General features: G+C 45.5%; 1 protein-coding gene and 1 long non-coding RNA gene across 3 annotated transcripts; one reads left to right on the top strand and one right to left on the bottom strand.

Annotated features, from left to right (window-relative positions):
* Positions 1-393: 393 nt before the first annotated feature.
* On the bottom strand, positions 394-9186 carry LOC122544325 (uncharacterized). Its single transcript, XM_043683499.2, has 2 exons — positions 8881-9186; positions 394-2399 (listed from the first exon to the last, which is right to left on the bottom strand). Exon 2 carries the CDS (start codon positions 2365-2367, stop codon positions 856-858), a length of 1512 nt encoding a protein of 503 aa, XP_043539434.2. The 5' UTR covers positions 2368-2399; positions 8881-9186; the 3' UTR covers positions 394-855.
* Positions 9187-9758: 572 nt separating this feature from the next.
* On the top strand, positions 9759-35379 carry LOC122544326 (uncharacterized). 2 transcript variants are annotated; one of them, XR_015754362.1, is made up of 3 exons: positions 9759-9798; positions 33483-33647; positions 35301-35379. It is a non-coding gene; the product is annotated as an uncharacterized LOC122544326 (long non-coding RNA). The 2 variants fall into 2 exon arrangements; XR_006310319.2 differs by lacking the exon at positions 9759-9798 and adding an exon at positions 10249-10545.
* Positions 35380-60948: the final 25569 nt, after the last annotated feature.

Raw genomic sequence — 60948 nt, 5'->3', positions numbered from 1 at the left:
GAAAATGGGATTAGGCCAGCAGGGGCACAAATGGGCAGAGTGGTCTCCTTCTGAGCTGTACATATTCTGAGAGAGGGAGAGTGTGTGCAGAGCTGGAGGTGGGATGGGAGGGCACCACGTGAATTGCTTCCAAAGAGGGCTAGCAAAGCCATGATGGGTCAAATGGCTGTGTTCTTCGCCATCAGGGATGATTCCTCCACCACACACACACACTCACCCACACACATACAGACACCCACCCACCTCCCCCCCACACACACCCAACCACCTCCACACACACCCACACACACTCGCACGCTCACACACACACCTTCACCACATCCCCCACACACACACTCGCATGTACACGTGCACACACACACACTCAGAGAGACACACCCACCCACCCCCCACACACACCCAACCCCCACACACGTACACACACCCTCACCACGCCTCACACCCCCACACACACTCGCACATGCATGCGCACACCCACACACACTCACTCACACACACACACAACATGATCGCCATCACTGTTCAGATGGGGATAACCTCCTTGAGCCTAGGGTGTTGTACAAAAATATTTCACCTTGGTCCTGCCAACTGCTCTCTTTCTGGTCCAGTCAGGGGAGGAGTGGGGTTGGAGGTGCGGGGTTAGGAGTGATGTGAGATGGGGTGCACGGCTGTGTTTGGAATGAGTCAGGGCAGTGGGGGAATTGATGTTTCCTCACATTTGCCTGGCTCATGCAGAAAAACCTTAACAAACTGATAATCTATACGAAAAAAAGGTGGGGGGGGGGGGGTGTTGGAAGGTAGGGGAGTGGGAGGAAAATGAACCAATGATTGGACCTTTTAATCATTCCTTTCATTCTATTGGAAGACCTCTGGGTGCTTGAGCAAGATCTTCTCAATGTAGTTCTCCAGCTCTTCCTCATTGGCTTCATCCTCGTAGTACTCCTTGTTTCGGTAAACCGGGGGTGGAGGCTGGTAGTAATAGGGGCGGTAACGAGGCTGGGAGATTCTGGGATGAATGTAATTGGGGTAACCATTTGGCCTGAGACGGTACCTCCTGGGGATAGGGTAAGCCATGCTGTCATAGTCTAGAGCATTATTAGCACCCAGGAGATCCTGAAGACTCAGCTCATTGTTGACATGGTGTCTGGTCTTCTCTGGCCGATGATGGGGAAGGTAATTGCTGTCTGGGGTCTTGTACCTGTCCCGGGATGATGCCCCATATCTGCTCTCTAGCCTCTCCATTGGATCTTTCCTTTTCTTTTCCACATCATTGATGATGTCAATCACATCGTCGGCGGGCAGATGGAGCTTGCTAGATATCTCGATGAGTCTGTCGATGGTCTGGGGATCGATATCCTCATCCTCATCTTCGTCTTCATCTGACCTCTTCTCCTGGGAGGCGCTGTCCTCTGAGTCTCCTCCGACCTTCCCCCTGTTGTCTCTCACCTTCCCCTCCTCCTCCTCCTCCTCTTCCTCCTGGCTGGATTCCCCCTTTAGTAGGTACTGCAGCAACAGGTCAGATGCTCTATCCTTTGCCCTCTGCTGGCCACTCTTCCACCTGCTAACCTCTGGGGCTTTGGAGCTGTACTTCACTCTATCGCGGGTGTCATCCTGGCTCTCCTCATAGTCAGAGTATTTCTCCTTCCTGCCCACTAGCTCTTCGAAGGCATCCAGGTCTCTCAGCACATCATTTTCCGTTGATTGGTCACCCTTGGTTAGTGAGAACTGGGCAGTGTTGGACCTCTCCCTTTTTGTGGTCGTGCTGTATCTCTCCAAGTCCTGCAGCATTGTCTCCAGCCTGTCGATGTTCTGTGGGGTCAGGGAGTCTTCTCCGTCCTCCCCGTTCCTCCAGTCTGACTCTTCACTCTCCTGTGAGATGGGGCTCCTCTGGGTCTTTCCCACTCTGGTCCTACTCTTCACATTCTCCGTCAAGTCATTAGCCTCCACCTCTGGTGACCCGAGGTCGGCGGAGGGTGGTGCCACTCCATCGTGCTGCCTTGGCTCCTCCCTGGTGCTGGGCTGGTCTGTGTCCACCTTCAAAGCTTGCAGCAAAATGGCCGCCAGGGTCTTGGCGTCCACGTCCTTAAACAGTTCGTCATCGTAACTGGGTTCCGGCTTGGGCTGGGAGGGAGCGGACCTGACCTGATGGCTCTTGAGCGGCTCCACCTCGCCCTCGGGCATTTTCCCGTTCTCTGGGAACAGCCCCTGGCCCTGGTAATGAGGGGTCTGTCCGTTCTCCTTCAGGTTGTCCGGGGACTGGTGTTCCATGTGACCATCATCTGTAAGGGGGCCAGCTCTGACAGCGCCGAGCAACATGAGGGTCAGGGCGAAGACAACAGCGGCCGGTGAGTGGGTTAGCCAAGCCATCCTTGCAAGGTCAGTGGGGAGGGGAGAGAAGGCTACGGATGCAAAAACACAAAAGGAAGATAGATTTACTACACCGACTAATGCTTTAGAGTCAAACATCAGCTGGTACAATTACAATATTTAAGAGGCATCTGGATGGCTATGTGAATAGGAAGGGTTTGGAGGCAAATGAGCCAAATGGAATCAGATTAATATAGGATATGTGGTTGGCATGGATGAGTTTAGATTAGAATCCCTACAATGTGGAAACAGGCCATTTGGCCCAACAAGTCCACACCGATTCTCCGAAGAGTAACCCACCCAGACCCATTTCCCAACATTTACCCCTGACTAATGCACCTAACACTCTGGACAATTTAGGCTGGCCAATTCAATCTTTGGATTGTGGGAGGAAACCGGAGCACCTGGAGAAAACCTATGCAGACACGGGGAGAATGTGCAAACTCTGCACAGACAGTCGCCCGAGGCGGGAATTGTGCCCAGGTCCCTGGCACCGTGAGACAGCAGTGCTAACCACTGAGACGCCATGCTGCAATTTGGACTGAAGGGTCTATTTCCATGCTGTACATTTCCATGACCTAGAGCGCAGCTCTACAGATTAGTAACTCCTGCCATACGTATTCTCAGATTTTAAGGTGACATACAGAAGAGATGTTTGCCCCTGCACCCATGTTGAAGTACTTTGTTTTCTCAACGCCCTTCCATGAATATAATTGTTTACATTGAGAGATCTTCAAATGGAGATGTCCAGTGGCATTGCTCATCATCAGTGTTTTGTGACAGCAAGTATATTTTGCCGTGTGACACCCAAATCCAACCTTCGTTACCTGTTAGAGGAGGCAAGGCTCGTTTGGTGCTAATTAAACACAGATCCAGATCAAATAGGATTGATGGATGCTTGATATGAACAAAGTCTGGATAGTCTGGGAGTTTTGTGTTCTTCCAAGTACCATGACAGATATAAAATTATAAGGAGCATACAGAGTGTGGGTAGGGAGTACCTATAGTGGATGTGAACACATAAGGGTGTGTGGGTGGAGGGGTTCAATTTGGGGTCAGTCGGGCATTTGGAATGGGAAGGGTGGAAGCAGAGAACTGAGACATATAAGAACAGTAGAGGCAGAAACCCTCATCATGTAACAAAGAATAATTTTTTGACCTTGAAGTACGGAATGGGATGAGGTTGAATGGGCCAAATGGCCTCTTTCTAGGAGAAAGTAAGGACTGCAGTTGCTGGAGATCAGAGTCAAAATGTGTGGTGCTGGAAAAGCACAGCCGTTCAGACAGCATTCAAGGAGTGGGAGAGTTAACGTTTCAAACATTAGCTCTTCATCAGGAATTGGGGGGGAAGGTGGTGGGCCAAGAGGGGCTGAGAGCTAAATGGGAGGGGGGTGGGGCTAGGGGAAAGGTAGCTGGGAATGTGATAGGTTGATGGAGGTGGGGGGTTGATGGTGATAGGTAGAGAGGAAGGTGGAGTGGATAGTTGGGAAGAAGATGGATAGGTAGGGCAGTTCAAGAGGGTGGTGCCAAGTTGGAGGGTTGGAAATAGGATAAGGTGAGGGGAGGGGAAATGAAGAATTTGATGAAATCCACATTGAACTTATGTGGTTGGAGGGTCCCAAGGCGGAAGATGAGGCATTCTTCCTCCAAGCGTTGGGTGGCTAGAATTTAGCGATGGAGGAAGCCCAGGACTTCCATGTCCTTAGTGGAGTGGGAGGGGGAGTTAAAGCCACAAGATAGTGGGGTTATTTAGTGCATGTGTCCCAGAGATGGTCTCTGAAACATTCCACAAGTTAGCGTCATGTCTCCTCAATGTAGAGAGGACCACACCGAGAGCAACAGACACAGTAGATGATGTGTGTGGAACTACAGGGAAATCTCTGTCAGATGTGGAAGAATGGACAATGGTGAGGAAGGAGGTGTGGGCACAGATTTTGCACTTCTTGCAGTGGCAAAGGAAGATGTGGGAATGGATGATGGGTTAGTGGGGGACGTGGACCTAACAAGGGAGTCACGGAGGGAATGGTCTCTGCGGAACACAGATAGGGGTGGGGAGGAAAATATATTCCTGGTGGTGGTGTCTATTTCTAGGTGGCAGAAACTGTGGAGGATGATGCATTGCATCTGGAGTTGGTGGGGTGGAAGGTGAGGACAAGGGGGTGTTCTGTCCTTGTTGTGATTCGAGGGGTGGGGTTCAAGGACAGAGGTATGGGAAGTGGAAGAGATGTGCTAGAGGGCATCATTGACCACATGGGAGGGAAAATTGCAGTCCTTGAAGAAGGAGGCCATCTGGGATGTTCTACGGTGGAATTAGTCCTCCTGGAAGCAGATGCAGAGGAATTGGGAATAAGGGATAACGTTTTTACAGGAGGAAAGGTGGGAAGGAGTGTAGTACAGGAAGCTGTGGGAGTTGGTGGGTTTGAAATAGATGTCCATGTTGAGTCTGTCACCAGAAATGGAGATGGAGAGGTCCAGGAAGGGGAGGGAGGTGTTCCAAGATGGTCCAGATGAATTTGAGGTCAGGGTGGAAGGTGTTGGTGAAGGTGATGAACTGTTCAGCCTTCTTGGGGGAGCATGAGATGGCTCCGCTACAGTCATCGATTTAACAGAGGAACAGGTGGGGAATGGTGTTGGAGGAGCTGTGAAAGGTGGATTGTTCCAAGTACCCAATGAAGAGGCAGGCATAACAGCCACCATGTGGGTGCCCATAGCTACCCCTTTGGTCTGGACAAAACCCTCGCCACCCAACGCCTGGAGGAAGTATGCTGCATCTTCCACCTTGGGACCCTCCAACCACATGGGATCAATGTAGATTTCACCAGTTTCTCCATTTCCCCTCCCCCCACCTTATCCCAGAGCGGACCTTCCAACTCGGCACTGCCCCCATGACCTATCCTACCTGTCCATCTTCTTTCCCACCTATCCACTCCACCCTCCTTTTTGACCTATCACCATTACTCCCCCCACCTCCATTACCTATCGTATTCCCAGCCAACTTCCCCCAGACCTACGTCCCTCCCATTTATCTCTCAGCACCCCCCCTCCCCACTTATGCCACCCCCCTCATTCCTGATGAAGAGCTTATGTTTGAAATGTTTGACTCTCTTGCTCCTCCTGGCTGGCTGTGCTTTTCCAGCACCATATATTTCGACAAATGAATTCATTCTCCAAGGTAATGGAGGGCAAGAAATGGTGATCTAGCCAGCAATACCCACACCTCCTGTCACTGAAAAAAAAATTGTGTGCTGTGAATTTCTGTGAGTTCTGTTTTTGTGACAATCCCATTTTTAAACAATAAGTAAATCTGGTGAATGGCAGGCAGCATATTTGATCACTGGCTTGACCCTGGATATTCTCTTTGGCATGAAAAGGTGCCTTGGCTATTTAGATTTTCTTTGGCCTGAAGGAGATGGACAAAGACACTGAAACCCAGGGACAGAAACAGAGAAAGCTGGCAAGATGGAGACAGACCAAGACAAAGAGAAAGATGTAGGCATAAATCCTGGAGGAGAAAGAGAGGAAAGAAGGAAGGAACAAGAAAAAAATAATAAAAAGAAAGAAAAGAAGCCGAAGAGATAAAATGAGAAAGATGGTTGTGTAGATTGGCAAAGAGACAACGAAAGCAGAGAGAGAACACACAAAGGGATAGGATTGTAATTTAACCAAGTAAAAGGAAAGAGGGAGATGCACCCGATATATAGACAGAGTGATAGTAGAAGATAAGCAGAGACATTGAGAGGGAGGGTGGGATGGGGTGGGGGGGATAATTATGCAATGAAGCAGGAATACAAATTCAGAAAAGGTCTTACCACCGAGACTGAGAGAGAGAGAGAGAATGAGGGATTGAGACACAAAGATAGATATTGAAAGTGAGTGAGAGGAACCAGTGAGAGGAATTGGAAATAAACCATTAAGAATAAGCAGAAAGAGACAGAAACACTAAGATTCATACAGACAGAGCGAGGATGACACCAAGGTCGGAAAAGAGGATCTGGGCAGGTGAACAAACTCAGGGCATCATTATTCATGCACATTTTCTCTCCCTAATATTATGTATTGTTCCCTTCCACATATTCATGAGCACCAAAATCTCTCTCCCTCTGCGTTGCTGTTTCCCCCTTCTGTTTGTCGCTCCCTATTCTTTCATTTTGACGTGTTGTCCTGCTGTCTGTCTGTGTTATAAACCTTATTTCATAGTCTCAGTTATCGCTGTATCTCTGCTCCTTGTACCATCCTGCAAATGCCACATTCTGTCTCCCTTTTTGTGTACTTGTATACCTGTATGTGTTGTATGCATATCCCTCTGTAAGCATATGTATGTGTTCATCTGTGCATAATGTGTATTTGCACGTACATCTCTCTCTACATGAGTTAATGCGTGTCTATATGTATGTATATGTTTTGTTATGATTTTAGAGATGCCTGTATGTACGTCTTTCTCTGTCTATTTGTAGCTATCTCTGTATATATGTCCATTTGTATATTTCTCTATATCTCTGTATGTCTTTCTTTATGTCTGTTTGTAGCTATCTTTGCATATGTGTTGGTGTAAGTATTCCTCTTTTCCTACATTGGAATGTTTCTCTATATGTGTGCTTATCTGCATGTACATTTTTCTATATGTCATCTGTGTGCATATATCTTAGTGTATATGTGTCTTTGGGTATATATCTCTGATAGATATAGATATGTGTATATCAACTAAATGCATTTATGCATAAATACCTCACTACATGTGTGTCTGTGTGTTATCACTATATATGCACAATGGTTTATATATCTCTGTATGTGTGCAACTGAGTGTCTCTCTCTCTAAGTGTCTCATATGTGCTTTTGTGTCTGTCTCCACTGATGCACAGTCTAGTTCCACCTGTACAGCTATAGCTCAAGGAGGATAAGCAGATTTGTATTGTATTGGCAAGCTTGCCAGTTTCTATTCAAGATGAATGTGAAAACTGACAATGAAACCTTTTCATAGCTGTAAGGGGAACTTTCCGAGGATATGGCCAAGAATCACAGGCGGTCCATGTTCTCCTTTTTTCCGATTTGAAGAATAAATGTGTTCTGAAGTGAAAGGTTTTGCATACAGCGGCCAAGCTGCAGGACATCAGTAGCTGCTACCATGACAACCAATTGATCTGCAGTCTCCTAAGACTGTCCACGTCTGCAGCCTCCTGGTTACCACAGCAACTCCAGGCATTTCTGTTGGGCCATGACAGCTCCAAGCTGCTGAATGGTGCAGGGATTGGAATGGAGGGGTGTCCTTTCCCTTGGAAGGGACATTCAGCTCTGTGTGTGTGTGTGTGTATGGATGTCATTGTCTAAGACATCACTCTATCCTGAATACTCACTCCATCTAGGATTCTGCCTCAGTTGTCCATTCATTTTAATCTGGTAACTGCAGACAGGGAGAAAACTTGCCGCCTGCACTGGGAGTGAGCTAGCACATCAGTAATGGTTAGTGCACCAACGCAACTGGTCTGACACCAGAATAACGATGCTTGCATATTTACCTCAATACATCTGTCTGTCTATCCATCTCTTCTTGCTATCCATTTATCTGTCTGTCTGTCTATCTATCTATCAATTAACGTAATAACCACCTCATCTCTCTCTCTCTCTCTCTCGTTCTATTAGTCTGTATGCGTGGTAAGTGTCCAGCCACTTGAATTTTGAAAGAAGCAAGGCAGAGATATGTGACTCGGATCAGGACTCAACCTAAAGGCCAGCCCTGAACAGGGGAATCCCATTTGTGCTGCTGCCAGAGACTGGAGCTGCTGACAGCACACAATTCAGCCAGAATGTGGCTGTCCAGGATTATTGCCCATCCCCTCCTGATGCACGCAGACAGAACCAGTTCATTCCCATTCACTGCCAGGGAAATGGATGCACTTCAAGAATGAGTGAGGTATTTTAGTGATTCCCGAAACTGTAGTCTACATTGTGAAACAAGCAAGCTAATGCCGACTCTGCTGTATGTGTTACTGGAGAGTTCCCCATCTGTAAACATAACTATATAAAAACAATAAATATACATTATAATATATGCATTAACATATAATGAGAATGCACAAAAACATATATCAAATGTTTTTATATAGAGAATACATAAACACAAAATAAGCATTGAACATCAGTAACATACAATTGTGTATAATTATTGATTTCCCAATTAAGATTCCCTCATGTGCAAATCTTTATAATGAGATAACTTAATGCATTGTACTAATCGGTTACATTTCACAAATTGCAACATTCCATGAAATACATTAAAAATAATTCTATTCATTTAAAAAAATGATTATACATCTAAATGCCCTGCAATAAGGTGAATATTTTCTGTTTGTTGTTGTTTTGGTAGATTTGTGACTGTCAAAAGGAAACTGTCTGCACCACCTTGGAATTTATTTGCTCACCGTTTGACTGATCGCATTTAATTCGGAGGTTTCGCACCAACTGTGGGCGTTTGAGATTTGCTCTCTCGGGTGATGTTTGGGCTCCAGTAGCTCTTACCTGGGAGATTCGGTGTCTGAGGGTGAAGGAGAATTTAGTCGGGATGCTTGCTGGGCACGGCTCTGCGTCTGGGGTCTCCAGCTGTCAGAGTTTCAAAACCTCGGACAGCGCCCGCGGATTAGACACTGTAGGTTTCAGCACCACCGTCAGCCCCCGTGGATCTGACAGCTGGGGCTTCAGCTCCGCGGACAGCAGCCCGTGGCTCTGTGGGTTTCAGATCCGTGGACAGCGCCTGCAGTTTCTTGACTCTGGTGGGGTTTCAGAACCGTGGACAGCGTCCGTAGATCAGGCTCCGTGGGTTTCAGGACCGCGGACAGCGCCCGTGGCTTTTATGCTCTTTCTGGGAACATCCCCCCCCTTTGATTCCACGCCCCCCCCCTGACGTCACCTTGCATTGACGTCATCGGTTCATTCATCCCCAGCCTCTCGTGTGGAAATCACCCGCAGCCCCGGATTTCATGAATGAAATCTCGGCTCCATTCACAATAGAGGAAGGGCACAGCTGCAAGAAGACACCTAGACAACCATGGACACTGCGATTCAGTCTGGTCCTCATGCAGATACAATCTCGGCCGAAAACTAAAATAAAATTTGAGACAAAGAGAGAGAGAAAAAAATAAATCAAATTCCAGACAAAGGAATAATGAGGGACGAACACTAAAATATATATATATTTATATATATATACGATAGCGAGACTTTCGGCTGAATCTGATTAAAAGCTGTTTCCCGAGAGAACCAAAGGACGTTTCTAGAACACGCCAGTTAACATGAGTGGGGTTTCCAGATGATTACGCCAGAGAAGAAAGTTGGATCAAAATAAAATGAAAATATGTCAAATACCGAGCACCAAAATTAAGCTGCTCACCAGTGTATTACTGCAATACAGTTTAGCATTAGTGAAGTCTGGATATTCAAGTATGTCATTTATTTATAAATATTATATTATGTTATAGGAGTAACATTACACGTATACATGATATGCTCATTTATATGCAATACCACCAATGTATAGAATAAACCCTATATATACTCTCTATGTGTAAAATACAATGTTTCCACAGGTATCCATCTGCCCGTATATATGTTGAATTTATAAATTGAACGTTATGTGCAAACATCTTTATTCTAATCTGTGAGAATAATGTAATCCTCCACTCCATTGGAGGAAATGCAGAACATTCCGCTCTGTTGGCCCGGTTCGGTTTTGTTTAAATTCTTTTAAGAAATCCATTTCCCTGTCGGCATTGGCCTGCCCCACGCTAACCAGGGCACGGATTGTTACATTCCGAATCAGTCGAGACTGTTCTGCCGCATTGTGCGGGGCGTCGATGTCTTTGCTGATGACTCTGGTTTGCCCTCCCCCGGGGAATGTAGTCTTTCATTGCGAGGGATTCGCAGCGTGAGAACAGTCACTTTCTTAGTCTCCCCTCACATAAGATGTGGGTTTTGAATCGCGTCTGACTTTAATTCGGTTTCCTTTCTATTCCATTCACGGGATGTGGGGCGTTGCTGGCTGAACCAAGATTTATTGCCTCTCCCTATTTACCTTGGAGAAGGTGCTGGTGAGCCGCTATCCTGAACACCATTTGGTCACACACAGTGCTTTTAAAGAGGGATAGAATTCTGATCTGATATGACTACTTCAGAAGCTGAAAACTGTTGGTAAGCTCTGTTGGTATTTAGTGTTGGGTACTGAGTAGTTTTTTTATTGGTCCTGACTAGGATTCCGCACCCGGCACCCCCACCTCTTGTTTTAGAGGTGGGATATTTATTTACTCATTGACAGGCTTTGAGTGTCTCTGACTGGGTCAGCGTTTATTGTCCATCTCTAATTGCCCCTTGAGAAGGTGATGGTGAGCAGCCATCTTGAACTACTGGTGGTGTAACTACAGCCACACTGCTGTCTGGGCGAGAATTCCAGGATTTTGACCCAGCTACACTGAAGAAATGGCGGATTCATTTCCAAGTCAGGATGGGGAGTGGATTGAAGGGAAACTTGAAGGTGATGGTGTTCCCATATATCTGCTGCCCTTGTTCTTCTCGATGGTAGAGGACAGTAGATGCTGACTAAGGAGGCTTGGTGAATTGCTGCAATGCATCTTGTAGATAGAATCATGCGTCATACAGCATGGAAGCAGACCTAACCCATCCATGTTGACAAAGTTTCTTCAACCAGACTAGTCCCATTTGCCTGCATTTGCTCCCTATCCCTCTAAACCTTTCCTATTCATGCACCTGTCCAATGGTCTTTCAAATGTTGTAACTGCACCTGCATCTGTCACTTCCTTTGGCAGTTCATTTAATACATGAACCACCTTCTGTGTGAAAACGTTGCCCTTCAGGTCCCTTTTAAATATTTCTCTTCTCACCATAAAAATACGCCCTCTGGTTGTGAACTCTCCTACCCCAGGGGAAAAAAAACTTTGCCTATTCACCTTATCTATGCCCCTCATTATTTTATAAACCTCCATAAGGTCACTCCTCAACCTCCTACACTCTAGTGAAAAGAAATCCAGCCTCTCCTTATAACTCAAACTCTCCAGTCCTGGTAATATCTTTGTATATCTTTTCTGCATCCTTTCCAATTTAATAATATCCTTCCTACAGTAGAGAGACCAGAACTGCTCACATTACACCAAAAGTGGCCTCACCAACATCTAGTACAACGGCACTGTGATGTCTTAACTCCTATACGCAGTAAAAGAGTAAATTACAGCAGATGCTTCAGAAGAGTCATCTAGACTCGAAACTTTAGCTTGCTCTCTCTTCATGGATGCTGCCTGACCCACTATGATATTCGACAATTTTTTGTTTCCTACACTCAATGGTCTGGGCAATGAAGGCAAACATGCAAAGTGCCTGCTTCAACTATTACTATGTATCAATGGTAGAGAGAAAAGATATTGAATGTTTGTGGCTGGGTGTCAATCAATTGGGTTTCTTTCTCCTGGATGGTTTTGAGCTTTCTGGGTATTGCTGAAGCTGCATTCATCCTGACATGTGCTTTGTAGATGATGGATAAGCTTTGGAAGGTCAAGGGGTGAGATATTTAATCAGGATTCCAAGTATTTATTTGGTTTGGCCACGGTATTGGTATGGCTGAACCAATTCAGTTTCTGGTCAGTGATAACTCCTAAGATATTGATGGGGTTTCAACAATGGTAATGCAGTTGAATGTCAAGGGCTGATGGTTAGATTCTCCCTTGATGGAGATGGTAATTGCTGAGATTATTGTGATGCAAATGTTACTTACCATGTATCAATCCAAGTAGCATATTATATATGCTTTGACTCATATGAACCAAAATTATTTCCCTATCTGAGAAGTCATGAATGGTGCTGAAAATTGTGCAATCATCAGTGAATATCACATTTCTAAACCTGATGATGGAGGAAAGGGAGGGGCATGAACTCTGAAGTAGTTGACTGACATTTGCCATCATTGTCATCAGCAGTCACTTGCTAATGAGTATGATTGAAGGGCTTATGCCAGAAACATCGATTCTTCTGCTCCTTGGATGCTGCCTGACCTGTTGTGTCTTTCCAGTACCACACTCTTGACTCTGATCTCCAGCATCTGCAGTCCCCACTTTCTCCTAATGAGTATGATTGTCCACCTCGGATATTCCATGGCACAGGTCAGGGGTTCTGTGGGTCCTTTTGGGTTGATGAGCCCAAGCCAAGAGCCACACCGCCCACCATGCATTTGGCAGGTGTTTTCAGGACCTGGCATTCTCCTTGAGGTCACTGGTATTCCTTTCTCCAGTTCATTTCCTGAACTTTCTCTTGCAGATGGGTAGTCTTGAAAAATTGTGCTTCTTCATCTCGGAACCTCCTTCAAATTAGCTTTTTTTCTGAATGAGTCTCCCATGCGTTGATATCCATGTTGCATTTCTTGCGGGTAGCTTTCAATGAGTCATTGAAATGCTTCCCTTGTCCTTCTCTCATTTGAGTGCCTCCTTTGAGCTGGGTGAAGATGATTTGCTTTGGCAGTTGGAATGCAGACATTCGAGAACGTGGCAGATCCAGTGGAGTTGGTTTAGAATGAGCATTTTTAAAAATTCATTCTGTGGGACGTGGGTATCATTGGCTGGTCAGCATTTATTGCCCATCCCTATTTGCCCTTGCAAAGGTGGTGGCGAGCTGTCTTCTTGAACCACTGCAGTCCACCTGCTGAAGGTTGACCCACAATGCCATTCGGGAGACAATCCAGAATTTAGACCCAACTATAGTGATATATTTCCAATTCAGGGTAGTGAGTGGCTTGGAGGAGAACTTGCAGGTGGTGGTGTTCCCGTATGTCTGTTACCTTTGTCCTTCTAGATGGAAGTGGTCATGGGTTTAGAAGGTGATGTCTTGATTCTAGTGCTATTGGCTGTTAATGGTTCTTCTCAAGGATCTTGGGGTGGCATCCATTTGTAGTCCAAGCTTTGGAGCTATATAGAGAGTCAGAAAGGTGCCTTACACACAAAGGTCTTGGTAACAGCATGGACGCCAATGTCATTGAAGACTCTCATCCTTAGTCATCCAGAGGCAACTCTTGCAGATTGGATGTGATGTTGAATCCCCATATTGATGTCAATCTTAGATGAGAGGTAGCTTCCCAGGCAAGAGAGGATTTCTCCCTTAACAGAAGGGTGGAGTGCAACTTGACCTTGGGACAGGTTTTGAGCCTTCTTGAGATTGGGGCTGAGACCAATTCTTCTGTGTGCTTCTGTCAAGATGATATGTGAGGCTTTCTGAGACAGCAAAGGTAAGGTTGTCACCTTCAACAAAAGAGGCCAGTGTCATCTTCTTCTTGGGTTTCAACTTGCTGAGGTTGAAACACTTTCTGTCCATCCTGTAGAAAATTTCTACACCCGGAAACTTGGAGTGCATGTTCATAGTTCCTTGGAAGTGGAAGGTAGACAGGATAGTGAAGAAGGCATTTGGTATGCTTGCGTTTATTGGTTAGTGCATTGAGTATAGGAGTTGAAGGGCATATTATGACTGTGTAGGACATTGATTAGGTCACTTTTGGAATATTGTGTTCAAGTCCCATCTCCCTGCTATAGGAAGGATGTTGTGAAACTTGAAGTGGTTTAGAAAAGGTTGACAAAGATGTTGCCAGGATTGGAGGGTTTGAGCTATAGGGAGAGGCTGGATAGGCTGGGGCTGTTTTTGCTGGAGCATCAGAGGCTGAGGGGTGACCTTTTGGAGGTTTATAACGTCATGAGGGGCATGGATGGAGTGCATAGTCAAGGTCTTTTCCCTGGGGTGGGGAAGTCCAAAAGAAAATGGCTTAGGTTTAAGGTGAGACAGGAAACATTTAAAAGGGACTGAAGGGGCAATATTTTCATGCAGAAAGTGGTGAGCGTATGGAATTAACTGCCAGAGGAAGTGGTGGAGGCTGGTACAATTGTAATTTTTAAAGGCATCTGGATGGGTATATGAATAGGAAAGGGTTTGGAAGGGTCTGAGCTGGCAAATGGGACGAGATTAATTTCGGCTTTCTGGTCAGCATGGATGAGTTGGACCAAAGGGTCTGTTTCCATGCTGTACATCTCTGTGACTCTGAGAAGCTTATTCTTAACAAAATGAAGAATGGCGGTGATGAAGGAGGTGAAAAGGGTGGACAAAGTGACACATCCCTACCTGACCACTGTTCTGATCTCAAAGGATTCTGTCATGTTACAGTCAGAGAGGACTATCACTAATGTGGAAGAGATGGAAGATGTTGATGAATATATTGGAACAGCTGGTCTTTGACAGGGTCTTCTGTTATGGAACAGACCAAATCCCCTCACTTTGCAGTCTAGATGTATTTCAACTGGTCAAACTATTCTTTATTCACATGCTATAGGTAAAATATAACAAAAGAAAAGAAAAAGAAAAGTATTGGCTTAATTATAACTCTGTCAAAATGTTTAACAAAATAATAGATATTGTTATTATGATTAATTAACTGTTCCAATATAGTAACATCCTAGCGTGTTTTGCAAGATTTGTAGCTCAGGTTGAGGTTCTGGATGTAGGCTTGCTCACTGAGCTGGAAGGTTCATTTCCATACGTTTTGTCACCCCACTAGGTAACATCTTCAGTGGGCCTCTAGGCAAAGCACTGTTCATGATTCCTGCTTTTTATTGATATGTTTGGGTTTCTTTGGGTTGGTGATGTCATTTCAATGAAGGCAGGGAGCCTCCAAGGTGGAGAGAGGTTTTTTTGTTCTGCCTCAGAACACTTCAACCCCAGGGCATCAATGTGGACTTCACCAGTTTCCTCATTTCCCCTCCCGCCACCTTACCCCAGTTTCAACCTTCTGGCTCAGCACCGTCCTCAGGACCTGTCCTACCTGCCAATCTTCCTTCTGCTCCACCCTCCTCTCTGACCTATCACCTTCATCCCCACCTCCATCCACCTATTGTACTCTTGGCTACCTTCTCCCCAGCCCCACTCCCCTCCCATTTATCTCTCCACCCTGGAGGCTACCTGCTTTCATTCCTGATGAAGGACTTTTGCCTGAAACGTTGATTTTCCTGCTCTTCAGATGCTGCCTGACCTGCTGTGCTTTTCCAGCACCACTCTAACCTAGACTAGGATGGATGTGTTGTCCCAGCCAAAGTGGTGCCCTTCCTTATCTGTACGTAAGGATACTAGTGAGAGAGGGTCATGTCGTTTTGTGGCTAGTTGGTGTTACATGATACATGACACAGGATACATGAACACCAATTAGCCACAAAAAGACATGGCCCTCTCTCACTAGTATCCTTACATACAGATAAGGCAGGACACCATTTCAACTGGGACAACGCATCCATCCTAGGACAAGCCAAACAGAGACATGCACGAGAATTCCTAGACGCATGGCATTCCAAGTGGAACTCTATCAACAAACACATCAAGTTAGACCCTATCTACCATGCCCTGAGAAAAAGAACAGGAAATAACATCACCACAGGAAATGACACATCTGGAAATGAACCTTGCTCAGCGATCAAGCCTACATCCATAGTAACATTCCATAAATACACCTTTGACAAAGACAAATTCAGAAAAACTGATTGTCTCACATGCAATTCCAGCAGCAGGACAACACCATAGAAAGCTCTGAGAGATGGTACAGGAGGGAGAGATATGAACTGCAACTTCCAAACCCTGCTGAGAGCCAGCAACAACCATTGAAAGCTAAAATGAAAAATCCTGGTTTTGTGGGAGCTTGACCACACTCATCTGGGTTGCTTCTATTGTTCAAACTTTTAAAAACACCTCAGCACCTCTGTCTTAAAACCTTTCTTTAAAACAATGTCAGGACAAAATACATCTCTTAAAGCTTTAGTATCATCACAGTTCCAGACTGACTGAGTCAAAAAGCTCTGGTCAGATTGATGAAGGCGATGTAGAGTGGTGGTGCTGTCCCTGGCATTTCTCTTGCGGTTGCCAAATAGTGAAAATCATGTCCACAGCTTCACATTTTGGTCAGCTCCTCCATGTTTGAAGGTCTCCATTATTTATCATCTACTCCTGATAGCTTTTCCATTATTCATGTGTCTAATGGAAGCTGTCATAGTAGGAGGGAGTCCAAGGCTATCTTCCATTGGCAGTTCGGAAATTCCCTCAAACTTCTCATCAATTATTGCATTCTGGTTTAGGAGTTCTTTGAATTGTTTTCTCCACTGGAGGGTGATGTTTTCTCTGTCTCGCTCAACCTGTGTACCCATTCCTCATAAAGTAAAAGATCACCCAACACTAGGTTATAGTCCAATATTATTGGAAGCACACTAGCTTTCGGAGCGATGCTCCTTCATCAGGTGATAGTGGCTCTGAAAGCTTCCAATTAAACCTGTTGGACTATAACCTGGTGATGGGTGATTTTTAACTTTTTACACCCCAGTCCAACACCGGCATCTCCGAATTTTGACTCATAAAGGAACATCTTCATTGCAGGAACTTCCTTCTCCACATGGCTTCTGATGCAATTACATCTTTTCTTAAGTGCACAGTTGCGGTCTCATCAATACCCAGCTTGTGCTACTAAGGGATGCTGCTAATAACTCCCAGTTTCTTGATGGAAGGCCGTTAAACCTAGCAAGACTGTGCACCAAGACCAAACTGATGATGCCCTATTCTGTGAGCAGTTGTTGGCTGAGGAGGCAACATTGTTTTGTATTTCACCTGCAATAACATTGTAGATTGGCTCTTATGGAGCTGCAAGTAGGTTGGACAGACAATCAGCCTCTGAAAGACCAAGATTACCATCTTCCACCAGCACCAAAAATCTTATTCTGGTCCGTACTGACAGCTTCAAGTCAACAATTGGATTAACAATTATCAGCAACGTATCACTCGATGCCAAACTCAGTACTGGGTTTACCAAGGCTCTGGTTGTCTTGCAAAACACAAGAGATTAAATGGACTGACAGAAAACTAACCAACAATGTAAAGCTTCACGTGTACCAGGCTTCTATCCTTAGCATCATCCTCCATTAGTAGCAAGAGCATGGGCAAAACATGCAAGGCCACAGCAATGGTGAAACAGTCCTCATCCCCACTGCTGTAAATGAAGATTGACTATCTCCTGCCAAGAGACAGTATAGGGTATAGAAGTACACAAGCGTGCACGGATTCCCAGCATTTTCACCCTCCGAAGAGTGCGGCGAACTCTGTTGGCTACATCATGTGAGCTGAATGAATGCTGGCCGCAATCTCAGGCTCCATGTCAAGGTAGCTATTGATGCAAGGCCAACAGGTTATCGAGTCAGAGAGTCATACAGCATGGAAACAGAGCCTTCAATCCAACTCGTCCATACCAACCAAGTTCCCCAAACTAAACTAGTCCCATTTGCCTGTGTTTGGCCCATGTCCCTCTAAACATTTCCTATTCATGTACCTATCCAAATGTCTTTTAAATGTTGTCATTGTACCCATCTTGGCCTTCAGATCTCTGCTCTTCTTGACATCCATGCTCCAGGCTTTTAGAGTCATGAAGTCATACAGCACAGAAACAGATCCTTTGGCCCAACTCATGTTCCTTAAACTGAACCATCTCATTTGACTCATATCCATCTAAACGTATCCAGTCAATGTATCCATCTTATCCATGTACCCATCCTATCCATGTATCTATCCGAGCCATGTACCCATCCTATCCATGTACCTATTCAATCCATGTGTCAATCCTATCCATGGACCTATCCTATCCATGTATCTATCCTAGCCATGTACCTATCTTATCCATGTACCTACCCTGTCCATGTATCTGTCCTATCCATGTACCCATCCTATCCATGTACCTATCTTATCCATGTATCTATCCTAGCCATGTATCTATCCTAGCCATGTACCTATCTTATCCATGTACCTACCCTGTCCATGTATCTGTCCTATCCATGTACCCATCCTATCCATGTACCTATCTTATCCATGTATCTATCCTAGCCATGTATCTATCCTAGCCATGTATCTATCTTATCCATGTACCTATCCTATCCATGAACCCATCCTATCCATTTTTCTATCCTATCCATGTACCTATGATATCCATGTACCTATCCTATCCATGTACCTATCTTATCCATGTACCTATGTTATCCATGTATGTATCCTATCCATATACCTATTTTATCCATGTATCTTTCCTAACCATGGACCTATTTTATCCATGTACCTATCTTATCCATGTATCTGTCTTATCCATGTGCCTATCTTATCCATGTACCTATCTTATCCATGTACCTATCTTAACCATGTACCAATCTAATCCATGTACCTGTCCTATCTATGTACCTGTCCTATCCATGTACCTATCCTATCCGTGTACCTATCCAACCATGTACCTGTCCTATCCATCTACCTATTTTATCCATGTATCTATCCTATCCATGTACCCATCCTATCCATGTACCCATCCTATCCATGTATCTAACCTAGCCATGTACCTACCTTATCCATGTACCCATCCTATCCATGTACCCATCCTATCCATGTACCCATCCTATCCATGTATCTAACCTAGCCATGTATCTATCTTATCCATGTACCTATCTTATCCATGTACCTATCCTATCCATGTACCCATCGTATCCATGTATGTATCCTATCCACATGCCTATCTTATCCATGTAACTGTCCTATCCATGTATTTATCATATCCATGTACCTGTCTTATCCATGTACCTATCTTATCCATGTACCTATCCTATCCATGTACCTATCTTATCCACGTACCTGTTCTATCCATGTATCTATCTTATCCATGCACCTGGCCTATTCATGTACCTATCTTATCTATATATTTATCTTATCCATGTACCTGTCCTATACATGTACCTATCTTATCCATGTACCTATCCTATCCATGTACCTATTTTATCCATGTATCTATCCTATCCATGTACCCATCCTATCCATGTACCCATCCTATCCATTTATCTATCCTAGCCATGTATCTATCCTATCCATGTACCCATCATATCCATGTATGTATCCTATCTATGTACCTATCTTATCCATGTACCTGTATTATCCATGTATCTATCCTAGCCATGTACCTATCTTATCGATGTACCTATCCTATTCATGTACCTATCTTATCCATGTATCTATCCTATCCATGTACCTATCTTATCCATGTACCTATCTTATCAATGTACCTATGTTATCCATGTACCTGTATTATCCATGTATCTATCCTATCCATGTACCTATCTTATCCATGTACCTGTCTTATCCATGTACCTGTCTTATCCATGTACCTATCTTATCCATGTACCTATCCTAGCCATGTACCTATCTTATCCATGTATCTATCTTATCATGTACCTATCCCATCCATGTACTTATCTTATCCATGTATCTATCCTAGCCATGTACCTATCTTATACATGCACCTATCCTATCCATGTACCTATCCTATCCATGTATTTATCTTATCCATGTACCTGTCTTATCCATGTACCTAATGTATCCATGTACCTATCCTAGCCAGGTACCTATCCTATCCATGTACCTATCCAAACGTGCTTTCAATGCTGTAACTGTACCTACATCTACCACAGCCTCTGGCAGTCCATTCCACATGTGACCGACTCTCTGTGTGAAAAGGTTGCCCCTCAGGTCCCTTTTAAATCTTTCTCCTCTCACCTTAAAATATACCCCTTAGCTTTGAATTCCCCCACCCTAGAGCAAAGATTTTTGCTATTCACCTTATCTATGACCCTCATGATTTTATAATCCTCTATAAGTTCAGACCCCTCAACGCCATACACTCCAGTGAAAGAGGTCCCAAACTCTCCTTTTGGCTTGAACCCTCCATTCCCAGCCACATCCTGGTAAATCTTTTCTGAACCTTCTCCAGTTTAATAATATCTTTCCCATAGCAGGGTGACCGGAACAGGACACACTCTTCCAACTCCAAGTGAGACCCTAAGTCAATGTATGGGAAATCTTTGCTGCTGACCATGTTCAATTCAGAAGTGATACATACCCCAGTCAGTCTTTTCCCAAATATGCCAGCAGCTGCCTTTTAGCACAATTAACAGATACTTTCCTCATCCCCCCTATCAGTTCCTGGCAGCCTTATTTGATTGACAAGTAGGTTCCAGAGCGGACATCGACCCTAACCAGCCTTCCCTCAGTACCTTTGGAAGTGAAAGCTTATTTTAAAAATGTGGTACATTTTCAGTTGCCTGTGTTTGATGGCATTAGGAGCAATTGGTCATTATATGACCTGTTTATTTCCTGGGATCAGCAGCTTTAGATAATTCAAAACGGAAAGGAGACCACAACCGGAGTGCTTTTAAAGTTTAATTTATTTGCTGTAGGTTATGACTGAGAGAATGAAATGGAATTTTGATCTCCCACTGGGGTTTCTGTTTTGTACATACTGCCGAACATTAAATCATACTGTTTTCAATCACACTCTCTGTTACTTTCCAAATAAAACAAATCATATTGGACTCCAAATACCAGCTCAATTTCTCTCCCTACTGACGTTGCCAGATTTGCTGAGATTCTCCAGCATTTTCTGGTTTTAATCTCTGCTGTTCTGCCTCCCCTTAGTTTTTTTTTGTTTTCCTTTTCTTTTGTCCTCAACCCATTTTCTCTCCCACTCATTCTTTCTGTCTCCTCTCTTACTCTTTCTCTCCTCTGTCCTACTCTTTGTCTCTCTCTTCCCTCCCCGTTCTCTCTCTGCTCTCTCTCACACCCACACTCTGCTCTCTTTTCTTTCTGCTCTTTCCCAGTAATTGATTCGCATCGTCCATCTAAATCAGAGTAAATTTGTAAATGTGCCATGTCTGTTTCAACATTGAGAGAAAAAACACAATTTTCCCAATTCAGTACAGAAAGAATTAAGTCAACCCAAACCCTCCTAACTGTTCCTCTGATATCATATTTGCAATTGCGCTTTTAATGTTAGTCTGATTCAGTGGTGAGTGTATAATCACCCTCTGCTTTCTGGCCCTGAACCCCTTCCTCCTGCTGATTGTTCTCTCTATTCTGCCCTATTCTAAATCATTATTCATCCTGTCTCACGTCTCTCTCTCTTTCGTTTGGAAGTTAATTCCACTGGAGCTTGTTCCTAATGTTCAGTTATAGCAGGTGGTGCGGGATATGACTAAGTATTAATCACCCCGCCTGTCAAAAAGCTTGTTATGTTTTTCATGATTTTTCTCTCAATTTTCCCTTCTGTAATCCTACTTTCTCTACATCGTCTGTATTTTCTCCCAATTCCTTATGGTTCCATTTTGTTTAATCTTTTTTTTCTATCCTGTCTGCCTTTTACCTTCCCACTTTCTCCGCTCTCTCATTGTCTTTCCTCTCACATCATCCTCTCTTACCTTTTGCTCTCTCACTCTCTCCTCTCTCACCCAGTGCTATCAGTTTTTCTGACTCTCTCTCTTCTCCCATTGTTCCCTCTTTCAACTCGCTGTCCTCTCTCACTCTCTCCTCTCCCACTCTTACTCTGTCACTCTTGTCTCTCTCTTGCCTCTCCCACTCTCCCTCACTCTCCCAACTCTCCTCTCCCACTTTCTCACTCCCTCACTCTCTCATTCTTCCTCTACCACTGTCTCACTCTCTCACCGCTCCCACTATCTCCCGCTCTCACTTTCTTCTTTGCCACTCTCCCCTCCCTTTCTCTCTCTCCTTTCTCACTCCATCATCTCCCACTCACCTCTCTCACTCTCTCCTCACCCAGTCTCTCCTTGCCCATTCTCTCCCTCTCTCTATCTCTCCCTCTCACTCTCTCCCTCCTCTCTCACTCTTTCCTGTCCCACTCTCTGTCTTCTCTCACTCACTCTCCCACTCCCTCTACTTCCATTCTCTCCTCTCTCACTGTCCCTCTCTCTAATCTCCCTGTTCTCCTCTCCCACTGGCTGCACTCTCTCTCTCTTCACACTCTCTCCTCTCCTATTCTCTCCACTGTCTCTCTCCTCTCCCACTCTCTCACTTGTCCCTCTCTCTCCTCTCTCAATCATTCCTCTTCCATTCTCTCTCCTCATCCACATTCTCCTCTCTCTCCCACTTTCTCGTGTCTCTGTCACTCCCTCTCTCACTCTCTCCTTACCCAGTCTCTCCTTGCCCATTCTCTCCCCTTCTCTCTAACTCTCCCTCTCACTCTCTCCTCACCCACACTCTCCTCTCTCTCTCTCTCCCATCTTTGTCTCTCCCTCTGTCCTCTCCCCCCTCTCACTCTCCCCATCACTCCTCACCGACTCACTCTCCTCGGCCAGTCTCTCCTTGTCCACACTCTCCCCCGTCTCTCTCCCTCCCATTCTCTCTCTCTCTCCCACCCTCTTTTCTCTCTCCCTCCCACTCTCCCTCCCACTGTCTCCACTCCTACTCTCTCCTCTCACTCTCCCTCTCTCTCCTCTCTGTTTTCCTCTCCCACTGGCTGCACTCTCTCTGTCTACACTCTCCCCTCCCACTCCCTCCACTGCCTCTCTCCTCTCTCACTCTCTCTCTCCTCTCCCACTCTCTCATCTCTCTCAATCATTCATCGCCCATCCTCTCTCCTCACCCACACTCTCCTCCCTCTCTCGCCTAGCCTCTCCTATCTCTGTCTACCCCCTCCTCTCCCACTGTCTCACTCTCCACCACTCCTCTCCCAATCTCTCTCCTCGCCCAGTATCTCCTTGCCCAGTCTCTCCCCCTCTCTATGTCTCCCTCTCTCTCCCACCCTCTCTCTCACTCTCTTCCCTCCCACTCTCTCTCTCTCTTCGCTCATCCTTTCACTCTCCCCGCTACCTTCCTGACATGAGCTGGCCCCTCTGCTGATTGACATTTCTCCCTCTGCTATATTTGGTTGTTTCCCCTCTCTCTGGGTCCCCCTCCTTGCATCAGAGTTCCTAGCGTTTCTCCCTCAGCTCCCTTCCCCGCCCCCTCCTCGCTCTTTGCCTTCTCCCTCCTCTTTCACTGGGCTCTGTTCCTGACCCAGGAACACCTCTTGCCGTGGATGGTCTGGAAGTGTCCCAGTCCCCACTCGGTGCCCTGGCTCTGAACTGAGGGAGGAGGTTACACCCTCCTTCCTGTTAGGATCATGTCAAGGCTGAAGATGAATCGCCCGTGTTTTCATTCACAAAACAAAATCAAAACAACAAAAACCATGTTTTTCTAATTGCATGGAGGTTGAAATTGCAATGGCGCTGACGTCAGCAACTACGCACATCCAATCGATCAGAGCATTTTGTGCTTTGAGAAACAGTTCAGGAACATTACAACATTTTGCAATCTCTAATAAGTGGATTGCTTTGATTTCCCCCCCGCAGCCCACAGGCATTCTACTCTGTGGCAATTTAACTTTCATCCTCCAATTACTCAACTTTCAGTCACTGTTTTTAATTCTGTTTTTTTTCGGCATCGTAGACGCGTGAGGATAGAAAGGGAGAAAGTAGGAGTGGGCCATTCAGCCCTTCGAATCTGCCCCTACCATTCAATCTGACCATGGCTGATGTACAGTATCCCACTCCTGCTTTCCCTCCATTACCCCTTGACCCCTTGAGCCACAAGGGTCACATCCAGCTCCTTCTTGTATATAGCTAATGAACTGGCCCCGACAGCTTCCTGTGGGAGAGAATTCCACAGGTTCCCAACTCTCTCTGAGTGAAGAAACTCTTCACCATGTCAGTTCTGAATGGCTTACCCCCTTATTCTTAGACCGTGACCCCCAGTTCGGACATACCCCAACATAGGAACCATTTTTCCCGCATCTAGCCTGTCCAATCCTGTCAGGATTTTATATATTTCTATGAGAACCCCCCTCATTTTTCTAAATTCCAGTGAGTACAAGCCCAGTCGATCTGGTTGTGGGATATAGGTAAAGTAGTGTTACTTCTGCAATTATAATTACTTATGCAAGGTAAATGAACTCACACCAGTGTATAATTGTTTCAACTAAGAGCAGGGTCAACAAGAATGCAAACTATGTGGAGGAAATATATAATTGTTTTTGTATTAGCTAAAATTGTATGCAAGAATGAAACGTGACTGCAAAACAATGGTAGATGTTACAGACAAATAGATAAGGTGCTGTGAGGATGTAGGTTAAGCCAGATATGCTTGCACAAACAGTAGTTATCAGCATCTGTTTCCCACTTTTGCAGAAACACAGGAACAAACCCCAATTAAAAGGGGTCATAAGGATCAGTATGGTTGGGGAAAGCACAGATGGAGGGAATAGATAATGGTGAAGAAAGGATATACCTAACAATGGCCCACAGCGGGATGTGGTCAAATGGCCTTGTGAGACCAGAAATAAGCATTTTGTCACAGACAAGGCCGGATAAGGCAAGAGATAAACAGGAGTAATGGGTGCCAATCTTAGAGAAGTGGAAGATGTAAATGGGGAGGAGCAATGGGATAAAAAAAGGAACCAAATTACATAAATATCGTATATTAGTTGAATTCAGTGTGTGTGTGTCCCTGCCTTGTGGACAGTGGACACCACACCCTCTTGCAAGAGTAAAATAAATGACACTACTGATTCAGATCTTATCTCGGACTGAAATTATTGAAGTGAGTGAGCTTTGTTTCTCACACAGGCTTTCCTCATATGTCAGTCCTGCCATCCCAGGAATCAGTCTGATGAACCTTCGCTAGATCTTTAGTGTTGGCCTGTCAAGGCAGATTTCAATCCATCTGGACAATGTTAACATTGTTCATAGCGCTGTTGCATTTACTTGTCATAATTAGAGTCATAGAGATCTACAACTCGGAAACAGACCCTTCAGTCCCACTCATCCTGAATTAATCTAGTCCTATTTGCCAGCATTTGGCCCATATCCCTCTAAATCCTTCCTATTCAAGTAGCCATCCGGATGCTTTTTAAATGTTGTCATTGTACCAGCCTCCACCACTTCCTCTGGCAGCTCATTCCATAAACGCACCACCCTCTGTGTGAAAACGTTGCCCCTTAGGTCCTTTTTAACTCCTTCCCTCTCATCTTATACCTATGCCCTCTCGTTTTGGACTCCCTTATCCTGGGGAAAAAAAGACCTTGTCTATTTATCCTATCCATGCCCCTCATGATTTTATAAACCTCATTACAGTCACCCCTCAGCCTCCGATGCTCCAGGGAAAACAGCCCCAGTCTGTTCAGCCTCTCCCAAAAACCCAAACCCTCCAACCCTGGCATCATGCTTGTCAATAGGGTGTAGGTTTGCTCGCTGAGCTGTAGGTTTGAGATCCAGACATTTCATTACCTGGCTAGGTAACATCATCAGTGGCGACCTCCAAGTGAAGCGAAGCTGTTGTCTCCTGCTTTCTATTTATATCACTGTCCAGGATGGGGTTCCTGGGGTTTGTGGTGATGTCATTTCCTGTTCATTTTCTGAGGGGTTGATAGATGGTATCTAGATCTATGTGTTTGTTTATGGCGTTGTGGTTGGAGTGCCAGGCCTCTAGGAATTCTCTGGCATGTCTTTGCTTAGCCTGTCCCAGGATAGATGTGTTGTCCCAGTCAAAATGGTGGGGTTTTTTTTCATCTGTGTGTAGGGCTACGAGGGAGAGAGGGTCGTGTCTTTTTGGAGCTAGTTGGTGTTCGTGTGTCCTGGTGGCTAACTTTCTTCCTGTTTGTCCTACGTAGTGTTTGTGCAAGCCCTACACACAGATGAAAAAAAACCCACCATTTTGACTGGGACAACACATCTATCCTGAGACAGACTAAGCAAAGACATGCCAGAGAATTCCTAGAGGCCTGGCACTCCAACCACAACGCCATAAACAAACACATAGATCTAGATACCATCTATCAACCCCTCAGAAAATGAACAGGAAATGACATCACCACAAACCCCAGGAACCCCATCCTGGACAAACATATAAATAGAAAGAGGGAGACAACAGCTTCGCTTCACTTGGAGGTCGCCACTGATGATATTACCTAGCCAGGTAGTGAAACGTCTGGATCTCAAACCTACAGCTCAGCGAGCAAACCTACACCCTAAACCTCAACCTGAGCTACAAACCTTCACAAACCTTGCATGCTTTTCAATCTTTTCTGTACCTTTTCAAGTTTCACAACATCTTTCCTATGGCAGGGAGACCAGAATTGCATGCAATATTCCAACAGTGGCCTAACCAATGTCCTGTACAGCCACAACATGACCTCCCAACTCCTATACTCCTATACTCTGATCAATAGCATACCAAGCATACTTCTTCACTATCTTGTCTACTTGCGACTCTACTTTCGATGAACTATGGACCTTCACTCCAAGGTTGTTTTGCTCAGAAACGTCCCACGGCCCGACCATTACGTGGAAAATTAATTGGGAAAGCAGGTGGCAAATGGGTTGGTTTACAAAAAAAAGTCTTTGTCCTTTCTTTTCGTTCATGGGCTGTAGGCGATGTTGGCTCGATCAACTTTTATTATTTTTGTTTTGCAAGACCAGCCTTTATTGCCTGATCCTAAGCATCCAAAGCTGAAGAGTCAACCCACAGTGACTTAACAGTTAGCACTGCTGCCTCACAGTGCCAGGGAATGGATTGGATTCCCCTACAGTGTGGAAACAGGCTCTTCAGCCAACAAGTCCCCACTGACCCTCCGAAGACTAACCTGCCCAGACCTAATTCCCTCTGATTAATGCACCTAACACTATAGGTAATTTAGCATAGCCAACTCACCTGACCCGCACATCTTTGGAGTGTAGGAGGAAACCGGAGCACCCGGAGGGACCTTGGGATCGATTCCCGCCTTGGGTGTCTGTGTAGAGTTTTCACATTCTCCCCATGTCTGCGTGGGTTTCCTCTGGGTGCTCCGGTTTATCCCCACTGTCCAAAGTTGTGCAGGTTAGAGTGGATTGACCGTGCTAAATAGCCCCATTGCACCTCGGGAGGTATAGGCTGGGTGGATTAGCCATGGGAAATGCAAGGTTACAGGGATAGGGGGGAGAGTGTCGGTGGAATGCTCTTTGGAGGTTCAGTGTGGACTCAATGGAACAAGAGGCCTGCTTCCACATGGGAGGGATTCTGTGCATCTTGTAAGTGGTGCACATTGCTGCTACTGTGTGTCCATGGTGGAGGAGGTGAATGTTGAAGGTGGTAAATCGGGTGTCAGTGAAGGAGTTTGCTTTGACCTGGGTGATGTTGAGTGGTTGAGTGTTAGTAGTACATAGAGAATACTCCATCAGACTGCTGAATTGTAAAGTTATAGACAAGACCACGCAAGCACAACCATGTACACAGCAACAGTCTACCTTAAACTAATTGATAATGCCAAAAAGGCTCAAGCCTTCATCATGTTCCTTTTATTTGCAAAACAAAATGCATATGAATGTGTTTGCGTGCATGCCACGTTTAGAATCATACAGCATGGAAACAGATCCTTCAGTCTAACCAGCCGATGCCAACCATTATCCCAAAATAAACCTGCTCCAGCTGCCTGCTCCTGGCCCATATCCCTCCAAACCTTTCCTATTCATGGACTTATTCAAATGTCTTTTAAAGGTTGCAACTGTTCCCGCATCCACCACTTCCTTAGGAAGTTCATTTAACGTGAACCAGCCCTTCGTCTTTTTTTAACATCTTTCTCCTCTCACCTTAAGAATATGCCTCCTAATCTTGAAATTCCCCCATCTCTGAGAAAAGACACCCCCCCCATTAACTCTGTCTACTCCCCTCATGCTTTTATAAACCTCTGTAAGGTCACCTATGCTACAGTAAAAAAGGTCTCAGCCTCTTCTTATAACTCAAACCCTCCATACATGGCAACATCCTGGAAAATCCTTTCTGAAGCCTCTTTAGCTCAATAGTAACTTTCCAATAGCAGGGCGACCAGAACTGTGCACAGTATTCCAGAAGAAGCCTCACCAATGTCCTATACAGCTGCAACATGACATCCCAACCCCTGTACTCAACTCTATTGCACAAAATGCTGAGGCATGGGATTGAGGATGATTTAGTGGTTTGGATCAGAAAATGGCTAGCTGAAAAGAAGACAGAGGGTTGTGGTTGATGGGAAATGTTCATCCTGGAAGTCAGTTACTAGTGGTGTACCACAAGGATCTGTTTTGGGGCCACTGCTGTTCATCATTTTAATAAATGACCCGGATGAGCGCATAAAAGGATGGGTTAGTAAATTTGCAAATGACACTAAGGTCAGTGGAGTTGTGAACAGTGCCAAAAGACATTGTAAGTTATACAGGGACATAGATAAACTGCAGACCTGGGCTGAAAGGTGGCAAATGTAGAAAAGTGTGAGGTGATTCACTTTGGAAGGAGTAACAGTAAGACAGAGTACTGGGCAAATGGTAAGATTCTTAGTAGTGGAGATGAGTGGAGAGATCTCAGTGTCCATGTACAAAGATCCCTGAAAGTTGCCACCCAGGTTGATAGGGTTGTTAAGAAGGCATACAGTGTTTTAGTTTCATTGGTAGAGAGATTGAGTTTCGGAACCATGAGGTCATGCTGCAGCTGTACAAAACTCTGGTGCGGAGGCACTTGGAGTATTGCATACAGTTCTGGTCGCCGCGTTATAGGAAGGATGTGGAAGTTTTGGAAAAGGCTCAGGGGAGTTTTACTAGGATGTTGCCTGCTCTGGAGGGAAGGTCTTATGAGGAAAGGCTGAGGGACTTGAGGCTGTTTTCGTTAGAGAGAAGAAGGTTGAGAGGTGACTTAATTGAGAGATAGAATATGATCAGAGGGTTAGATGGGGTGGACAGAGCCTTTTTCCTCAGATGGCGATGGCTGGCACGAGGGGACATAGCTTTAAATTGAGGGAGGATAGATATAGGACAGACGTCAGAGGTAGTATCTTTACTCAGAAAGTTGTAGGGGTGTGGAATGCCCCGCCTGCAACAGTAGTAGACTTGCCAGCGTAAAGGGCATTTAAATGGTCATTGGATAGACATATGGATGAGTATGGAATAGTGTAGGTTAGCTTCAGATTGGTTTCACAGGTCAGTGCAACATTGAGGGCCGAAGGGTCTGTACTGTACTGTAATGTTCTATATTCTATGTCTGAGCAATGAAAGCAAGTGTGCTAAATGCCTGGAGAGCACAAATGAGCCACATTACAAGTTCAACTACTTATCTTCAATTGGCTATTAGTATTGCTTTTGGCACACTTGGGACTGTTCAGAAAATACTGCCCAATTGCAGATCACATCTAACAAGCACGCATTTTGTTTTGGGCTTTGCAAACAGGGGCTGGTTCAGTACGTGTCTGTACTCTACTTGTCCCAATCTATCTCGGTTTCTGTGTAGAGTCTTTGCCTCAGCAGTTGTCAGGTTTTCCCTTGTCACTCGATGGTTTGCTTTGTGCACTTAAGGAACTCACTCTTGCTGAATTCTGTTTGAGCATGGGTGACTCCTTCGGTTGGTTAGGGCGAAGGCTTCAGCAACCTGCCATCCTTTCAGCTGCTATCGAGTGTTTGTGTTGTGTACTGTCAGACTTTTAATCAGCCTGAGTGTTCTTCCACCACTCCAGAATGGTCTCCTGGGAGAAACAGGCTTTGATATGTAGTAATGACTCACCAAATCTATGTTCCTTTTCTATCCCACCTTGAATTCCTTGCGCTTCTCATTCTGCTGCAGGCAGATAGGCTAATCACATTAAAGGTGACAGTCATAGCATCATAGAGATGTACAGCATGGAAACAGACCCTTCGATCCAACTCCTCCATACTGACCAGATATCCTAATCTCGTCCCATTTGCCAGCACATGGCCCATATCATTCTCCACTTTTGCAATTTCCTCTGAGTGTCCTGTTAGCGTTGGCCCTTGTAATAATCTCTATGACTGCTTCCTATCTTGATGACTCAGTGGAGGTTGCTTCTCCCTATCTTCCTTATTGTAAGCACGTCAATTTGATGTCCCTTAACACTCTTGCTTGAAACAGTATACTCCCAGCTCTTTGACTCTCTCCCTCGACCTATCTCATCTCTGGTAAAGCTCATCTGCACACTCTTTGAGGGCTTAACATTTTCCTAATGTTTCCTAACAATGATATAATAGAGATGATCTCTTGGCCACGCAGTAGAGTCATATAGCATGGAAACAGACCCCTCAGTCCAACCAGTCCAGGGAAGCACGGTGGCTCAGTGGTTAGCACTGCTGCCTCACAGCGCCAGGGGCCTGGGTTTGATCCCACCCTTGGGCTACTGTATGTGTGGGGTTTGCACGTTCTCCCCATGTTTGCATGGGTTTCTGCTGAGTGCTCCGGTTTCCTCTCACAGTCCAAAGCTGTGCAGGTTAAGTGTATTGGCCATGTTAAATTACCCATTGTGTTCAGGGATGTGCAGGCTGGGCGGGTTAGCCATGGGAAATACAGGGGGAGATGGGGGGGGTTGAGTCTGGGTGGAATGCTTTTTGGAGAGTCGGTGGACCAGTTGGACTGAATGGTAAAAACAAGGACTGCAGATGCTGGAAACCACAGTCTAGATTAGGGTGGTGCTGGAAAAGCACAGCAGGTCAGGCAGCATCCGAGGAGCAGGAGGAGGAGGAGGAGGAGGACCTCGGATGCTGCCTGACCTGCTGTGCTTTTTCAGCACCACTCTAATCTAGACACCCGTTGGACTGAATGACTTGTTTCCACACTTTAGGGATTCTATGAGTCCGTGCTGACCATAATCCCAAATTAAACTAGTCCCACCTGCTTGCACTTGGCCCATAAACCTCCAAGCCTTTCATACTAGGGTGTATGAACAGGAAGGGTTTGGAGGGATATGGGCCGGGCGCTGGCAGGGAGGACTAGATTGGGTTGGGATATCTGGTCGGCATGGACGGGTTGGGCCGAAGGGTCTGTTTCCGTGCTGTACATTTCTGTGACTCTATGATTCTATATTCATGTACTTATCCAAATATCTTTTAAATATTGTAATTGTGCCCACATCCACCACTTCCTGTGAAAGTTCTTTACACACATGAACCACGCTCTGTGTAGAAAGCTTGCCCCTCAAGTCTTTTTTAAATCTTCGTTCTCTCATCTGAAAAATCTGTCCCCTAGTCTTGAAATCCTCCATCCGAGGGAAAAGACACCTGCTATTAACTGTATCTATATCTCTTGTTATTTTATAACTTCTCAACCTCCTAAACTCCAGTCGAAAAAGTCCCAGCCTCCCCAACCTTTCTTAGTAACTCAAATCTTCCACGCCCAGCAAGATCCTGGTAAATCTCTTCTGAACCCTCTCCAGCTTAACAACATTCTCCTTATAACTGGGCAAGCAAACAGGACACAGTATTCCAGAAGAGGCCTCACCAATGTCCCCTACAATCTCGACATGACTTCCCAACTCCTATATTCAAAGGACCGAGCAATGAAGGCAAATGTGCTAATTGCCCTTTTAACCACCGAGAGATGCTAGCTTTACATTTTGCACTCATGAGGATTGCCAAATTTCAAATGATCAATACAATCTTTCCCATAGTAGAAAAGGTGCTATTTGTTTGCAAGTTTTACCCTGATTGGCTCATTACAAGCTATACCACAGTAAACTGGGGTTCGCTACAGTTGCACGGTTTACTCTGATTGGCTGAGATGTCGCCTGTCACTTTCTCCATGGTGACACCCCAGCCAATTAGAGTCAACTTGACGACCAATCATTTCATCTGCAATAGAAATTGTTTGAAATTTGGCTTTCTTGCATGGATGTGATGAATGCAAGGCAAAGAGATGAGATGTTATATTTCTCCTTTCAATAAATTAAAGATGCAAAAACAAAACCCAACAAACTACAGAGAATTTTCCTTTTTTGTGCCTCAGGATAATCACAGCCTGAGTGAATACAACCAATTCCTGTGGATGTCATTAAGCAGTCAGATTGGAGAATCATCGCTGAGTCACACAGTCTATGATATGTCAGTTTGAATAATAAAGTCAAGGATGAATCAGATGGTAAAGGTAAAATATGAGAGTGGGAATAAAAGATTACAGAAACAAGAACGCAATTTCTAAAGTTTAAAGAGGCGTGTGACTCTCCATTTGTAAAACAAATTAATTTTCAGAGTCATAGAGACAGATTGGCAGTGACTAATGCTTAGCATCATAAAGAATGGACTTAAACAAACTGACATATTTTGAGGTGATTTCAGTCCACAGTAATTGGTTACGCGGGGAGGGAGAGCTAGCTGGATAAGCCGTATCAAAGAGCTAGCACTAGAACTTTAAGCTGAATGGCCTCCTTTCCCCAATCGACTGGTCTACCAGTCGAAGCATGGGAGCTTCGAGTTGCATTTGACTCATTCCATACAATGTCAATACAGTCAAACAGCAGAGAAAAAGGCCCTTTGGCCCAAATAGTCCATGCAAACCAGGTTTCCAAAACTAAATTAGTCCCAGTTGCTTGCAGTTTTGGAAGAGAGTTCCAAACCTCTCCCACCCTCTGTATGTGGAAGTGCTTCCTAATGTCTCTCCTGAACAGCTTGGCCCTAATTCTCAGACTATATCCTCTAGTTCTAGAATAATGGAAAAAGTTTTATTTTGTAATCTCCCCTGTCTTTTCCTGCTAATTCCTTGATGAGATTATACCTTAACCTTCTAGGTTCTAGGGCAAGTAGTTCTACTTTGCACAATCTCTCCTCATAATCTTAACCACTGAAGTCCATGTATTATTCCTATGAACGTATGTTGTTCTTCCTCCAAGGCCAATATATCCTTATCACCTATCTACACTAGTCCCAACTTCCCAGCACTTAAAGTCATAGAGTCAGCGAGATGCAAAGCACGGAAACAGACCCTTTGGTCCAACACTTCCAAGCTGACCAGGTATCCTCATTTGGCCCATATCCCTCTAAACTCTTTCTATTTACATGCCCATCCAGATGCCTTTTAAATGTTGTCATTGTACCAGCCTCCACCACTTCCTCCGGCAGTTCATTCTGTACACGTACCACCCTCTGTGTGAAAAGGTTCCCCCAGAAGTCCCTTTTATATCTATCCCCTCTCACCCTGAACCTATGCCCTCTAGTTCTGGACTCCCCACCCCAGGGAAAAGAACTTGTATATTTAACCTATCCAGGATTTTGTAAACCTCTGTAAAGTCACCCCTCAGCCTCCAATGCTCCAAGGAAAACAGCTCCAGCCTATTTAGCCTCTCCTTATCACTCAAACCCTCCAGCCTTGGGAGCATCCTTGTACATCTTTTCTGCACCCTTTCCATCTTAATAATATCCTTTCTCGAGCAGGGTGAACAGAATTGTATGCAATATTCCAGAAGTGGCCTCAACAGTGTCCTGTACAGCTGCAACGTGACCTCCCAACTCCTATACTCGATGTACTGATCAGTGAAGACAAGTGAACCAAATGCCTTCTTCACTACCCTGTCTACCTGTGACATCACTTTCAAGGAGGTAGGTGAGAAAAGTCACTTATTTGACAGCAACACCAGGACTTGCACATTGATTGCTATATGTACATGTTCTGTTAGATATTTAAAGCCTGCGCTGTATTGTTCCCTGTAAGGGTGGCATGGTGGCTCAGTGGCTGGCACTGCTACCTCACAGTGCTAGAGACCTGCGTTTGATTCCAGCCTCGGGCGACTGTGTGGAGTTTGCACATTCTCCCCGTGTCTGCATGGGTTTCCTCCCACAGTCCAAAGATGTGCAGGTTAGGTCGGATTGGCCGTGCTAAATTGTTTCATAGTTTCCAGGGATGTGTAGATTAGGATGGATTGGCCGTGTTAAATTGCCCCATAGCATCCAGGAATGTGCAGGTTAGGGTGGATTGACTGTGCTAAGTTGTTCCATAGTGCCCAGGGATGTGCAGGTTAGGGTGGATTGGCCGTGCTAAATTGTCCCATAGTGTCCAGGGATGTGCGGGTTAGGGTGGATTGGCCGTGCTAAATTGTCCCATAGTGCCCAGGGATGTGCAGGTTAGGGTGGATTGGCCGTGCTAAATTGTCCCATAGTGCCCAGGGATGTGCAGGTTAGGGTGGATTGGCTGTGCTAAATTGTCCCATAGTGCCCAGGGATGTGCAGATTAGTGTGGATTGGCCGTGCTAAATTGTCCCATAGTGCCCAGGGATGTGCAGGTTAGGGTGGATTGGCCGTGCTAAATTGTCCCATAGTGCCCAGGGATGTGCAGGTTAGGGTGGATTGGCCGTGCTAAATTGTCCCATAGTGCCCAGGGATGTGCAGGTTAGGGTGGATTGGCCGTGCTAAATTGTCCCGTAGTGCCCAGGGATGTGCAGGTTAGGGTGGATTGGCCGTGCTAAGTCGTCCCATAGTGCCCAGGGATGTGATGTGCATGTTAAGGTGGGCTGGCTGTGCTAAATTGACCCATCATATGCAGGTGTGCAGGTTAAGTGGGTTGGCCATGGGGATGGGGTAGATTTGGGTGAGATGCTCTATGGAGGATTGGTGCGAACTCGATGGGCCGAATGGCCTGTTTCCACACTGTGGAGAATCTACGATGTTAAAAAAAAAATTCCAACCCATTACAATTTGAGATACTCCATTGTCTAGAAAGATTGACCATTATCTTCCAAAAGGAGAATTGACTATGCACATGAATAGGACAGAATCCGTATGGAGAATGAAGGAGTGGGGATTGATTCGATAGCTCTTCCAGACGGCCAACATGGATACAGCTTGGTTAAGTAGCCTCAATCAGTGAGATGCTAATTCCTCCTTTAGCAAGAGGAATAACTGATCAGGCGGAAACATGGGTGGAAAGAGCAAATACGTAGTTAAAAGGAGAGAGGCCACATCAAAGTTGAAATGCAAAATCTGTTGTAAATAGGGTAGCTTTGATCTGTGTATAATCTTTGATGTTTGATGCTGAAATATATGCAATAGGCAGATGTGAATGGAGATAAGACACTCGCAATATTTATAACCTTCCTCTGCACCATCTAATGTCACACTTTTAAAGAACCATTTGTCACGAAGTTGGTTTGAGTAGGCGTCTCTGAATTGTACTGCAAGCCAGTGCCTAATGTATAATTTCACAGATTGACTTGCCTTCGGTGCAGCGTAACCCTTGACTTTTGTCATTTATTACAGACTCAAAGGCTCCGATAATTCAGCAGCCACCTCCCTTCAAAGGTCTCATCTCTTGGGGAGAGCTTAAAGGACCAAACGTGAGAACTTTCATTTATGTAGTGCCTTTTTGCTGTCTCACAATGGTCTCTGCTTTCATGGTCACTGCTGTAATGCAGACAATTTTAACACAGCAGCATAAATCGAAGGTGATCGTTTAGCCTCGTTATGTAGACAGACCAATGAGGGGAGAGGCCATTTCGGATTTGGTGCTCGGCAACGAGCCAGGACAGGTGTCAGATCTCACAGTGGGACAGCACTTTAGTGACAGTGATCACAACTGCCTCACATTTAGCATAGTCTTGGAGAATGAAAGTAGCAGTTACCGAGGGAAGATATTTAATTGGGGAAAAGGAAATTATGACGCTGTCAGACAGGAGTTGGGAAGTACAGACTGGGAGCAATTGTTCCACAGTTTGGGCACAGCAGACATGTGGAGACTATTTAAGGAGCAGTTGTTGCGAGTGATGCACAAGTTTGTTCCTCTGAGGCAGGTAAGAAGGGGTAAGATTAAGGAGTCTTGGATGATGAGAACAGAGGAACTTCTTGTCAAAAGGAAGAAGGCAGCTTACGTAAGGTGGAGGAAGCAAGGATCTAGCACAGCTTTAGAGGATTACAGGCATGCTAGAAAGGATCTCAGAAATGGACTAAGGAGAGCCAGGAGGGAGCACGATAAAGGCTTGGCAAGAAGGATTAGGGAGAACCCAAAGGCATTTTACTCATACATGAGGAATAAGAGAATGATCAAGGAGAAGGTAGGGCCAATCAGGGATAGCGGAGGGAACTTGAGCATGGAGTCTGAGCAGATAGGGGAAGCCCTAAATGAGTTTTTTGCTTCGGTTTTCACTAAGGAAAGGGAACTTGTTGTAAATGAAAACTTAGAGGAGCTGGGATACAGGCTTAACCAGATCAAGACTGATGAAGTTGATGTGCTAGAAATGTTTGAAAACATTAAGATTGATAAGTCCCAAGAGCCAGACCAGATTTTTCCTAGGCTGCTCCGGGAAGCGAGAAAGGAGGTTGCTAAGCCGCTGGCGAGGATATTTGCCTCATCACTCCCCACAGGAGTCGTACCGGAGGACTGGAAGGAGGCAAATGTTGTTCCTCTTTTTAAGAAGGGTAATAGGGAAATCCCTGGCACTTACAGACCAGTCAGTCTTATGTCTGTGGTCGGCAAAGTTTTGGAAAGAATTCGGAGGGATAAGATTTATGACTATTTGGCAAAGCATAATGTGATTAAAGGCAGTCAGCATTGCTTTGTGAGGGGCAGGTCATGCCTCACAAATCTTATTGAGTTCTTTGATGAGGTGTCAAGACAGGTTGACGACGGTCAAGCTGTGGATGTGGTGTATATGGCATTTGATAGGGTTCCCCATGGTAGGCTCATTCATAAAGTCAGGAAATATGGGATACAGGGAGATTTGGCTATCTGGATTCAGAATTGGCTGGCTGACAGAAGACAGAGAGTGGTTGTAGATGGGAAGTATTCTGCCTGTAGGTCAGTGTTGAGTGGGGTCCCGCAGGGCTCTGTTCTTGGGCCTCTGCTCTTTGTAGTTTTTATAAATGACTTGGATGAGAAGGTGGGTTAGTAAATTTGCAGATGACACAAAGGTTGGAGGTGTCGTCGATTGTTTAGAGGACTACTGCAGGCTGCAATGTGACATTGACAGGATGCAGAGCTGGGCTGAGAAATGCCAGATGGAGTTCAACCTGGATAAATGTGAAGTCATGCATTTTGGAAGGTCAAACTCGAATGCTGAATATAGGATTAAAGACAGGATTCTTGGCAGTGTGGAGGAACAGAGGGATCTGGGTGTGCAAGTACATAGATCCCTCAAAGTTGCCACCCAAGTGGATAGGGTTGTTAAGAAAGCATATGGTGTTTTGGCTTTCATTAACAGGGGGATCGAGTTTAAGAGCCGCGAGGTTTTGCTGCAGCTCTACAAGTCCCTGGTGAGGCCACACTTGGAATATTGTGTCCAATTCTGGTCGTCCTACTATAGGAAAGATACAGAGGCTTTGGAGAGGGTACAAAGAAGGTATACCAGGATGCTGCCTGGACTGGAGGGCTTGCCTTATGAAGAAAGGTTGAATAAGCTTGGACTTTTCTCTCTGGAGAGAAGGAGGAAGAGAGGAGACCTGATCGAGGTGTACAAGATAATGAGAGGAATAGATAGAGTCAATAGCCAGAAACCTTTCCCCAGGGCAGGATTGACTGGTACGAGAAGTCATAGTTTGAAGATATCAGGAGGAAGGTATAAAGGAGACGTCAGATGTAGGTTCTTTATGCAGAGAGTCCAATGCATGAATGTGTTGCCAGCTGTGGTGGTGGAAGCAGAGTCATTGGGGGCATTCAAGCGACTGCTGGACATGCACATGGACAGCAGTGAGTTGAAGAGTGCATAGGTTAAGTTACAATATTTTACATTAGGATTAAATCTCGGCACAACATCGTGGGCCAAAGGGCCTGTTCTGTGCTGTACTTTTCTATGTTCTATGTTCTACGTTGTTCTATGTTTGCTAAGGGATAAATATAACTGGCAGGAGACGATGGGGATATGTTCTGGTGATAATCTCCAGAATATAAACGCCTCTCTCTTACCCTGAAAAGGGGACAGCAACTTGATCTGGCATAAAAGCAAAACCACTGCCAATGCTGGAAATCTGAAACAAACTCACAGGACATTGGAGAAACTCAGGATCCAGTTGCAGAGAGAGAAAAAGATGAGCATGGCTCTTCCTCAGACATCTAATCCAGGACTGAGCACTCCCGACTGTGTAGCACTCCTTCAGGCACCTATGATCCACCTGTAGGAACAGTTTACTGCAGGTGCTGGAATCTGTACTGAAAACAACAAATGCTGGGGATCACAGCGGGTCAGGCAGCATCCAGGGAGAGAGAGCAAGCTAATGTTTTGATGATACAGAGCTTGATTAGATTAGATTAGACTCCCTACAGTGTGGAAGCAGGCCCTTCAGCCCAACAAGTCCACACCAATTCTCCGAAGAGTAACCCACCCAGACCCATTTCCCTCTGACTAATGCATCTAACACTATGGGCAATTGAGCGTGGCCAATTCACCTGACCTGCACATCTTTGGACTGTGGGAGGAAACCGGAGCACCCGGAGGAAACCCACGCAGACACGGGGAGAATGTGCAAACTCCACACAGACAGTTGCCTAAGGCTGGAAATCAAACCTGGGTCCCTGGCACTGTGAGGTAGCAGTACTAACTACTGAACGACTGTGCCGCCCCTCTGATGAAGAGTCACTAGACTCGAACCATTAGCTTGCTCTCTCTCTCTCTCTCTCTCCATGGATGCTGTCCGACCCGCTGTGATCTCTAGCATTTGTCGTTTTCGCCTATGACTCCCTGCTACCCACAGAGCCACTGTGCTCAGGAAAGTCTGTGAGAGAGTATTTGCAACAGTAAGGCAGGTTGATCAGTGCTGACGAAGGGTTAATACTTGAAATGTTGATTTCTCCACCTCCTGATACTGCCTGGCTTGTTGTGTTCTCCCAGCCTCCTGTTTGTCTACTTTGTTCCGTGCAATTGATGGATGCCAATATTTACAGTGTGCAAGCAGCACCATCCACCTCCCTCTATCTCACTCTATTTATATCCTTCTGTTCCTTTATTCCTTCATTTGTTTGTCAAGCTTTCCCTGCAATGTATCTTGCAGTTCAGTGACAGTGTCTCTGGCTCTGATCCAGGAGAGTACAGTGTGCCAATGTAAACTTCAGAAAGTTGAAAAAATCAGCAACAGTTCTTTTGGGGATCGAATGTTTCCAGAGATGAAAGGGACAATGAGCAGCTGTTGTAAAGAAATGAACAGCAGCATGAGAATTAACCATCTCTGGGAAGAAACACCATAAACAGGCTGGTTCCTGGGAGACAGGGGTTAACAACTGCATGATAGGCAGGAACCTCATGACAAATGGGCCATTTAGACTGTCCACCAAAACAGTGTCCTGAAGCTAAGGGCATTAATTGCAGGAAAAACTGTATCTTAAACAGACAGCTAACCCCGAATGTTACAAAGAACAAGGGAGCTTCTTCTGATAAAATAGGCAAGCTACAGACTTGAGGTCTCCGGAAGTGTCATCAATGTTAGGGATGAAAGAATCATCAAGAACGTCCCACACAGACTTAATGAGGGAGAAAACAGCCATCCAACAGCAGAACAATTCAGCAGCAGAACTTTAGGGAACAACACTGCACAAGGAACAAACCCTGGACACTTCCAGAGATGGACACTGTTGGTTGAAAAAAACATTGAATGAATTGCGGATGCTGTAAATCCAAAATGAAAACAGAAGTTGCTGGAAAAGCTCAGCAGGTCTGGCAGCATCTGTGGAGAGAAATCAGAGTTAATGTTTTGGGTTCAGTGACCCTTCCTCAGAACAGATTGTGGTGGTGTTTGTGGTAGTAGACCCATCAGTTCTGAGGAAGGGTCACTGAATCTGAAATGGTAACACTGTTGGTTGAAATCCTGGCGAGCTTCCACCATTAATTGGATAATAGTCAAGCTGAGTTGTGAGCTTGAACTTGCTCACTTGAGGGATCTTATTTTGGCTGCTGCATGCAATAAAGTTAAATCATTGATTCAATAGAGTCATAGAGTTATACAGCACAGAAACAGACCCTTCGGTCCAACCAGTCCATGCTGACCATAATCGCAAACTAAACTAATCCCACCTGCCTGCTCCTGCCCCATATCTATAGAACATAGAACATTACAGCTCAGAACAGGCCCTTCGGCCCTCGGTGTTGCGCCGACCTGTCATACCAATCTGAAGCCCATCTAACCTACATGTATGTCCATATGTTTGTTCAATGACTTCCCTGATCCTATCCACCAACAAATTCTCATGTCTCCTCCTGGCTCTTCTGAGCTCTCTCTTTAGGTCTTTCCTGGCTACCTTCTAACCCTCAAGCGCCCTACCTGAGCTTTCACATCTCATCCTAACATAAGCCTTCTTCTTCCTCTTGGCCAGAGATTCCACTTCCTTCATAAACCACAGCTCCCGCGCTCTACAGCTTCCCCCCTGCCTGACAAGTACATACTTATCTAGGACATACAGGAGCTTTTCCTTGAATAAGCTCCACATTTCTACTGTGCCCATCCCCTGCAGTTTCCTTCCCCATCCTATGCTTCCTAAATCTTGCCTAATCGCATCGTAATTGCCTTTCCCCCAGCTGTAACTCTTGCCCAGTGGTAGACACCTATCCCTTTCTATCACTACAGTAAACATAACAGAATTGTGATCGCTATCACCGAAGTGCTCACCTACTTCCAAGTCTAACATCTGGCCGGGCTCATTACCCAGTACCAAATATAATGTGGCTTTGCCCCTTGTTGGCCTGTCTCATACCTGGCCAGCCCTCCTGCACACACCGGACAAAAACTGACCCATCTATAGTACTCGTACTATAGTGTTCCCAGTCAATATTTGGAAAGTTGAAGTCCCCCATGACAACTACTCTGTCTCTCTCACTCCTATCGAGAATTATCTTTACTATCCTTTCCTCTACATCTCTGGAACTATTCGGAGGCCTATAGAAAACTCCCAACAGGGTGACCTCTCATTTCCTGTTTCTAACCTCAGCCCATACTACCTCAGTTGACGAGTCCCCAAACATCCTTTCTGCAACTGTAATATTGTCCTTAACCAACAATGCCACACCTCCCCCTCTGTTACCATCTTCTCTGTTCTTACTGAAACATCTAAATCCTGGAACCTGCAACAACCATTCCTGTCCCTGCTCTATCCATGTCTCTGAAATGGCCACAACATCAAAGTCCCAGGTACCAACCCATGCTGCAAGTTCACCCACCTTATTCCAGATGCTCCTGGTGTTGAAGTAGACACACTTCAAACTAACTTCTTGCTTGCCAGTGCCATTTTGCATCCCCGAAACTTGATTTCAGACCTCCCTACTCTCAACCTTTTCTATACTCGAACTACAATTTTGGTTCCCATCCCTCTGCTGGATTAGTTTAAACCCACCCCAATAGCCTTAGCGAATTCCCCCCCCCCCAGGATATTGGTCCCCCTCTGTTCAGATGAAGACCATCCTGCTTGTAGAGGTCCCACCTACCCCAGAAAGAGCCCCAATTATCCAAGAATCCAAAACTCTCCCTCCTGCACCATTTCTCTAAACCTTTCCTATTTATGTAATTATCCAAATGTCTTTTAAATATTATAATTATACCCGCATCCATCACTTCCTGCAGAAGTTCATTCCACACATGAACCACTCTCTGTGTAAAACAAATTGCCCCCATGTCATTTTAAAATCTTTCTCCTCTCACCCTAAAACTATGCTCCCTAGTCTTGAAATCCCCCATCCTATTCACCTAATCGTAACCCTCATAATTTTATAAACCTTGAACCCCTGAGCTCCTGTGAAAAAAGTCCCAGCCCATCCAGCCTCTCCTTATAACTGAAATGTTCCATTTCTGGCAGCATCCTGGTAAATCTCTTCTGAATCCTTTCCAAGTTAATATCCTTCCTATTGCAGGGTGACAAGAACAGGACACAGTATTCCTGAAGAGACCTCACCAACATCCTATACAACCTTTCCTGCACCCTTTCCAATTTCATAATATACTTCCTAAAGAAGGGAGATTGGAACTGAATGCTGTATTCCAAAAGTAGCCTTACCAATGTGTTGTACATGATAACCCAACTCATATACCCAATACTCTGAACAATGAAGAGAAGCGTGCCAAATGCCTTCTTCACTACCCTGTCTACCTATGTACCTAGGAACTACATACCTAGACTTCCAGGTCTCTCTGTTTGACAACACTGCCCCAGGTCCTACCATTAAGTGTATGATCCTGCTCTGGTTTGACTTATCAAAATGCAACACCTCGCATTTATCTAAATTAAACTCCATCTGCCCCCCCCCTTGGTCCTGCGTTCAGTTCCAGTCTCCCTTCTTTAGGAAGGATATTGTGAAATTGGAAAGGGTGCAGGAAAGATTTACAAGGATGTTTTCAGGACTGGAGGGTTTGAGTTATAAGGCAAAGCTGGATAAGTTGGGACTTTTTTTAAAATCTGGAGTGTAGGTTTGGAAAATACCAAGGGGCATGTACATGGTGAATAGGCGAGGTTTTTCCCCAGGATAGATGGGGTTTAAAACTAGAGGCAGAGGTTTAAGGTGAGAAGGGAAAGATTCAAGAGGGACATGAGGGGCAACCTTTTCATGCAGAGGGTGGTGGCCATTGGCCCAGCTGATCAAGATCCTGTTCTATTATTGCATTAATTAAAGATTGGGTTTATAAAGTTAGCTGCCATGCAACTGTTATTGTAGAAGCCTTTCTAAATTAGTAACTACTAGATTTAGGTTTGCTCACTGAGCTGGAAGGTTCATTTTCAGACGTTTTGCCACTATACAAGGTAACATCTCAGGACGAAGCACTGCTGATGATTCCTGCTTTCTATTTACGTGTATGGGTTTCTTTGGATTAGCGCTGTCATAGAGTCATAGAGATGTACAGCATGGAAATAGACCCTTCGGTCCAACCCGTCCATGCAGACCAGATATCCCAACCCAATCTAGTCCCACCTGCCAGCACCCAGCCCATAGCCCTCCAAACCCTTCCTATTCATATACCCATCCAAATGCCTCTTAAATGTTGCAATTATACCAACCTCCACCACTTCCTCTGGCAGCTCATCCCATACACATACCACCCTCTGTGTGACAAAGTTGCCCCGTAGGTCTCTTTTATATCTTTCCCCTCTCACCCTAAACCCATGCCCTCTAGTTCTAGACTCCCTGACCCCAGGGAAAAAACTTACCCTATCCATGCCCCTCATGATTTTGTAAACCTCGATAAGGTCACGTCTCAGCCTCCGACACTCCAGGGATAACAGCCCCAGCCTTATAGCTCAAATCCTCCAACCCTGGCAACATCCTTGTAAATCTTTTCTGAACACTTTCAAGTTTCACAACACCTGTACAGGGCCCTGGTGAGACCACACCTGGAGTATCGTGTGCAGTTCTGGTCTCCAAATTTGAGGAAAGACATTCTGGCTATTGAGGGAGTGCAGCGTAGGTTCACGAGGTCAATTCCTGGAATGGCGGGACTACCTTACACTGAAAGACTGGAGCAACTGGGCTTGTATACCCTTGAGTTTAGAAGACTGAGAGGGGATCTGATTGAGACATATAAGATTATTAAAGGATTGGACACTCTGGAGGCAGGAAACATGTTTCCGCTGATGGGTGAGTGCCGAACCAGAGGACACAGCTTAAAAATACGGGGTAGACCATTTAGGACAGAGATGAGGAGAAACTTCTTCACCCAGAGAGTGGTGGCTGTGTGGAATGCTCTGCCCCAGAGGGCAGTGAGGCCCAGTTTCTGGATTCATTTAAGAAAGAGTTGGATAGAGCTTTCAAGGATAGTGGAATCAAGGGTTATGGAGATAAGGCAGGAACAGGATACTAATTAAGGATGATCAGCCTTGTGAACTGAGAGGCTTGCTCGGCCGTTTTGGGGGGGGTGATACAGGCTCGAAGGGCAGAATGGCCTACTCCTGCACCTATTGTCTATTGTCTATTGTCTGTAACATCTTTCCGATAGGAAGGAGACCAAAATTGCATGCAATATTCCAACAGTGGCCTAGCCAATGTCCTGTACAGCCACAACATGACCTCCCAACTCCTGTACTCAATACTCTGACCAAGAAAGGAAAGCATACCAAACGTCTTCTTCACTATCCTATCTACCTGCGACTCCACTTTCAAGGAGCTATGAACCTGCACTCCAAGGTCTCTTTGTTCAGCAACACTCCCTTGTCGAACGCCTTACCATTAAGTGTATAAGTCCTGCTAAGATTTGCTTTCCCAAAATGCAGCACTTCATATTTATCTGAATTAAACTCCATCTGCCACTTCTCAGCCTATTGGCCCATCTGGTCCAGATCTTGTAATCTGAGGTAACCCTCTTCACTGTCCATACACCTCTAATTTTGGTGTCATCTGCAAACTTACTAACTGTACCTCTTATGCTCGCATCCAAATCATTTATGTAAATGACAAAAAGCAGAGGACCCAGCACCGATCCTTGTGGCACTCCACTGGTCACAGGCCTCCAGTCTGAAAAACAACCCTCCACCAGCACGCTCTGCCTTCTCCCTTTGAGCCAGTTCTGTATCCAAATGGCTAGTTCTCCCTGTATTCCGTGAGATCTAACCTTGCTAATCAGTCTCCCATGGGGAACCTTGTCGAACGCCTTGCTGAAGTCCATATAGATCACATCTACTGCTCTGCCCTCATCAATCCTCTTGTGGTGCTGGAAAAGCACAGCTGGACAAGCAGCGTCTGAGGAACAGGAAAATCGGCACCCCAGGCTCAAGACCCCCACCAGGAACAAGCCCTTCCTCATTCCTGATGAAGGGCCCACGTCTGTGCTGATGTCATTTCCTGTCCTTTTTCTCATGGGGTGGTAAATGGAATCCAAGTCAATGTGTTTGTTGATAGAGTTCTGGTTGGAATGCCATGTTTCTCAGAATTCTTGTGTGTGTCTCTGTTTGGCTTGTCCTAGGATGAATGTGTTGTCCCAGTCGAAGTGGTGTCCTTCCTCATCTATACATAAGGATACTAGTGAGAGAGGGTGATGTTGTTTTGTGGCTAGTTGATGTTCATGTATCCTGCTGGCTATTTTCTGCCTGTTTGTCCAATGTAATGTTTGTTACAGTCCTTGCACGGCATTTTGTAAATTACACTAGTTTTGCTTGTTGTCTGTATAGGGTCTTTCAAGTTCATTATTAACTCCATTTCTAGGAAAGGAAATCTGCCATCCTTACCCAGTCTGGCCTACACGTGACTCCAGACCCACCGCAACGTGGTCAACTCTTAACTGCCCCCCCAAAACGGCCGAGCAAGCCTCTCCGTTCACAGGGCGATTTGAGGTGGAGCAACAAATGCTTGGCCTGCCAGCAACACCTGCATAAATTTTTTTTAAAAACTAGCTATAAATAATGTGATACGGAGCTCCATAGTTTTACCATCCTCGAGTAAAAAGGGTCTTGAAAGGATAATTGCCAGATTCACACGGCATTTACAATGTTAAATTTGAAGCAGGATGAGAGTTCAGCTGGGGGGGGCAAGCTCTTACATAGCATCGGGGATGGTTAGGGAGCAGAGAGTGGGCTTTGGCTGTTAGGTTGTTTGCTGGAAAGCAGATTTTGTTTTGTTTAAGGGATGATCTACCTCTCACAGCAGGCAAAAATGAACAAGAGCAACTCAAAACTCACAGACAGCGGGAAGAAATCGCTTAAAAACATTGAGTTTGTGGGTCAGAACAAGCAGACCTGAAGGGCCAAGTTTTGACTGTGAATTGAATTGGAGCCAGAGAGGTAAAAAAACACTATTTACTCGAAAGGAAGATTGAAAACTCATTCAACTAAAACATTATACCAGACTGTGAGTATAATCTTATTGACATATTTGTTCAAATGTCCAATTCTTTTTTAGATCCAGTTAAAGACTGTGTTAATTTAAGGTGGAGCTGTTCTCTTACAGCCATCTTGGATTGTCCATGTATGACAACAGTGTAATCCAGAAATGATTCCTATAATGATAAACATTCATGAGACAGTACCGACAGTAGTTTCATTCTTAATTCCTCAAGAACCCGCAAACGGCGAACGATATCCTGGAACTCTTAAATTTGGGGGATTGAGTGTGCTGCCAGTTTTGGTCGATCCTGTTGATATCATTAAACTGGGGAGGGTTCAGAAGAGATTTACCGGGATGTTCCAGGAATGGAGGGTTTAAGGAGAGGCTGGGATGTTTTTCACTGGATCACAGGACTCTATGGTACACCTTGTTAAACATCATCTTTACAAGTGGTGAGTGACATAATCGTACATGACTGCCTACCCTTGGGGTTTTGGCAAGGCTAATGGACACATGGTCACACAATAGCAGCATGGTTTCCCCAATGTGGAAATCCAAAACATACTGTCGCATATCCACACACCCACCTTCTTCCCCATGCCATTGGTGTCCACTAAGATCCCAAGGACAGGAATGTTGCAGCATGGGATGGGTAATCTATTATTCACCTAACTACTAAGACCATATGAACATAAGACATAGGAACAGGAGTAAGCTATTTGGCCCATCAAGCCTGCTCCATCATTCAATAGTAAAATAGCTGATCTGACATTCCTCATATCCTCCTTTTCCATCACCCTTGATTCCCTGACTGATCAAGAATTTGTCTTGGCCTTCAATACACACGAGGACTCTGACCCCACAGCTCTCTGTAGCAAGGAGTTCCAAAGACTCACAACTCTCTGAGAGAGGAAATTCCTCCTCATCTCAGTGTGAAATTGCGCCCCCCCCCACCCCCCCACCCCCCCACCACCTTTCTGTTCTGAGACAGTGCCCTCTGGTCCTAGACTCTCCCCTGAGAGGGGAGCATCGTCTCAGCATTGATCCTGTCTGGCCCCTTAATATGTCCCAGTGAGATCACCCTCCCATTCTTCCCAACTCCAGGGAGTAGAATCCCAACCTGTTTAGCCCTTGCTCATAAGACAATCTCTCCATCCCGGGGATCATCCTAGTGAACCTTGTCTGAACTGTCTCCAATGAACTGATATCTTTCCGTAAATAAGGAACTGCTCACCGTACTCCAGATGTGGTCTCCCCGCCATCTTGTACAGTTGCGGTAAGACTTCCCTAGTCTAACTGTCTTGCCATAAAAGTCAACATTCCATTAGCCTTCCTGATTCCCTGCTGCCCTTATGTGCTAGCTTTCTATATTTCATGTACAGGATGCCCCCAGCTTCCCGCAGTCTTCCTCCATTTAAATAAGACTGTTTTTCGATCACCCTTCAGAAATGAGCAAATCTGTCCAACCCACTCCTGATTAAAACACTCCTGATAGAAAACCTAGCCATTCCATGAAGTTGCAACACTGACAATGTGCATTACAGAAAACTTCTATCAGATCTCCTCGCAGCCTCCTTTCTCTCCAAGCAGAACTTAGTCAATAGTTCCTACCACTATCTCTTCCTCATTCTCCTCCTGACATCCTCATAATTCTTTGAAGATAGTCTAGGCACCTCCTCCAATGCCCAACCTTGCTGGTGGGCATTAATGTGTGGGCTGCATTCTAGAAATCCCACTCATTTCAGCTGCAGGTCTGTACCACCATTGGTACGACCTCTCCTGTCTTGCCTGTGAGATGATTAATGCCATGTTAATATAAGTCAGTGTTGTCAGACAGATTCCAGTTTCCAGCTTTTCATGCCTGTTATTTGAAAGGATAAAGAAACGACTATCAATATGAGCATCACACTCTATATGTCAAACCACAGACACAGCACAGTCAAATATCATGTCCCAGGTACCACACTCATATTTCTGATGTCACATTTCAGACATTAAATCACAAGCCTCGGACACTGTTACACATCCAAAGGGAGTCAGGTTTTGTCGCCCGGTTTAACGAAGCCAGCCATAGATTTGAAATAAACTCTCTATCTACACATCAGTTGGTATTGATGGAGACGAGCAGGAATTTACCCACCTTCAGCCCGCAGAATTCATGACCACAGGAAACTGTGTTGAGTTGGACAATCGGCCATGATCATTTTTGATGGCAGAACAGGCTCAAGGGGCTGAATGGACTACTCCTGCTCCTATTTCTTATGGCCTTTGTAGGTAGGATAAAACTGTCTCCAATTGGAAAAGAAAAGTTAACAAGAGGGGCATAAACATAACATGCGTGATGTGAGGAGAGATTTCTTTCAGTCAGTGTGTTGTTGGGGTCTGGATTGCACTGCCAGATAATGTGGTGGATGCAGGTTCAGCTGAGGGGCACTGGATGGTTATAGGGATAGAAATGGAGTTCAGGGATATGGAGAAAAGGCAGGAGCCTGGGACCATGTAATAGGGCTGGGGCTGGAACAATGGGCTCAATGGTCTCATTCTGCACCCTAGCCATTCCATGAAGTTGCAACACTGACAATGTGCATTACAGTCTGCCTTGCCCTGACCAGCATGAGTTTCACTTTCGCTCTGACAGTTCCGGCCATCTTGTAATCTCACAGAAAATAGACAAATTTGGAAGCCACCCCTAGGATATTGCTCCTCTTGACACAACATGATCCTGTGAACAACCAAGACTCCCTCTCCACAAACTCGACCCTGAGCATTCTCCTAACTCTATGTCTCTATGATTCTATGACCCTAAGATTCTATGTTTCTATGATTCTATGTCTATGTCTGCATGACTCTATGACTCTATGTCTCTATGTTTCTATGACTTTATGACCCTATGATTCTATGACTCTATGGCTCTATGATTCTATGACCTTATGACTCTATGACTCTCAGTGACTATAATCCCATGTCTCTATGACTCAATGACCCTATGACTCTGTGCTTCTATGTCTCTATGACCTTATGACTCTATGTCTCTATGACTCTATGACCCAATGACTCTATGACCTTATGACTCTATGTCTTTATGACTATGATCTGATAGAGTTCTTCTGATTATGATAAGGCCAACAAGCAAATTATGTTTCTCCTCTCTGGGGGAGGCTGGAACTTGGAGATACAAAAATCAGGCAGCCACTGATAGAGTCATCCAGTCATACAGCATAGAAATTGACCCTTCAGTCCAATTCGTTGTTGCTGGGCAGGTATCTGAAACTGAATTAGTCCCATGTGCCTGTGTTTGGCCCATATCCCTCTTTCCTTTCTTATTCATGTACCTGTCCAAATATCTTTTAAATGTTGTAACTGTACTTACCTCCACTACCTCATCTGTCAACTCGTTCCATACATGCACCACCCTCTGTGTTGAAAAGTTTCCCTCTCAATAGCAAAGACCTTGGCTATTCACCCTATTTGATTACAGAGGGCAGGATTGGGTGGGTGTTTGGGATTGGGAGGTGACTTCAGTTTTAACGCAATTGTGCAACACTGACATTGGCATAAAATTATGCCTTTATGAGGAATACATGGGTTCACCATGTGAACAGAAATAAGAATGGATTTACAAGTAGTTAGTGAGCTTTGTGAAGATTTGTAGCTCAGGTTGAGGTTCTGGATGGAGGTTTTCTCTCTGAGCTGGAAAGTTCGGTTTCAGACGTTTCATCACCATACTAGGTAACATCATCAGTGAACCTCTGGATGAAGCACTGGTGGTATGGCCCACTTTTTATTTATTATAAATAGTCAGTTCCAGTATCTCCAACGTTTCTCCAACGCGAATTCGCTTGAACGTGATTGAAGAATTTAGACCGTTTTTGTAGATTGTTATATTGTAGAACGCCAACTTTCCTTACCTGTATTGGCTATAACACGATTCTGGCCCGTTAGTTTAAATGGCACACCTATTGTGAGATTTTCTTATACCACACAAGAACAGAACTGTAGTTTAGGTAGATTTCTATGTACTTATTGCTATCCAAATCCACAGAATCTGGGTGATTTGTATCTTGACACATTAAATATTGGGCTTGGTGAGCCATTAATATAAATAGGCATGCAGCATGTCCAAGCCCATGTCTTTTGGGTAGGAGGCCGCTGACTTCTGAGGACTTGTAGGCAATAACGTATCAAAAAAAGTGGTTAAGGAATACAGCAGAAACAGTTAATGCTTCTCTGATCATTACTCCTCAGCTAGGCAAACCTGTCCAGTTGAACTCACGGTCAGCCTACAAACTCAACTAAGATAAATTTCAGATCATTAAAGCAAGACTCCATTACTTTCTACAGACTGGGTCCTGCAAAGTAAATTGAGTCTTCAGTTGAAAAGAAATTATTTCAGGATCGATAGATCAGCAGGAATATTACAGCAACAATAACTTGATCATGTCATAGAGTCATGAAGTTCAGTTATAAAGCATTGTAACTGTACCTACATCCACCACTTCATCTGGCAGTTCAGTTCACACACGAGCCACACTCTGTGAGAATAAGTTGCTCCTTACATCCTTTTTTAAATCTTTCTCCTCTCACCTTAAAAGTATGGTGCCTAGGTTTGAATTCCCTTATCTTAGGAAAAAGAAAACACCTGCCATTCACCTTATCAGCACAGTGGCTCAGTGGTTAGCACTGCTGCCTCACAGTGCCTGGGACCCGGGTTTGATTCCACCCCTGGTGTGACTGGCTGTGTGAAGATTGCATGTTCTCTCCTATATCTATGTGTGTTTCCTCTAGGCGCTCTGGTTTCCTCCTGCAGTCCAAAGATGTGCAGATTAGGATGGACTGGCCATGCTAAATTACCCTATAATGTGCAGACCAGGTGAGTTAGTTAAGGGAAATATAGGGTTATAGGGAGTTGGGTCAGGATGGTATGTTTCTTGAAGGGACGGTGTGAACTTGATGGGCTGAATGGCCTGCTTACAAGCTGTAGGGGTCTCTGTAATCCTTTGCCCCTCGGGATTTTATAAACCTCAAGCCTCAACTTTCTAAACTTCAGTGAAATAAGTCCCAGCCTATCCAATCTCTCCAGTCTCTCTTTATAATTCAAACCCTCCATTTCCGTCAACATCCTGGTAAATCTCTTCTGAACCCTCTCCAGCTTAATAATATCTTTCCTATAACAGGGTGACTCCAATCTGCAAATGTAAGCATTGCAGGATATCGTTAGCTGTTTGTGGGTTCTTGAGGAATTAAGAATGAGTTTACAACCCTGTTAGCACTGTCTCATAGATGTTTTTACTATAATAAGTAAGAATCATTCTTTATTAAACGAGTGAGAAACGCCAAACAAGGGACCCACAATGAGCAAGACAGGGAAGTGGTATAAAACCATAATATTTATGAGCATCAAATGCAGAAACGAAACTTAACCACAGTACAATGTGCAAGATACTTCTGCTCATTCCTTTTCCCAGTTACAAATTTTTGTGCATCTGTTTCTCTGTGCTTTCTGCACATCCATGTGGTTTCAGCAGAGTGGAGGAGTCAGACTGTAGTAGCCAAGACCAGGCGGGGTGTTCTGCTCCTGGGTCTGGCCAAGGTGGCAATCAACCTATCAGGAGAGGAGGGTGGTCAGTGCACCCAACCGTTCGACTATCCAACCTTACCGTCCTTCTTGTTAAGCGCATTGTCTTGGGCCTGGTGGCCAGGCCAAGAGTCCCTCTGGCCGTGCCTGCAGCTGGGAGCCCTTGAAAATCGGAGACCTCAATGTCCTTTGGTTAAGCTCAGGTAATCAGTCACTTGTGGACACATGAGGATTTGCACTTTGAATTTGAATTTAAATTTGAAGGCACAGTGAAAAGCTCTGTCTTGCGAACAATCCAGGCAGATCACAGAGTTAGGTAACATTGAAAAATAAATAATAGATAAACAGCAGCAAAAACAAAAACACAGGTACAGGGAGAATGTATCAGAGGAGCTTCAAACCTGTGAGTTTAGATAAAACAGAGTTATTAGTAATTTCTAAAAGCATGCTGTTAAGTTTAAAGAATGTAGAACGATTGTAGGAAATTGGAAACTTAGATCCCCATGCAGGAGCTCGCAAGGAGTCGACCATCTTGCTTTTCCGGGAAGATGGCAGTGGAGTAATGCTTCCGAGCCCAGAGCTGCTCCGCTTTTCTTTTTTGTCTCTTTCCTTGTCTTTTTTTTTTCTTTCTTCCTTTTCCTGCTTTGTTTCCCTGACGTCTCGTTGAAGGAAGCTGTCACAGCGATGGCGAGTGAACCCAACGCCGACTCTCGGCGGGTTCGGGTTACCGGTGGGTATCTGCAGACGGGGCGGGCTCGTGGGCATGGGTGGCAAAGTCGGGTTTGGGCCGGTGCGGTACCTGGCAGCATCGGTGGCGTCTGCATCAGCCAGCCCTCGTAGTGGCGAGGGCATTGGTGGTGGCAAGTTGGCACCGAAGACTGGCAACCTCCAGTGGCGGTGACTGCGCAGCCATAGCGACTCTTGGCCTGGCCACCAGGCCCAAGATGGAGCGCTTAAAAAGGACTGTAAGGTTGGATACTTTATTGTGATTTCAGTGTTCCCTGAGGTGTGGGTGAACAGGCAACAGGAAAGAAGTGAGCATTTCTTTTTGAGCTGAGGTCCACTTGCATATCTCCCTTGTTCTTCATTCCTCCATCTGCTAAAGTTTTGCAAGAATGTGCATTTGGCGAAACGTTCACTTACCCAAGTCCCTAACTACAAACAATCCATCCTCTCCTCTGCCCGCTCATCAACACTGGAATCCGGTTAAGGGGCACCATAAAGTTGAAATTCCTCATCGTTGTTTTTAAATTCCTGCACGGTCTCTCCCCTCCCTATCTCTGTAAGCTCCTTCAGCCTTTGGACATCTCTATCCCCAATTCTGGCCCAACCCCCTGAACTGAAGAACCTCTTCGCTGTTGAAGACCAATAAGGACTTGCTGATTAAACCAATCAAAGCAAATTCAAGAGAGAGAATTGAATTATAGGAGAGTCATAGAGTCATACAGCTCAGGAACAGACCCTTCGGCTCAACCAGTCCATGCCCACCATAATCCCAAACCAAAATAGTCCCACCTGCCTGCTCCAGGCTGATATCCCTCCAAACCTTTCCTATTCACGTACTTATCCAAATGTCTTTTAAACATTGTAACTATACCTGCAACCACCACTTCCTCAGGAAGTTAATTCCACACACGAACCACCCTCTGTGTAAACAATTTGCATCCCATGTCTTTTTCACATCTCTCATCTCACCTTAAAAATACAGCCCTGAGTTTTTGGACTCCTCCATCCCAGGGTATAAAGTAAGGCCGCTTGGCCCATTTAATGGGGCACTATAATGAAAGGAAACTGAAATGTGACCTTCGGTGAGTGATTTTGCACTGAACACCAGGACATGAGTATGAGGATGGAAGTACAGGAAAGCATTTGGAGTTGATTGACTGTAACCTTCCCCTCGAAGGGCTTATGCTCGAAACGTCGGCTCTCCTGCTCCTCAGATGCTGCCTGACCAGCTGTGCTTTCCCAGCACCACTCTCCCCTCCCTATCTCTGTAAGCTTCTCCAGCCTTCGGACATCACTATCTCCAATTCTGTCCCACCCCCTGTATTGAATAGCCCCTTGAAGACCTGTGAGGACTGGCTGATTAAATCAATCAAAGGGGTGGTGGCTTGGTGGCTCAATGATTAGCACTGCTGCCTCACGTCATCAGGGACACTGGTTTGATTCCACCCTTGGGTGTGTGTGGAGTTTGCACATTCTCCCCGTGTCTGCGTGGGTTTCCTCCGGGTGCTCCAGTTTTCTCCCACAATCCAGAGATGTCCAGGTTAGGTGAATTGGCTGTGCTAAATAGCCCATGGTGTTGGGGATGTTTAGGTTAGGTGCATAAAGTCAGGGTATACGTAGGATAATCAGAGGGGAATGGGTCTGGATGGGTTACTCTTTGGAGGGTCCATGTGAACTTGCTGGGCCGAAAGACCTGTTTCCACACTGTAGGGAAACTATGGTTCTAATTAACTCTTTGAACCCCACCCTCCATGCTTGGACCTATTTAAAACCACCTTAGTCAGGCCTAGGAGCAGACTCTTAAAGATGTCATCCATTCTGCCCACACATTTGTACTCTCTTTTTAAGTGCTCAAGATACTTAATTCTAGGCAACACAATTGGACTTGCTATTAACACCAGACCTGCTGTGGATGCCAAGGCCTGGATTAGAGTCTTTTCTGACTCAGAGGTGAAAGTGTGAACCTTTCCAGAAACGGTCTAAGACAAAAATCCAGTCAAAAACAGCAAAAGATCCACTAAGTGGCTGTGGACACATTCTGCTTGGCTTGAGGTAGGCAACAGAAGGAGAGTAGTTGCAAGGCAACGACACTTTTAGAGAGCTCCGAACGGTGAGAAAGAGATAGATGAGCAAATCTGTTGGCAAACTCTGAAGGTGCACAGCAAAAAATAGCGTGGTATGAATCGGAGAACTTGATTACGTAATCTCAACTGGAAGGAACTGAGTGTGGGGAAGGAGAGGAATATGGCAAAGCAGCCCTCCCCCTCCAGATAACTTCAGAACAACAACGAGGAAGCTGGTCCCAATGCTTATTTATTCATTGGACAGAGGCTGGGCCCACATTTATTGTTCATCCCTAATTGCCCCCTGAATTGAATGGCTCTGCTAGGGCATTTTGAGGCAGCTAAGAGTCAGACACATTGCTGCGAGTCTGGATTTACGTGTCAGTCAGACTAGGGATGGACTTGAGATTTCTGTATTAGAGGAGCTGGAAAAGCACAGCAGATCAGGCAGCATCCGAGGAGCAGGAACATTGACGTTTCGGGCAAAAGTCCTTCATCAGGAATGCAGGCAGAATGCCTGAAGGGTGGAGAGATAAATGAGAGGAGGGTGGGGGTAAAAAACCTCCCTCCCCTTCCTGGACCTCTCCATCTCCATTAATGATGACCGACTTGACACCGACATTTTTTACAAACCCGACTCCCACAGCTACCTGGATTACACCTCTTTCCACCCTACCTCCTGCAAAAATGCCATCTCAAATTACCTAGTTAAGATTTCTGTCTCAAGGGAGAGGACGAGGATCTTTTCTTTCCCCCAGTTCGTTTTTTCATAGAATAGAGTCATAGAATCATAGAATCCCGGCAGGCTTCATCGGGACGTGTTTATGAAAAAAGCCTGCAGCTCCCTCATAATTTTCAGCCAACAGCTGTCCCACTGGATCACGCAAAGGCCATACAGCCCATCAAGGTCTTTGAAAGGGCTAGCCCAACAGTCCCATTTTGCTTCCGAAGAGTGAAACAGCAGAGAGTGTGACCATTCGTTGGATGGCCAGTCGAACACATTGCAAAGATCCAGCTGAAGATTTCACAAGCCAGCTCTGGGGAGAGTTGGGATGATGTAATGAGATTGGAGAGTGGAGATTCTGTATCTAACCCCGTGCTGTCCCTGTGCTGGGAGTGTTTGATGGGGAGCAGTGTAGAGGAAGCTTTACTCTGTATCTAACCCCGTGTTGTCCCTATCCTGGGGAATGTTTGATGGGGGACAGTGTCGAGAGGGCTTTACTCTGTATCTAACCCTGTGTTATCCCTGTTCTGAGAGGGCTGGATGGGAACAGTGCAGAGTGAGCTTACTCTATTTCTAACCCTGTGCTGTCCCTGACCTGAGAGTGCTCGATGAGGAGCAGTTTACGGAGAACTTTACTCTGCATCTAACCCAGTGCTGCCCCTGTTCTGGGAGTGTTTGATGGGGGGACAGTATAGAGGGAGCTTTACTCTGTATCTAACCCTGTGCTGTCCCTGTCCTGGGAGTGTTTTGTGAGTGGCAGTACAGAAGGAGCTTTCACTGTATCTAACTCCGTGCTGTCCCTGTCCTGGGAGTGCTTGATGGGGGAACAGCGTAAGGTGACAGTGAGACCCTATATCTAATACCACCCTGGGTGACATAAGGGAAAATCATGAACTTGATTTCTCTCTCCCATGTTAATGAGTATTTGGTGCTGCCTTGTGGGTTTAACGTATCCATCATCTGCCTGATGATGGTGTCTGGCATTTCTTTATTGGTACTGCAGCTTTGCAGTAATAAACTGAATGCCAGTGAAGTATATTGTCTGTAAGATTCATTTATAAATAGACACGGATATGATTGCCTCAAGGAAAGGCAGCATGAAATTTCATTGGCTGGCTGCCAACTCCCTTTAAGAAGTTGGATGGCTGGTTTGGGTTAATGTTTCTGAACTCAAATGAACAGGGAGTGCTAGCCGAGGTTAGAGCAAAAATGAACTGATTGGAGTTTTTTTTTCTGAAATTCATTTTTGTGGGATGTGGGCGTCATTGGCAGGGCCCAGCATTTATTGCCCGTCCCTAATTGCCCCCTTGAGAAGGTGGGGTGAGCTGCATTCTTGACCCGCTGCAATCCCGTGTAGTGTAGGGACACCCGCACAGTCCCGTTAGGGTGGGAGCTCCAGGATTCCAGTGACACTGAAGGAACGACTGATATATTTCCAAGTCGGGATGGTGAAGGGGTCAGAGGGGAACTTGCAGGGGATGGTGTTCTCATGTATCTGCTATCCTTGTCCTTCTAGATGGAAGGGGTCGGGGGTTTGGAAGGTGCTGTCTGAGGATCTTGGGTGAATTTCTGCAGTGCGTCTCGTAGATATTACACACTGCTGCTACTGAGCGTCAATGGTGGATCATTGGGTTGGGGGAGTAAACATTCCACATCACAGCGCAGCAGAGACTGGGACACTCAAAGGAGGTTATAAAGGGAGGGGCAATTTCAGTGGGAATAGTGGCCAACTGACTTTCTGTATTGCAGTTTATATGTGTCTGCAGTGCCCCTCCAGATATGGATGGGTCTTGGGGTATGTGTCTGTGTGTGTGTGTGTGTGTGGTTGGGTTTGGAGGTGATCAGACAGAACAAATGGGGAGTAGTTGCGATAAGTTGGAATCTGTGAGGAGATCTGGAAGGTGTTCTCAGCGTGGAGATGGTGCCAGCTTGACGACAGTCCCAGTGTGGAGACAGCCCCAGTGCGGAGACAGCCCCAGTGCAGAGACAGTCCCAGAACAGAGACATCCCCATGCGGAGAAAGTCCCAGTGCAGAGCCAGATCCAGCGTGGAGACAGCCCCAGCACTGGGAGAGACCCATTGCAGAGACAGCCCCAGCACAGAGACAGACATAGTGCAGAGACAGCCCCAGTGCACAGACAGCCCCAGCATGGAAACAGCCCCACTGCAGAGACAGACACAGCACAGAGACAGCTCCAACATGGAAACAGCCCCAGTGCGGAGACAGATCCATTGTGGAGACAGCCCCAGTGCAGAGACAGACCCAGTGTGGAGACAGCCCCAGTGCGGACACAGAGACAGACCTAGTGTGGAGACAGCCCCAGTGCAGAGACAGCCCCAAAAGGAGACAGCCCCATTGTGGATATAGCCCCAATGTGTAGAAAGCCCCCCCAGCATGGACACAGCTCTGATGCAGAGATGGCTCCAAGGTTTGAGATACTCCCTCTGAACAGACAGCCCCAGCACGGGGATGACTACAGTATAGAGAAACTCCCTGTCAGGAGACACCCCCAGCAACGAGATGGCCCCAGCGCAGAGATAGCTCCAGTGCGGAGACAGCCCCAGCACAGAGGCAGCTCCTGAGCAGAGACGGCCTCAGTGTGGAGGTGGCCCCAGTACAGAGGCGGCCTCAGTGCAGAGGCAGCCCCAGTGTGGTGGTGTCCTCAGTGTGGAGGAGTCCCAGTGTGGAGACAGCCCTAATGGAGACAGTTCCAGTTTAGTGCACTCCCCCGAGGACACCGCTCAGTGAGGAAGTGAATCACACAAAGACAAGCTGAAAGCAAGCATTGTGGGTGCAGCAGGTGGTGAAGAAGGTAAGTGGTACATTCGCCTTCGTGGCAGGGTGAACTCGAATACAGGAGCAGGGATGCCTTGCTTCAATTGTACAGGGTCTTCGTGAGACCACAGCTGGAGTATTGTGTGCAATTTTGGTCTCCTTATCTGAGGAAGGATGTTCTGGCTAGGTATGGAGTGCAACAGTGGATTACCAGACTGAATCCTGGGATGGTAGTACTGATGCATGAGGAGAGATTGAACGGGTTAGGATTGTATTCACTAGAGTTCAGAAGAATGAAGAGGGGCAACTGATAAAATTCTAACAGGGCTAGATTGGGGTAAATGCATGAAGGATGTTATCGAAGACCAGAGAGTCCAGAACCAGGGAGTCACAGTTGAAAGGAGACCAGGTAAGACTGAGATGAGGAGGAATGTCTTCACCCAGAGCATGGGGAGCCTGTGGAATTCTCTGCCACAGAAAGTCGATGAGGCCAAAACATTGAATGTTTCCAAGAAGGAGTTAGATATAGTTCTTAAGGTTAAAGGATCCTGGGAGAAAGTGGAACTGAGTCGGCTGATCAGCCATGATCCTGTTGAATGGTGGAGCAGGCTTGAAGGGCCGAATGGCCTGCTCCTATTTTCTGAGCTGCAATAAGAAAGAGCTCTATTCTCCAGCTCCCTAAGGCAACTGGGCAACATCAAGTGATTAAAAGTAGAATTAATTTATGATAATTCGACACCTGATTGCACTCAAAGGAGTCTTTCTCATTCTTGTTGAAATCGGAGATTAAACTCCCTTGAAATTGGCCCCAATCTTTGATTTCACTCATCCTTCATCTGTGTAGAGTGTTGTGGAGAGGAAGTAGCTTTGAAAATAAATTCAGGGCAACTGTACCACAATTTCTCAGCACCTTTTAAAATGTTGGTCCCTGCACTAATTTTTTGTGAGCATTGGCGACCAACAGATCCCTACATTTAATGCTGTATTCAATTATTTGAATACGGGGAATACATTTCAGGCTGTTTAATTTACCTCAGTGCCAAAGACACAGTAAAGTGAATCCTGTTCCTATGCTAACTACTGCTTCCATGGCGGAATAGCTAAAAATAATGGCTCCCCCGAGTCCCATGTGGATTTGTATGCACTGAAAGATGTCCAGTTCTAGTTGCCCTGTTATTGAAAGGATATTATTCAGCTGGAGAGGGATCCAAAAGGATTTACCAAAATCTTGTCACAAATGGACGTTTTGGTTATAAGGAAAGGATGGATAGTCTGGGGCAATTTTCTGCTGGAGGGTTGAGGGGTGACCTTATATAGGTTTATTTAATCATGAGGGGTATAGAGAAGGTGAATGGTATGTATCTTTTCCTTAGGGTGGGGGGGGGGGATGGATTTCAACACTAGGGTGGCATTTGTTTAAGGTGAGAGGAGAAAGATTTAAAAAAGACAAGGGGGCAACTTTTTTTACACATTCGTGTGTGGAATCAACTTCCCAAGGATGTGATGGATGTGGGTACAATGACAACATTTAAAAGGCATTTGGATAAGTACATGAATAAGAAATGTTTGAAGGGATATGGGCCAACCACAGGCAGGTGGGACTAGTTTGGGATTTTGTTGGCATGGACTGCTTGAGTCGGAGGGTCTGTTTCTGTGCTGTATGACTCGATGACTTGTTGACAGTTTCACTAGGTGGCTCCAAAAGTGAAAAAGGCAGGAATTAAATTTGAGCAAAACTTGAACAACACGGCTGCACTGTTTTGTAAAAATAGAATCTTGCACGGGGCCATCGCTGGCGAGATTTGTTGCCCATCCCTTGTTGCCCTTGAACCAGAGCATTTTTGAGTCAATTCCATTGGCAGTGGGTCTGCAGTCACGTGTAGGCCAGGTTAGGTAAGGATGCAATCTCCTCCTCTGGAAGGGATGAGACAGCCAGGTAGACTTTTACAGCAAACTGCGAGCGGTGACATTATTACCATTTCTGATGACATTGTAGACTATTTTCTGGTTAGCCTGTTCAGAGATGTTATTACACACCTCTGAAGCAGGTGGGACCAGAAGACAGAGCTCCTGGCTCAGACATAGGGACACATACCACTTAGAGAGGTGATGACCTAGTGATATTATTGCTAGACTGTTAACTCAGACACCCAATGACTGTCCTGGGGACCAGAGTTTGAATCCTGCTATGGGAGATGGTGGAATTTGAATTCAATTTTTTTTGAGAAAATCTGGAATTAAGAGTTTAATGATGACCATTGTTGGGAAAATCCCATCTGCTTCACTAATGTCCCTTAAGGAAAGAAACTGCCATCCTTACCTGGTCTGGACTACACGTGACTCCAGACCCATAGCAATGTGGTTGACTTTTAACTGCCCTCTGGGCAATTAGGCATGGGCAATTAATGCTGGGCCTGGCCAGTGATGCCCAAATTCCAGAAGTGAATAAAAAAAGTTAAATCTACATTTTAAAAATTTTTGATCTTCTCCCTAACGTTTCTATCCAGCCTGCTTATGATTTTGAACACTTTTATTGAAGCTCCTCTCAGCCGTCTCTGAGCAGAAGTCCCAAATTTCTCCCAACAGTCCTCTCCCTCTGTCACATCCCTGTCTTAGTTGTCTTACCTTGGCTCCCCCGCGTACCCATCACCGTGTGTACCAGTCCCGTGTACCCATCACTTCAAACTCCAAAGTCGCATAGCGTTATAGAGTTGTATAGTACAGAAATAGAACCTTCGGTCCAATTTGTCCATACTGACCAGATATCCTAAATTAATCTGGTCCCATCCCTCTAAACCCTTCCTATTCGTGTACCCACCCAAATGCCTTTTAAATGTTGTAACTGTACCAGCCTCCACCACTTCCTTTGGCAGCTCATTCCATACATGCACCACTCTCTGTGTGAAAAAGTTGCCCTTTAGATCCTTTTAAAATCTTTCCCTTCTCACCTGAAACCTATGCCCTCTAGTTCTGGACTCCCCCACCCCAGGGAAAAGACCTTGTCTATTTATCCTATCCATGTGCCTCATGATTTGGAGATGCCGGTGTTGGACTGGGGTGTACAAAGTTAAAAATCACACAACACCAGGTTATAGTCCAACAGGTTTAATTAGAAGCACACTAGCTTTCGGAGTGTCGCTCCTTCATCAGGTGATAGTCAACCTGATCATCTGATGAAGGAGCAGTGCTCTGAAAGCTAGTGTGCTTCCAATTAAACCTGTTGGACTATAATCTGGTATTGTGTGATTTTTTTAACCATGTGCCTCACGATTTGGTAAAAGTCTACGAGGTCACCCCCTCAGTCTCTGACGTTCCAGGGAAAGCACC

Source organism: Chiloscyllium plagiosum, unplaced genomic scaffold (genome assembly GCF_037043375.1).
Source record: "Chiloscyllium plagiosum isolate Xiang-an unplaced genomic scaffold, Cpla_swu_hap1 HiC_scaffold_44, whole genome shotgun sequence".
NCBI lineage: Eukaryota > Metazoa > Chordata > Chondrichthyes > Orectolobiformes > Hemiscylliidae > Chiloscyllium > Chiloscyllium plagiosum.
Note: the sequence above shows the minus strand (reverse complement) of the source record. Positions and strands in the feature narration are given on the sequence as shown.

Coding starts and splice junctions, on each gene's coding strand:
- LOC122544325 (XM_043683499.2), bottom strand. CDS start 2,367: ATGGCTTGGCTAACCCACTCACCGGCCGCTGTTGTCTTCGCCCTGACC.